The 72,089-nt window shown below is 31.6% G+C and overlaps 2 protein-coding genes, 2 long non-coding RNA genes and 1 pseudogene across 5 annotated transcripts; 2 read left to right on the top strand and 3 right to left on the bottom strand.

The window, feature by feature from the left end:
- Nucleotides 1–5,517: 5,517 nt before the first annotated feature.
- On the bottom strand, nucleotides 5,518–22,401 carry LOC143042763 (actin, cytoplasmic-like). The gene is made up of 7 exons (XM_076215222.1): nucleotides 22,273–22,401; nucleotides 21,181–21,325; nucleotides 20,630–20,869; nucleotides 7,631–7,769; nucleotides 7,102–7,209; nucleotides 6,249–6,560; nucleotides 5,518–5,804 (listed from the first exon to the last, which is right to left on the bottom strand). Exons 2-7 carry the CDS (start codon nucleotides 21,307–21,309, stop codon nucleotides 5,521–5,523), a joined length of 1,212 nt encoding a protein of 403 aa, XP_076071337.1. The 5' UTR covers nucleotides 21,310–21,325; nucleotides 22,273–22,401; the 3' UTR covers nucleotides 5,518–5,520.
- Nucleotides 9,722–12,052, top strand: LOC143042773 (uncharacterized). Its single transcript, XR_012968114.1, has 4 exons — nucleotides 9,722–9,878; nucleotides 10,471–10,542; nucleotides 11,030–11,214; nucleotides 11,819–12,052. It is a non-coding gene; the product is annotated as an uncharacterized LOC143042773 (long non-coding RNA).
- A 2,819-nt stretch (nucleotides 22,402–25,220) lies between the features above and the next one.
- Nucleotides 25,221–28,894, top strand: LOC143042764 (actin, cytoplasmic-like; annotated as a pseudogene).
- Nucleotides 28,895–30,260: 1,366 nt separating this feature from the next.
- LOC143043647 (uncharacterized) lies at nucleotides 30,261–31,858 on the bottom strand. The gene is made up of 3 exons (XR_012968526.1): nucleotides 31,693–31,858; nucleotides 30,957–31,075; nucleotides 30,261–30,472 (listed from the first exon to the last, which is right to left on the bottom strand). It is a non-coding gene; the product is annotated as an uncharacterized LOC143043647 (long non-coding RNA).
- Nucleotides 31,859–45,609: 13,751 nt separating this feature from the next.
- LOC143042765 (actin, cytoplasmic-like) lies at nucleotides 45,610–50,610 on the bottom strand. 2 transcript variants are annotated; one of them, XM_076215223.1, is made up of 7 exons: nucleotides 50,470–50,610; nucleotides 50,191–50,343; nucleotides 49,294–49,533; nucleotides 48,655–48,793; nucleotides 48,009–48,116; nucleotides 47,343–47,654; nucleotides 45,611–46,379 (listed from the first exon to the last, which is right to left on the bottom strand). In XM_076215223.1, exons 2-7 carry the CDS (start codon nucleotides 50,317–50,319, stop codon nucleotides 46,174–46,176), a joined length of 1,134 nt encoding a protein of 377 aa, XP_076071338.1. In that variant the 5' UTR covers nucleotides 50,320–50,343; nucleotides 50,470–50,610; the 3' UTR covers nucleotides 45,611–46,173. The 2 variants fall into 2 exon arrangements, with proteins under 2 accessions (XP_076071339.1, XP_076071338.1); XM_076215224.1 differs by lacking the exon at nucleotides 50,470–50,610 and having other exon boundaries at nucleotides 45,610–46,379; nucleotides 50,191–50,391.
- Nucleotides 50,611–72,089: the final 21,479 nt, after the last annotated feature.

Here is a 72,089-nt window from a genome sequence, read left to right on the forward strand (position 1 = left end):
TTCCTACCAGAAAGGAGTGATATTCTTGTCAGACAGTAGTAGGAATCCACACGGAAAATAGCCGAAAAATTTAAATTAGCAGGAATTTCTAGTAGGAATATTGTATATTCCTACCAGGAATATGCAAATTAGCAGGAATAATTTGGTAGGAAAATAAAATTCCTACTAGAAAACCTGGTAGGAATTTTTCAAAATTCCACCCAGAAAAAAAATATTTTCTGGTAGGAATCTAAACATATACAAAATGTAAGTGTATATTCACAAATACACAACTGGGTCAATAGACATGTTACGAAAAGGTATATTCTCGCCGCTGAGGTTGACAAATTACACTTTAAATTTGGGGACGGTGTCAAAACATAGACAATAGATAAAATTTAAATCATGTGCGTCTTGGTTAATTCAAATCATATGTATAATTATGTAGAACATCATCAAGTAGCATTCTTATATTATGACAGTTGCTTTTGTGATATCATTGCTGGCTATCATAAGGCATGACAGTTGTACGCGTGCAGGAGTGGGTGTGCTAGAAAAAGGGGCTGAGAATTATACAAGTTCATTCGATTCCAGATTGATAATATATACATAGTAAGCCAGTTAGACATTAGTTTTTATTGTAGTAATACAGTTCCTGAAAAAGTTCAATCTGTCGCTCCACTGTCTCTCGGGTGTCTCCATAAGCTTCCAATGACTCTGAAAGTTTTTAAGGGCCTTATAGCGTCTTCGACATATACCCGACACTCTGATATACGCAATTTTTTTTTTTTTTTTTTTTTTTTTTTTAATTTTCTTCTATCTACTCGTGGTTAAGCTCTTAGTTGATGCCTTTTTCAAATTTATTCTTAGCCCCTCCCTCTCCCTGAAAAAAAACCTGGTACCTCCGTAGAGTAGTAATATGTACACATCTATAAAAACGCCATAATAACTTTGTTAGGAAAACCCTAGCATTGTTAGCTTAAATTGAGGAAAGACCCATCGGTCATCGGTGTTAATTTTCCTATTGTCATTTTCTAATGAAACGATTGGCGAATTTCCACAAGACGTTCCAGGAATTTATAAGATACAAAATATCTGCATAAGGTAGTGTTAAGGTGTAAATGCAAAGTCATTATGTGATGCTTTTGAAACTCTGCGGCAGGGATGTTCACCCGGTGAATAGTGAGTCATATTTTACACAAACCTTTAATCGTTCTGAACATGCATTGCATATTTGCCACTGGACGTTAAGCAACCAACAATCAATCAATCACAAATCCCTTATAAAGAAAATACAAATTGAGATGAAACTGTTTAAATTAAGACAAAGTTGGAAGGTAATAAAGGAAAATATACATGCCCTCGAAGCTATGTGACCGGGAGTAATTTTTCTAAACTAGAATGCAACATGTTTCAAATTTAAATTGTATAACAATCGTGTTTAGGTGTTTTAAAACAGACCCCTTTAGATATGGATCAAAAGACATACATTTCTTTGTTTGTTTTTCATAACTACACATGTATATAAAAATGACCGTTACATATATTTATTAACTAACTACACTGTTATTGGACTTAATATGATGAAAACTGCCAATGCAATATAATGTGTAGACTGGGCCAATACAGAATAACTAGGCCAATACAGATTTTTTCTGTATTGGCCGAGTTATTCTATATTGGCCGAGTTGACACAAGTGCAGGATTTCGGAACGTCTCTAGATTTTACATCGAAAGACACGATAAACACAAACTGAAAGTAAACAGTTGTTTTGAAGACGCAGTTGTCATTTAGTTATCTTAAACATGCTGAAAATGTCAGTATGGCATACATTTCAGGCGAAAGACGGTCACATCAATTTAAAAAGTACTTTGAAAGCAGACGATAGAACTATTTCAGGTTTGGGGAACGAGTTGATTATCACAAAGTTCATTTCTTGACCACCTCATAATTTCACATCGATTTTAAATTAGTTTCTGCATAACACATGCAATGGCAGTACCTTTCCAATTACTATTTATGTGTTGCGTCTAAATTTAAGTTGTAACACTTTATAGTGACTGAAAAGGGTAGAAAAATTCATCTGATGAGCAAATGCTGAAGACACCTGGAAACAGCACGAGATCATTATGTATTGCATCTAATAAAAAGAAACAAACTGAGATTTGGATAGTTCCACTTCAAGGTAAAAATATTTATCTCTTTTGAAATGAAATTAAAAAAATATTGTAACACTGTAGTTAATTAATAAAGATATTATTACGTGTATTTCTGTATTGGCCTTGTTATTGGTCCTCGGCCAGCTGTATTGGACTTCGGCTTCGCCTCACGCCAATACAGCAAGCCTCGGACCAATAACAAGGCCAATACAGAAATACTTACGTAATAATATCATAATATTCACGTTTGTTTGCATTAGAGTTTCTTGAAAAATATAATGGAATCTATTTCTTACATTTCTTAAGGTACAAATGTTATTGAATATTCGTTCCATACGGAATTGCCTCCAAAAACATCAATGCAGTTTTCAAATAACATTCAATGAAAACACAGGTGTACACAGGTAATCTCTTTTCTGTTTTGACGCAGTCCCCACATTTAAAGTGTAATTTGTCAACCTCAGCGTCGTGAATATACCTTTTCGTAACATGTCTAATGATAAGTTTGAATCTCAACAACAAAGAACAAAGGAAATTCATGGAATAAATTCCTTTTAAAAAAAATGGAAATTTTTAGAGAAACTGCAATATATGCAAGTTATAAAAAGTGTTATACATAAACGTGTAGATCTATATTAGTTAAATGAACAAATAATGAGTAAGATTATGCACTATTGTTGAATTAATTGATTACTAAATATTTTTGGCAGGCATATTTTCTTACATTTCTATATTGTAGTTGTGTGACCCTAGCTTGCAGCATTGTATTCCAACACAACTTTTCATTCTTTCACCTCCAACTTTTGAATTGTGAACTGGAACTTGCTTGCATTAAACATTGCAAAATGTGTGTCATTAGCAAACAGAAATTCAGTTCAAGATAACTTTCCAGGTAGAAAAATTTTCTGGTAGGAATTTATAAATCTATTCTGGTAGGAATTTATAAATCTATTCTGGTAGGAATCTTTAACATGTAGTAGGAAAATAAATAATCAAATCAGATTTTCAAAACAGAAAAAAATCCATACAGACTTTTAAAATTCCACCTAGTAAGTAGTAGGATTTTTGAAGTAGGAATACTAAAAAATCCAGTCAGAATTTTCCATGTCCGCCTACTTTCTATATGGAATCTTTGAATCTAGGTGGATTCCTACTTCATTCCTACTAGTGTCTAGGTGGAATCCTACTACTTATTTCGTACGGGAATTGCAATAGCTTACGGAGTTACACGTGATGTGCAGTTAGCCAATCAGAATAACGTATTATGATGAAACATACATCTATTGTAATTATAATGAAATTGGCATTGTACAACATAAAGCTGTGATACTATCTTAAGGAAATAAACACAACTAGTTGCAGTATAGAATAAACTCATTATAAATAGAACTACATGTATTAGAAATTATTATAGAGATAATAGTTTACCTGTCTAATCCCACACACTGTCCTATTGGATAAGATTCTACTCCATATGATAAAACCAATAGATGTAGAAAGTGTAGTATAACCATAGTTAAGTCAATGTAATAATATTTTTTTGACGATAAATTGGTTTCAGCAGGAAACATTTTTATAGTTCAAAGTTTTACAGGATATCAAAATCATTGGACCGTGTTTGCTATACTTTCCTGTTTAACAATAGAACAATTAGATTAGAAAATAAAATATGATCTATCGAAGTATCAACTGTATAAGTCATGTATTGCTTGTTTATTTTTTTAGGAATGCGTAGATCCAATATAAATAGATATCAAACATTGTTGAGAAGTCTTTTCTTTTACAAATTGAAAATATTCAACCAATACAACTTATTGTTTTGCTAAATTGATAAGTGGAAACCAACATGCAACCGAAATATAGGTTTGTGTTACTATATGCGATCAATATTCTCTTCGGGCATTATTATATTGTCATGAAAGTTTAAGAATAATCGATAATTGGGGAAGGAAGCAAATGCACTACATCCCATATAACGAGCAGGAAAACCAAAGGCCACCAATGGGGTGGATGTGAGCTTTAGCTGACCCAAAAACGATAACGAATACTAACAGTGAATGATCGCTTCACTTAACTTCGAAACTTCAAATGACCCTAAAAAAAAACAACAAAAAAAACAATAAAAAAAACAAGATAAATAAAGGCTTGGTAAAGACACAACAATGTGTCGGGCTTAACAGGTCGGGCTGAAACATGTACTGTGATCTCTCCATTTCTCCCCATATACATCTACACATTGACGAAAAAAACCACCAACAGCAAAATTGGCAAAAACTGAACAAGATGCCAGTTGCCCAGCATAGATTAACATAGGACTACTAACAGATACTGAAATGTCATCTCCAGATCTCACTTAGCATGACTTAAATTATTAGAATATTATGTCTTCATCATATGAACATCACTGACACTAATCCCTTTACTGGACCTTCTCCAATTTTTTTAACTGTCAACTTTCAAATAATATATAGTATCATTCAAGCAGCTTTCGGAAACTGGTAATATTTAAACGAATGATTTGTGATAATCTGTACTATAAGTATTACCTGTTTTTGAGCTCTCGGGTCCCATTTAGAATTAAAAAAAGCCATATGTATCATATTAGCTTATTAGCACACTAATTAACCAATATCATATTCATCGGAATATGGCACAGCTTAGTCACACAAGGCCAGGGATATGTCCTCTTTTTTCTTGTTTGAGATACAACCTGATGTTTTATTTAATTATAATATCATCGACTACAATTAATGACTTGATTGTTTACCTGTTTTTTATGAGCAACACGATGTTCACCACTAATGGATCAGGTGAAGAAACTGCTTACCTTTTCGTATACATTTTAACCCAATATATGTAGCTGTGGTGCTTCAAGTATACAAATAGATATGTAAAGCTTACCCAAGGGTGTCACTACCTACTCTTATGCTGAGCGTTATAAGGTTCCATCTACAGTAGCGTTTGAACATAACATGCTTAATGCAGATTAGGACGAGAACATGTAATAGCGACATAAATATGTACCCTGCTTTGTATTAAGTCGAAGCACTGAGCAGAATATTCAATGTGCTGTTATAGGGTAACAGTACACAGATAAATACGTACTCAAGTGGAGTAAGATTCTTTTACACAATCAATGCAGTCCTATATCCCTCTCTAGTAAGATACAAGTTTGTTTTATTACTTTTGAATATAATTCCTGTCTAAATTGAAATATCATCCACAAGAAAAAAACAAATAATGAATTCAAAAAATATTTTATCTTAATAAATAACAAATGTTTATCAATTATAAAAAATGACAATGATATCAAAAACAATCATAAATGAAATAACAAAAATGGAATAACAAAAATAACGTATCACATTAAAGCCCATTTGTTCAATATACAAAATGCGTCACTTTAATATTGTTATTGCACATAAAACTATATATTATCGAGATATATCTACATCCACACCAAAAGCACTTCCTGTGGACAATACTAGGTCCACATTCGTCGTATTCCTGTTTAGAAATCCACATCTGTCCAAAAGTTGATAGTGATCCTAAAATAGAGCCTCCAATCCATACCGAGTACTTCCGTTCTGGGGCGGCAATTATTTTGGTTTTCATCGAATTCGGGATGATGGCATCCATTTCTTTTTTCAACCTATCTGCAATTCCTGAAACAAACAAATAACATAAAGTTAACATGATTTACCCATATTTTTACATTTTGAAAACTAATTAATTCTACCTGTATTTATAAAAAAAATTCATATTATATACTTATTATTCTATTGTGGTTTTTTTAGATTAAAAAAAATATCAGTTTTGTTGTACACATTTCTTTCACTCTATCTTTATCTCTACGAGAATGCTATCAAATTGCTATTTCAAACAACAATATGTGTGTTCGATGTCATTTTGCTCCGCTCGCAATATTTCATTGTTCAATGAACCGTTTAGTTTTGGTCAGTTTACTGTTTTTCAGTGCAAATGGGTTAAAAAAGAATGTGTCGGCTATTATTTTTTGATTTTTTTCTTTTTTGAATTCTAGTTCTTAGTAGCACATACCACTTCCCGACCTTCTTTAGCGACCCTCTTTGATTGGTATAACTACTTACCTGGATACATTGTTGAACCACCGGACAATACAATATTATTATATAGATCTCGTCTGATGTCAATATCTGTTGACGTGATTGAGTTATGGAGCATCTCGTGTATACCGGCAGCCTCCATTCCAGTAAAAGATGGCTGAAACAAAACTTCCGGACATCTGAATCTTTCGTTTCCAATAGTGATTACGCCACCATCTGGAAGTTCGTAGCTCTTTTCTATTTGAGAAGATTTGGCAGAAGCATCTAGTTCTTGCTCGAAATCAAGAGCAACATAGCACATTTTCTCTTTGATATCTCGGACAATTTCCCGTTCAGCTAAAATAAGAAATAAAAATTGTCAAAATCAAAGTCATTCAAAGTTACATTAACAAATAGTCAGATGTTTTAATACTTTTAGACTTCCGATTGTATGAGTATATTTAGTTCTTCTTCCTGTTATTACAGTGTGTTTCTCTTTGTTTTCTGTTGGTCATTGATTATAATAATATTGTATTTCATTTATATCTAACCGATCGTGAATATTCATGAAATATTTGCAACTGGACTTTATGTATGGAAGATTATTTTTAAATATACTGCTACTATATTACTAGTAACTATTTTCTGTTAAGCTTATCCGAGAAAAAACTATTTTCCTATATTTTCTTGATCTGCTTGCCACTGGACATTCTTTCTATATATACAAGTATCTTCATAAAATATTTTCAACTGGACTACATTCAAAGACGATCATTTGTATAAATCTGTTTGCCACTGGACATCATCCCTATATACAAATGTATATATTAGTATATTAATTATGTGGTTTGCTTTTAAATCAGCATTTTGTATAAGAAATCATGTTAAAACTACTTACAAGAATTACTAAAACAGTATCCTCTTTCACGCAGTATCCTCTGTAAGTAGGCTGTCAAGTCTCGTCCCGCGAGATCTAGTCTTTTAATGGCATGGGGTAAAGCATATCCTTTAATATAAACAACAAAATTATGTAACATTGTTATTGATTTTAAGGAAAGTGTGATTGTTTTGCTTCATTTGATTCAAGCTGCAATCATTCTGTGTATTCGAAAAGTTTATGCGGAAATTGACAACTTATCAAAATGAAGGCATAGAAATCAAGAATTTAAAAGAGAACCTTGAATCACATTTCTCCTGCAAATATGAACGATTGTTATTTGATAGATCATTTGTGTGATGTCACAATTAAACTGACTCCGTAAAACGTTACATGCAATTTATTATGATAAAATATTGTTTTATTTTGATTAAGTAAAATTCGTTGAATTGAGTGTCTGACATTTTATAGTATTCAATCAAAAATATTTACACGTTTGTATAAAGGAAAATTGCAAAAATATTGTCCAATGATATTTCAATGTGTTTACCTTCATATATAGGTACGACATGAGAAACTCCATCTCCTGCATCAAACACGATTCCTGTTGTTCGTCCTGATGCATACAGGGATAAAACAGCCTGGATACCGACGTAAAATGCTGGTGTGTTGAAAGTCTCAAACATTGTCTGAAATCAAAAAAAAATATATATCTCATTAAATCATCAGTAAATTTAAAAATACACGGATTTCTCTGTATCATCTTCAATTAGTTATAATTCCGATATGATTCTTTTATATCAATTATATTTTGAAATTGGTATTCAAATTCAAAGTGATTCATGTTTATATTAAAGAAATTTACGAATGTCGTCCAACATCGTTAAATCGACATTAGAAACATGAACCATATATTTGAATTGAGTTGTCTCCCGTTAAACGTGTTTAATGTCACTATAACAGAAAGGGACTAACTTAATAAATACGAATGAGCGTATTTTTGGAAAAAGAAATGAATTAAAAAAAAAAAACTGCGGCAGCCGATAGTTTCCATTCTTTAAAGTTTGAAAAAATGTTCCAAAGACAAATCTAGTAGCTTCTGAATCATATGATACGTTTAGCGCATTCGTTCATCATTATTCGTATCTAATACTTCATTTCTTGATGTGTTACAACAACAGTTCACTCAAGGACACCATTGTTGATACGTAAAATGTCTTTCTGATAGTTGTTTATAGATAAAAGCAACAGTAGTATACCGCTGTTCAAACTCATAAATCGATGGACAAAAAACAAAATCGGGGTAACAAACTAAAACTGGGGGAAACGCATTAAATATAAGAGGAGAACAACGACACAACACTACAATGTAACACACACAGAAACGGACCAAGCATCAGACAAAAACCCACGAAAATAACAAATATAACATCAAAACCAAATATATGAATTTGGGATAGACAAGTACCATGACACGTCTTATCGCAATGTGAATTTACACTCAAAAATAAGACAAAACAAACGCATTCTGGTACAGGATTGTGTAAATGTTCGCTAACGTCGCCAACGTCGCCAACATTTACGAAATCATTACTGTTCGCCAACGTCGCCAACGTCGCCAACATTTATGAAATCAATACTGTTCGCCAACGTCGCCAACGTCGCCAACATTTATGAAATCAATACTGTTCGCCAACGTCGCCAACGTCGCCAACATTTACAAACTCATTACTGTTCGCCAACGTCGCCAACATTTATGAAATCAATACTGTTCGCCAACGTCGCCAACATTTACAAACTCATTACTGTTCGCCAACGTCGCCAACATTTATGAAATCAATACTGTTCGCCAACGTCGCCAACATTTACAAACTCATTACTGTTCGCCAACGTCGCCAACATTTACAAACTCATTACTGTTCGCCGACGTCGCCAACATTTACGAACTCATTACTGTTCGCCAACGTCGCCAATGTCGCCAACATTTACAAACTCATTACTGTTCGCCAATGTCGCCAACGTCGCCAACATTACCAGCATTTATGAAATCAATACTGTTCGCCAACATCGCCAACGTCGCCAACATTTACAAACTCATTACTATTCGTTAATGTCGCAAACGTCGTTAACATTTACGAAATCATTACTAATGACATTACTGTTCACCAGTGTCGCTATCATTGCCAACCTTTACGAAACCTGTACTGTTCACTAACATTTACTGTTCGCCAAGTGTGCGTCAACTTCATTGTTCGCCAACCTTAACATATCATAATAATTATTGTTTACCAAGTTCGCCAACATTGTTTTAAATTTAATGTTGGCCAACTTACTGAAGTTTGCAAACTTAGCCAAGTTCGCCAACATTTATTTTTGTATCTTTTTATATTCACCAACATTATTTTTTATTTACTGTTAGCACAGTTTGCAAAAAATATTTTTTATGTTTTGTTTAGCATGTTTGAAAACATTAAATTTAGATATAAATATATTATTATAACTTTATGGTGAAAAATTAAATTCGGATTTTGGCCTTATGTATCCGTCCTTGTCTCTGGAAATACACAAGTTGTCAACATCCGTTTTCTCTAACTTTTCCAAACTCCCCGGCAGTTCCAGTTCCGATCCGCATACGGGCCCGAATACTACTCTACACTAATCACTGCCTTCGGCTTTTTTCGTAGCCCGCTCTTCAAGATGTTTGACCCGGATTGACCTTTTGTTGCTACTGAAGCCAAGATGGCTGATACTTAAGCTTCAGATAATAATACACCCGTTGTGTTCTGAAAACAATAGTTGTAAGCTAAAAACAAAAATGCATATAATCAAAATAATATAAATAATTGTTTATTCATTAGGAAAAAAAAATTCTTCACAGTATGCAGTAGAAAATCATATTTTTTGTGTTTACGTTTGTCGTCTGCACGTATCGAATGAGCAGCTATCAATATCAATCATAGGCCTATACAGTACACTGAAATCATGATTATTGCAAATAAGACATAAACGTGTGCAGACGATTTAAGTCTTCACGATTAAGCTCCAGCCCGCTGCCCAAAGACAGTACCAGACACAGTTTTGGCAGTAAAAATGCTGCGATATTTTAAATTTACTGACAAGAGCTTTTAGAAAACAATAAAAAAAAATGGATTTGAAGATATTTTGTAAAAGACTTATTTCCGTTTATCTAAGACAAATTTGCACAATTAATTATAAAAAAAAGGGGTTATTTATGTCACATACAACATATGACTTCAAATATTAATGTCAAAACATAGGCCAGGGTTGTAGCGAACAAACAAGGATGTATTCCTGCAATAGAATATGTACTTTAAATATAATACAAAAAACAACAGTATTGCATTCCATTGTTTTCTTTTTATGCTATAGATGTTTGTGAGATCATTAGATAGAAGTGAGGAAAAGAAAAGGAAATGCAATAAAGAAAACAAAATAAATTAGGTATTTGAGTTTTTATAAAATACATCATTTGTTTCTGATATTGTTTGTTATTTGCATGTATTAATTTCTTTATCAAATAATGAAAAATTGCTATTAAAATGTATCTCGACTTGCAGTTGAATTAAAAAAGAATGCGCAATATTTACAATTGCATTATGAAGGAGCAAGCAAGTTATGTGTTCTAATACTTTTTGAAGTCAATCTAAGATTTAAGTTTATAAATATATGTGTCGCACAAAAATACTCAAAATATGTCATTATTCCTTTAAATTTAAAGAATATTTGAAGAAATTTGATAGATGTGTGTGAAATATGACTCCCTTTCAACACTTTTATATTATTTCTGTCATATTTCAAAAATGCACTTACATATACCACTATCTTAATTTTTCATATATATATATTAAAAAATAGTATATTGCTTTTATTTCAACATAAAACAAAATATTATTAATTATACTCATCCTTATTTCATTATAACTTTCAGCTGCATCTACCAGAGGAACTCAATAATTTAGCTTACAACAAGTACAAAGTCATTGATTTAGTTTCTTTATGGATTAATACACTTATTGCTAAAACATTGATAAGAATGACACTTTCAGAAATTATGAAACAGCTTTAGAATTCATCAGATGAAGTCCATGATTGGTACATCAAACATTAGCAAGTGTAAGTATCTTTACTATGCAAAAAAAAATTATGTGTATACTGTTAAAAAATTTTGATGCTGATTTTATTGTGTATGTATATATGTTTATTGTGTTAATATAAAATTATGTTGGTCACAAACGGTAAAGTTTATACGACAATAAAATACTTGATTTGAGTATATAACAAATGAATCATGCCAGTTTAATTTGATTTATTTCTGTGATATTGAAAATTAACTTTTAAATGTCTACAATGTGTATATCATTGAAGTATATTTCAGTAAATAAAAAGAAAAAAGTTTACTTACAAATGATCTGCTTAGCACAAAAATGGTTATATTACTTTCACAATCTGATTGAGTTAATCCAAAATTTAAATGCAAAGGGTAAATTTACATAATGGCATGTTTACATTACTATATATTTTAACTTTCTTTTTTATAATAGTTCTTTTCTTTTAAAACAAAATTTATTAGTTGTTTAAAAGATAATCATATAGCATATAAAATGCTAATTTAAGGCAATAACCAGTTTTATTTCTTTCTTCCATCACATGTTCCAACACAATTTAGTTATAAATATTCAGATTTAAAATATTAAAATATGTGTTATTATATTTCCAGATCATCAATATCTCAACATGAATATTTGAAGAAAATCTAGTTACTTCACAAGCCTTGGAATCATGATATGGACATCCACATAAATTGAATCAACTTATCACCACGGGTGACCAATAAATTCTGACAAGACTATAAATGAAGTGAAAATTTAAATGTATACAAAATGGTTGTATTTTAAAAGTTCTGAACATTTTTAATTTCCTTTCATTGTTGTTTATTAAAACATTGTCTTCATATTTTTGTCAATCACTAGCCAGTAAACACTAAAGTTGCGAGCTTGAATCCAGCTCTTGCATGTGAATTTGACTCCAAACTTAATTGTGTAGGATTGTCAGTTTTCCGATCAAGGTCAGTGCTTTTCTCCAGGCACTCTGGCTTCCACCACCAACAAAAACTGATAGCCTCAATATATTCAAAACGTTGCACTTTAAAGTAACACTCAAACAATCAAATTCATATTTCTGTCATTACCATATTATAATTTTCAAGTAAAACACACTTACTGCAAGGTCTCTAAATAAAAAGATTAACCCACATGAAAAATATGGGACATTTCAATGTAGAAAATTAAGTCTTATTTATTTAAGGAATGACTGATGGAGTAAAGGAAAAAAGTTCCGGAACGGAAACGATCACTGTACGGAGTTTGTAACTTTTCCTGGAAATTGACCGCTAACTTTTTATTGAGTCTTACTTGGTCATGTTGATGCTATAGAACATTATAATGCTGTGAAATGGTATACAGTATGTCCCTTAAGTTATTTTTGTAAGTTTCAAACATTAAATACCTACTAAAAAATTGAATTAAATTTGAGTACAAAGGTGATCACATTGACACATACTGTATTTTTAATTTAAATTATTTGCGAATATCCATGACCAGCAAATTCAAATTCAAATATATTTTATTGCTAATCTAAGCGCCCACAAGGAGCAGAACAATCAACATTAATTACATACAAATGATTACAAGTGATTATGATTAAGACACAATGTTATAAAAAAAAAAAAAAAAATTATTAAGACAAGTAGAAGAATACAACAAGCACAGTGTTTAATAATATAACTAGGTTAAAAAAGGGGGGTCACTGGACATTACTATATATATATATCATTTAAGGAAACTTTCCCATATGAGGATAAATTTTCCAATAATTCTCTGAGTTTCTGGAGTATGAAAATATCTTCAGAGGACATTAGCCAAATAAATTGTGATTTAATATCCAAACCAATAAAATTTTTAAACCGTAGTTTTATTTTATTTAAAAAGTTGAAACGAATATTTGAATGTTTTTGACACTGAAGAAGAAAATGAATTTCATCCTCAACCTCAGTACCACACAATTTACAGATACGTTCTGACACCGTTAGATTTTTGTACCTTCCCCTCTCAATTTCTAAATCGTGAGCACTGATACGGAATTTCGTTAAATAATGTCTATATCTAAAATTTTCCTGCAAAAGGTAATTTTCTAAGCAAAATCTGCTTTTAAAAAGTCTATAAGTTCTAAGCTTGTTACCATATAATTTATTGCCTCTGAAATCATTATTAAGCTCAGTTTGCCATATTGAATCATATTTTGATTGCATCTTTTTGCATAAATAGATTTTTTAACTTAATAAAACCTTCAAAAATAGGACATATACGGCAATTCTTTTGGATCGAAGCGCTCTAGGTGTAGGCAAATATTTGCCGTTCCCATAAATAAACGCACTAATAAACTAGCGTAAAAGAACGGAGCAAACTGCATTAGTGACATGCTTAAACTATTTAAAATAATGTATTTAGACAGTTTTGGATGAATTTGAATGATAATTTATTTATATGTCTTATATTATGTACAATAAAGGGCTTTTGCCACATTTTAGCATCATTTGTGTATGTTTCCTTGTGATGATTTTCGGATTCACAAGCGTGTATTTTCCCGTAAAATGCTTACATTCTAACGTCATTGTTCTATGACGTCGGGTATCTCATTCATAAAAAAGCATATGACGTGGGAGTACAATCGGAACAGCACTGGCAATATATTCATATTTTACCACAGGTGTGTACTCAAAGCGTTTGAAGGACGTCATGTTAGAATAGAGTATATATCTGCCCAGTTCACCCATAACTGCAATATTTGTTGCTTTTTTACTTACTCCAAGTATAAATTTACAAAAGCTTAAATGAGCGTTCTCTACTGCCAGGTCTCCACATAGTTTTTTTGAAATAGTTATCCCCTTGAGTGTTTAGTTTGTGAAAGTTAATGTCACCCCATATTTCACTGCCATACATGTACAATAAGACTGATTTAACTGTATGGTCAAAAACATGAAGTTAGTGTTTTTAGCATGTTTTAACTTATAAGAATATTCCTTTTTACTACTATTACTATCAGACCACTCAGGGACGAAATGAGACATTTTTAAAAGGGGGGTTCCAGCCTTCACCTGTTCACGCTTAACTTTTGAGTCCACAAGCCAGACACTCAATTTTTTGAAAATTTTAGTTGGATTCTGTTGGCTTGTAGAGAGAATTTTACAAGCCCGAGAGCAATTTTACAACCAATGCCGTAGGACTTGTGGTTAAGCTTGAAGACTGGGGTTGCCAACCTAGGATAAAAGGGGGAGGGTCCAACTAAATGTTCCCATTTTAATGCAGTTTGTCAATTTAAAACCCCCACCCCCCTTGACGACAGTAAACTGGTTAATATAAAATAAATTAATGTTTTTGTTTTAAAATTATTATTTATTTCTTTTCTTATTTTGCTAGTATTTTTTGGCTTTTAAACTAGCCTTGAAACATGAGGTTGGCGGATCCAGAACTTTTCCTAAGGGGGGCCCGTTGGATGACCTAAGGGGGGCCTGCTCCAGTCATGCTTCAATGATTCCCTATATAATCAACCAAATTTTTTCCACAGTGGACAGGTGTAGTTACTGATAGTGTCAGAGCTACTAAGTATAACAACTCAATATACATTAGGATTAAGACTAAGTTTAGTAAAATGGGGGAAACAGTTAAAGAATTGTGATATATTACTCTTTTTAAGGGTAAATGATATTATGTAAAGCAAAATTATATTCGGGTGAAATTTGATCCGGTGGAAAAAATGTCACAGTAGTTGTTCTTATTTTTTTATCCGGAGGAAAATATTTTCCTGGGATATTTTTTCCTCTGCCGTGAAATTCTATCTGGGTAGTTAACTTATAGAATAGTTATTAGAAAAAACTTATCCTTTAAAAATACTATGAAATAATAATAGTGTATTTAAAATAAAGCGAAATTGTTAAAAAAAAAATGTATTATAATGAGAAATAATTTCACAAATTATCCTTGAAAAAATTTCATGAACATAAGGAAGAAAACCAGAAGTAATTTCAAAGATCGTAATTGTAAAAATAATATCATGATTAAATAAGGTTAGTGAAATACATGTATAAGTGAATTGTTTTCAGATCTTAGTACAAATATAAATTTAAAAGTAAGGTAGAAATATAGTTGCATTACTACTGTAAACAGTAATAGAAGAATTTGCTTATGATGATATTTTTAACTATATAAATAGTTTTGTCTGGGGACAGAGATGTAGTTGTTGATTATATGGAAATCAGATAAATCATAGCAGAACAATATATTGGAACAAAAGCATGTTTAACAGCTGGATAGTTTTTACCTGTGAAATGTTATCTGTCTTATTAAATCAAGTTGTAAGTTATCTTTTAATATAAATGAATATATAAAAAATAAGATTCAATGAAAAATTTCACTATAAAATAGATTTAGAAATATATTATATTAATATCTTTAAAATTTAAATAGCTCACAATTACCTCCCTTTGATAAATTATGCAAATTTGGTCTACCTTTGTGAAACATTTTATAATTATAGTCGGGTATATATTGATTGTGAATAACTTACATAGTAGTTAATGGAACTCTATTTTACACGGTTCTGTGAAATATAGTACGGCAAATATATACCAGTACATACTATCCGCATAACACAGATAGATTTTCACTCCTCTGGAAAAAATCAACCTGTAAAATATTATGCCTGGAAAAAAATTACCCGGACAAATTATCCTCAGGATAAAATATCACAGAGGAAGAAATAAACCGTTACATTTACACTAAAACTTATATTTTTTAGCATGATTTATAGAGTAAAAGTTATAGTTTTGAAGGATAGAAACTTAGAGAACTTATAAGTTAAAATGAAGGCATATATAGAAACATAAATGGTGTTTATAATTTTAAACACATTTATTAGGTCTTTCCACTTTTCCGTGGAAAGACCTATTGGTTTTCTTCTGATTATTGTTATTTTTTTCCGGCTAATTTTTTTCCTTCGCTGTTTTTTTGTTTCGCAAGATGTCGCTTAGATTTTTGGAATATCATATCGAACAGTTTATACGCTTTTGAAACTGACCCTGCTTAACCGAACACTTTCTCATATAAGAGTTATCTCCCCAAACACTGTTTTTCTTGTTATCGCTTAATATTCGCAACCTTATTTATTTTACCAAATTGCTCGTTATATCCTCAGGATGATTTGATTAATTTTGACCGAAGCTATCCGGAGACTCCATATGAGAGTTATTTCCCCTTTTATATTTGATATTAGTGATATGCATTTTTAACTGGAAAACCATAAGTGTTAGAGGCCTAGGGTCTTTTGATTTGAGGTCCTTGGTCCCAAAAAAAGAAAATGAGGTAAAGGTCAAAGGTCAAGGTCATGATTAAAATTTTGATTTTGGCTTGTTATCTCTTATTTTCAGAAATCATATGAGATATCGACAAAATATTTTCACAAAATTGTTAGTTACGACATGTCGTAACACATAAATCTTAGTCGAAAGGGTACGTAGATGTTCCAGACCATATGAGTATTTGGACGGTATACGTATACTCGTTAGGTCCGACTATACGCGTACGGTCGGACCGTATGAGTATACGCGTATGGTCCAGTACGAGCTGACCATACATGTTATTGGATCATATGGTTTAAATTTAAACAAACATTTATCACAATCTTTATTTTTAGTTTTACAAATTGCTATTATTACAATTACTAGTAGATAGATAAAATGAACAAACGAACAATTGAAATTAAATATTTGTTTAATTGTATATCTGAATCCTGTTTTGGTACTCTTGCCCAAGGTGGCACTTGCTACCACAAGTAACGTAATATTGTTTTCGTTTACATGTTTGCAGTTCATGCATGTTCCTTTGCATTTGCATTTTTTTGTAAAGTTGCTAAATATTCTAAAACAATTGTCCTTCCACATTATGTTTACTTACGATATCTTCGATTTCAGCGATCAGAACTAAATGTATTACTGATCGACATGCTAAATACAAGAGATTAACAGATTTAATTAGCGTGAATTTTTGAAATAGTTAAAATATAAAGTTTTTATTTCAATTACCATTGAACTTTTTTATATTAATTTGAGTGTTAAGTTATGTTGATCTGCTATATGCATTTGTATCTAATACACTTCACCAACTTCCTAATATCAGTCAGACCGTAAGCGTACGGTCCGACCGTATGAGTATTTTGAAAAAGTACGCATACGGTCCAGACCGTACGCGTACGGTCCAAATACTCATACGGTCTGGAACATGGACATTTGGCGCGAGTTTTCCCCCTTTTTATATCTAATATCATATGTATGGCAATATAACTCATTAACAATATAAAGTAGAGGACTAGAGTCTTTTTATATGAGGTCCTTGGTTTATACTTAACAGCAAAGAAATTATAAAAATTTAATAAAAGAAGATAGGATGACTTTTTTACTTTCAAAAGTTAAAAAATCTGAATGTTTAAGGGACGTAACTCAGCCAATATTATTTTTAAAATATATTTAAATTAATATTACTTCTGCAAGTAATTAAAAATAACTTGTACAAGTATTACTCCTGACTGACGTATTATGGTTTATCATTGAAAGTTTGTCCGTCTGTGTGTTCGTTCGTTTTTAACATGTTGGACATTAACTGAAAAATGCTTTAACTAATATGCATAAAACTTTGGTAAATTGTTTATATCTATTGACGTGAGTTGCTTTTCTTTTTATAATGATATACTGGATTTACCGTTTCCTACTTTTATTTATTAAAAAAGGGGAGATTCTCCAGTTTACAGACAATAACCTTAAAAATAATTTCACCAACTTGCAAGAAACTGTGGTGAATTGTTTAATTCTATTTACATGAGCTTCCTTTTGATTTTTATAAATTTTATACTACATGTATACCTTTTTTGATTTATGGGGTTTAATTCTATAAAAAAAGGGGGATTTTCCAGTTTTCGGACAGTAACTTAAAGATGTCAATTTAAATTGTTTATATCTATATTGTTGTAAGCTTTCTTTTGGTTTTTATAAATTGAAGATTTTACGCTTCCGAGTTTGGACAATATCCTTAAAGTGCTTAAAGCAGTTTTTATTATTATGATGACTTATTTTTATTTATTAAGATAACCTCCCTTTAGTTTTTTTTATAAATTTTTGATGAAACATTGAGAAGTTATTGAATAAAATTGAGAAAGGAAATGGGGAATGTGTCAAACTGACAAAAGATTTACTAAGTATTGCCCAACAGCATACTAAGTATTGCCCAACAGCATACTTAGTATTGCACAACAGCACAGTGTATTGCACAACAGCAAGAAATCTTTAGTTGAATATAAATTGAATTTATACAATGTTCATTTAAAATTGTCTATTTACATGGTTTACTTTAACAAAAATATAATCTGAAACTTGTAGGTAAAATTTTACCAGACATGGCTACAATAATAATTGGAGTATGTATTTTTTTTGTAAAATATGTACTCTGACCCTGTCCGCCTGCCAATGAAGATGGCAGACATGGTAAAAAAAATAACACAGTGTAAAATGCAATTTTGTCTATCATTTAGTTATTAACTGTAATGAATTGAGATAATCTGACAAGAGCAATGTTGGAGAGTATGTGTCCTCTGTAGAATATGCACTTAGACTAAGGTCAACAACACGGGCTCTTTAGAGCCTATAGTTGTTTTAAAGTTAAAGAATTGAATGCTTTTTACATTTTTTTTATGCAGATATATAATGTTACGAAGTTATAAATGTCTGTCATATGTACATGTCATTGACCTGATTTTCACTGTTGAGTTACTGCTTTTTATTTTAAAAGCACTTGTTACATTTTATAATGATGTTTAAATGGCTGTTAGCAGGCTGGTAAGTCTTTTTTGAAGATTTTTGTATTCCTTTTTGGAAACTATTTATGGGCTATAGCTATTTAATTATAAAAAATGTAGCACTATTTAGTTTCTGGATAGGTTGCAATTGTTCAACTTGATTAAACTATTAATTTTTAGAGATGGTATTAGATTTGCATGATTTTTTTTCTCACAAAAGATGGTCAAGTATATATCCCTTATATTCCTAAGTATTGAATGAATTTGTCATTATGAGTTTTTTATTTATTCTTATTTTTACGGTATATGTTTTTTTTAATGATTTGAATGTTGGCAATTTTAAGGCAAACAGGTGGTACTTGTTTGAAAGACTCTTAAACTGTAGAACAGGGGTACTTGTTAAAATCATTTGGAAGTTGTGGAATTTGGCGAACAGGATTATGGGATTATATCTATATATCGATATCCCTTCTGAATAACTAGGTTTTGTTAGCTTTGAGGAATGACAACATTTTTGTGTTTTGTATAGTATATTACCATAAAAGGTTGGTTATGAAATACCTAATTGTCCTGAACATGACATATAAGATGTCTGCATGTTGATTTATTTATGAATTATGTCTTTGTATCAATGATGAAATTTAGTTAATGTAATAACTAGTCAGTGATAATGAAAACCCTGGTGTGAGATTTTTTTAATTTAAATTAAATGCATTGTTACAAACACAAGCGAAACTAAGAAGATGTTATATTTAAATAACATCAAATATATTTTAAGTTGGCGAACCTTTATTATGTTTAGATTTGGCGACGTTGGCGAACAGGGGTACTGTTAAGAATGTTGGCGACGTTGGCGACGTTGGCGAACAGGGGTACTGTTCAGAATGTTGGCGAAGTTGGTGACGTTGGCGAACAGGGGTACTGGTTAGAATGTTGGCGACGTTGGCGACGTTGGCGAACAGGGGTACTGTTTAGAATGTTGGCGAAGTTGGCGACGTTGGCGAACAGGGGTACTGTTCAGAATGTTGGCGAAGTTGGCGACTTTGGTGAACAGGGGTACTGTTCAGAATGTTGGCGACGTTGGCGACGTTGGCGAACAGGGGTACTGTTCAGAATGTTGGCGACGTTGGCGACGTTGGCGAACAGGGGTACTGGTTAGAATGTTGGCGACGTTGGCGACGTTGGCGAACAGGGGTACTGTTTAGAATGTTGGCGACGTTGGCGAACAGGGGTACTGGTTAGAATGTTGGCGACGTTGGCGACGTTGGCGAACAGGGGTACTGGTTAGAATGTTGGCGACGTTGGCGACGTTGGCGAACAGGGGTACTGGTTAGAATGTTGGCGACGTTGGCGAACAGGGGTACTGTTCAAAATGTTGGCGACGTTGGCGACGTTGGCGAAGCGGGTACTGTTCAGAATGTTGGCGACGTTGGCGACATTTACGAACATTTCCCCAATCCTGTACCAGCCTGAACAAACGACGCAACGTTAAAATGTAACACACACAGAAACGAACTATAATATAACAATATATAGAAAGAATCATAACTTTGGGATGTCGATGAGCAAAATGTAATTAAAGATTCTTTTATTTCTCTGTTGATTTAAACAATTAGTTGCTCTACTGTACCTGTGTCATTCGTTCTCTGTTTGCCTTTGGATTCATCGGTGCTTCAGTCAACATAACCGGATGTTCTTCAGGTGCCACTCTGAGTTCATTATAGAACGTATGATGCCAGATCTTCTCCATGTCGTCCCAGTTAGTCACTATTCCATGTTCGATGGGATATTTCATGGACAGTATACCTCGTTTACTTTGGGCCTCATCCCCTACATAACAGTCTTTTCCTCCCATACCCGCCATTACAATCTGACAAAATAAATAAGGTTGGTTGGATTTATATATACGTAAATTTTAGCGATTTACATCGGTTTCAACCTATCATTAGATATTAACGTTGCATCTTAACAACAAACAGTAATTAGATTTTTGTTTGAAGACATCTAAATTCAATAAATACAAAGCAAAACAAATGATTTTAAGATCCTTTACTTCTATGACTGCTCGAGTTATCTTAAAAAAAATCTATCAGAAAATTCAAACATTTCGACGTGCTGTATCATATCTTAAAAAGTGTCAAGACAAAAGCTTCAAAGGTAAATGAACTATTATACATTTACCTGATATTTTGGTCTTCCAGTAACTGCGGGGAAAACGGACCTGGGTGCATCATCTCCGGCAAATCCAGCCTTAACCATTCCGGAACCGTTGTCAATAATTACTGCGCTGATGTCTTCGTTAAAACTCATTGTTACTTTTTATTAACTGTAATTGAAAAGAAATTAAATTAAAATATAAAAATACGATAATTTAAAACCTTAATTATGATAACAGCTATTTATCAATTCAAAAGTGATTCCATGTTTTCTAAATGTATTTTTTGTTGTTGCAAAGAACGATTCATTTCTGCTTCATTGTACATGAACATACGATTTTCAACCTCTTAAAGCAAGATGATATCAATAGGAAAAGACTAGACAATTTATTACAATTGGTCCGAGTACACAGTTATCGTCCTTTGATTTTCGTTGTCCTCGTCCTTTGATTTTCGTTGTCCGAATATAGTCCTTAGTGTGGACAGTGTGTTACTTGCCAATTTTTGTTATACCCCTTCCAAATTTATTTCTCCATGTTTTATGCCTCATATAGCAAGTTGGGGGGTGAAATGACACTGTAAAAAAAGTTGGGTCATAAATATTAATGTAAAGTAGTGATTAGGTCCAGCTGAAAAAGGTCAAAAATTAGCACTTCGGAAGCTGTCAAAAGATTTCAAGACCCCCTTAACATAAGATTGTCCATATTTTGAGTTAGAGCTGATGAAGTTTTCTATAATTTTGATATAATTTGTCCCAAAAGTAGTACAACACACTGTAAAAATATTATTGGGAAAGCGCAGGTGGGATTTTTTAAATTTTCATTTATTGTCTAAAAGAAATGCACTACGAAATAACTGTGTACTCGGACCAATTTAGGCACACGTTTGGTGCTAATAGGCAATTACTTTGCAAATTTGCATAGACTTTAATTCTTTACCAACATCGAACATCTAACAAAATCAGAGTAATTATTTTTGGCAACAAATGCAACATGGTGAGATTATAGCTTAACTATGCTAAAAACATTTTTTTAACTTTTCGTAATTCGTATTTTTTGTGAAAGTCAACTTTATTAAAGAATTAATCAATAAACAAAGAAAATAAAATGGAACTTACTTGCTTTTATTCCTCTTACGATCTCTTTCGTGTTTAAATTTGCTATGATTATAATTTGAAAATTTTGTCATATTTATACCTGGGTAAAACTTTTTCTGAGAACTCAGATTAAATTAGAAGAAAAGCGTTAGTAAGCTTGTATTAAGGGTTAGTCATCGAAATTAAACAATACCAAAGGAGATTTCTATATGGGTTGATATGTATAAACATAGATTAAGATAAATATAACCTGTCGTTTAACCGGTTAAAGGGACCTGTAACTGTAATAGCTTAAAATAGACAATGATTTATCAAATACGAAATCCTATTTTTAGAGAGGACATTTAAATAAAGTCGAATTAGAATTACGCATACTTTGTGTAGCAACCCTAATTGGGACGTTTGTCCAGCTATTTCATATAAACAAGGTTGTGAAATACGAAATTTTTTAAACAGCTAAGAAAAAATAAAAACTATAAATGCCATTTTATAATAATCTAAACGATCACAAATCACACAGAAACATTATTTACAGCAACACTGTCATTTTGTTCAATGTAAAAGCATAACATTGAACAAAACACGACGGGTGCCGCATGTGGAGCAGGATCTGCTTACCCTTCCGGAGCACCTGAGATCACCCCTAGTTTTATGGTGGGGTTCGTGTTGTTTATTCTTTAGTTTTCTATGTTGTGTCGTGTGTGCTGTTGTTTGTTTGTCTTTTTCGTTTTTAGCCATGGCGTTGTCGGTTTGTTTTAGATTTATGAGTTTGACTGCCCCTTTGGTATCTTTCGTCCCTCTTTTATGGAAAAGAAAGAAAAGTGTGTGTCAACAGCAAACAATTTTAATTTAATACAAAAAAAGAAGATGTGGTATGATTGCTAATGAAACATCTCACCACAAGAGATCAAATGACACAGAAAAAAAACACTATACATTGTAGGTCACCGTTCGGCCTTCAAAGGATGAGCAAAGCCCATACCGCATAGTCAGCTATGATAAATGTCCACAAAATGACAAATGTAAAACAATTCAAACGAGAAAAATAACAGCATAATTTATGCAAAAAAAAAGAACGAAAAACAAATATGTAACACCTGAACAAGCGACAACTCCTGAATTACAGGCTTCTGACTTGGTACATACATACAGAATGTGGCGGGGTTAAATGATGCAAAATAAACTTTACTATTATTAAACTTTCAGATGTATTAAATATGATTATAAGTTATATAACCAATACGTCGTTCACATTTGCCATGATAGGAGATCAATGAAAACCCAATAATCGTATGTGTAGAAATAAAATTGAGTGCACACAATCTTGCTATTGAAAAGGGGCGAAATTTAGAAATCTGAATGTAGGGGGGCCAGTGAAAAAACTATATGAATTAAGTTTTTTAATCCTACATTGAACTTTTGATGTCGTCCCTAAATCGGGTGAGGAAGAAGAGGAAATATCATTTTTCTGAAATGTGAAATTTTTAACTACAGAATAACTTTTAAACTATTATATTAAACATGTTAGATATAATACTTCCTTGACGTTAAGCAACCAACAATCAATCAATCCTACATGTTGTAGTGAAAATCAGCTAAATATGAAAAGTTGCATTTTTAGCAATTCTTTAAAAGTCCTAAAAGTGACAAGTTCTTATATACATAGATGTCTGTTATATAGAAATGAGATTTAAGATTCTTATTTACAACATATTTAATTATGCTGTATTCATTGTTATAATTTACTGAAATATAGGCCTTTGCCAATTATTGTACCGTAATTGTGTGTGTGTCAATAACATATTTGTATTTGTATTTATCCTTTCAAAGTTCAATGATAAACTTCAACGATTTTGAGATGAGCATTTTGCACAATTATCAAGAGGTTCTTGAAATAGAAATTGAGTTTGAACTATCATAACTTAACGCTTTGAAAAACATCACATACGACCTATATATATATATGCCGAAATATATATATAAAAAAGAAGATGTGGTATGATTTCCAATGAGACATCTCCCCACAAGAGACCAAAATGATTAAAAAATTAACAACTATAGGTTACCGCACGGTATTCAACAATGAGCAAATCCCATACCAAAGACCATATTAGAACATATCTCTTTGACAATTTTGAAAACCAGTGCCTCAAATGTATTATACCACAAACATCCATGCTACATACATTTTTGCTATATACATGATATATATGTCTTTGTTATAAACTCACAAAAATGAGGAAAAAAACATTTGACAGACGTCAATTAGGGTTGCTATATAACTTATGAGTAATTCTAGTTCGACTATTATTTAAATGTCCTTTCTAAAAATAGGATTTTTTATTGGGTTTATCATTGTCTATATTAAGCTATTACAGGTACCTTTAAACGATAGATCAAGTGTAACTTAATCTATTTTTATACATAACCGATGATAAATCTCCTTTGGTATTGTTTGATTTCGATTACTAACACTAAATACAAGCTTACTATCGTGTTTCTTCTGATTTAATCTGAGTTCTCGGAAAAAGTCTTACCTAGGTATAAATATGACCAAATTTTCAAACTATAATCATAACAAAAAACACGAAAGAGATCGCATAAGTAAGTACAATTTTCCATTTTATTCCCTTTGTATACAATGTATAAAGAGTTATAGGATTTATATTTCATCCAAAATAAGAAATTTGTTGTAAAAAATATTTTATCTAAGTACACTCAGCTATTTTGTAAGTCTAAGAATGAACAAGCAACAGTTGCAATTATTGACTTTTTAATTTCGTAAGATGTTGGAAAATGCTTTAAGTCCGGTGCAATGTAATGACATGTAATTGCCAATTGTCAATTGACAGCATCTTTCTTTCAAAGGTTGCTAATCGTATTTTTGTATGCAGCAGTACAATAGCGAAATGAAGTCTTCTTCGCAAACAACTATCTGTTATCATCTTTAATTAAGACCGTTTTTTTTTGTAATTGTAGAGCACACGTGATTATTAAAAAGTAACAATGAGTTTCAACGAAGACATCAGCGCAGTAATTATTGATAACGGTTCCGGAATGGTTAAGGCTGGATTTGCTGGAGATGATGCACCCAGATCCGTCTTCCCCGCAGTTACTGGAAGACCAAAATATCAAGTAAGTGTAGTTCATTTTACTACTGTACTTACATGTGAGTTCCCCCTTTTTTTCTGATAAAACGTAAAATTTGTTAGTCTCCTCACAGTTTTTTTTAAGAAAACTATAAAGCACGCAAGAGGAATAAAAGGATCATAAAAGGTTACATGATTCGAACTTGTTGAAGTGATTTGTTTACCATTTTATAATTCTAATTTGAAAAGTCATTAAATATATAATTCTAACCAATTCATGCTGTAAGATGCAATCCTGTTGCTCGTAAAACTTATGATGAACACGATGTTATCCTTTAAAACTTTACGTATATATATCAAAACCAATCATATTTTATTTGTCAGATTGTAATGGCGGGAATGGGAGGAAAAGACTGTTATGTAGGGGACGAGGCCCAAAGTAAACGAGGTATACTGTCTATGAAGTATCCAATCGAACATGGAATAGTGACTAATTGGGATGACATGGAGAAGATCTGGCATCATACGTTCTATAATGAACTGAGAGTAGCACCCGAAGAACATCCGGTGATGTTGACCGAAGCACCGATGAATCCAAAGGCAAACAGAGAACGAATGACACAGGTACAACAGAGTCACTATTATTGAGAGTTACGGGGGGGGGGGGGGGGGGGAGAGAAATATCGAGTTAAAGTTACGTTGCATATAGATATATAAGTAATGTTTAGGTAAAGATATAATTCTTTCTATTCTGTGAAAAATAATAAGAAAGACACATAACATAAACCCTTAGTCTGTTTCCTGCCGAAGGTCAGTGGTTCTTTCTTCCCTTCTGGACAGTCCTACTTCCAGCAATAATTGCCTATAGTTCTAAAAATGGCGTTAAGTATAAATTATTATATGATTGATGATTTAGTAATTACTGCAAAAATGTTATCGAACTATCACTATAGGGACGACAGCCAGTCGTTGTTCTCATTTTATTTTGCAAGAAATATGCGGAATCGTATTTAATTTTGGTTTGTTTCTGTTTTATTGACGTTTGCCATTTATTTATTTATTTTAATATGTTCTAAGATAAGAGGGGTACATTTGTAACTCAATTTAAATCTTCTATCAATATTTTGAAGTCTTAACTTTTTTTCGAAATACAAATTCAAAATGTCACTTAAAAAAATGAAACAAATCGCAAAACTTCTCAATAAATAAACTCATCATAGACACCAGGACTAAATTTTATATATACGACAGACGCGCGTTTCGTCTACAAAAGACTCACCAGTTACACTCGAATCCAAAAAAAAAAAATCAAAAAAAAAAAAAAAAAAAGCCAAATAAAGTACGAAGTGGAAGAGCATTGAGATCCAAAATGACAAATGTAAAATGATTAATATCAAGTTTTTTATTCTTTTTTTTTTGTAAGTATTTTGCTTTTAATTGATATCATTTGTTTCCTTCCAGCTTAATTGGCAACCGTTAAATTACTGCAAATCTTGTAACCGATTTGGCTTTCAGATTAAATTCGTTTTGATTATGATGTATCATTTTAATTTCAGACCATGTTTGAGACTTTCAACACACCAGCATTTTATGTCGGTATCCAGGCTGTTTTATCTCTGTATGCATCAGGACGAACAACAGGAATCGTGTTTGATGCAGGAGATGGAGTTTCTCATGTTGTTCCCATATATGAAGGTACACATATTCAAACAATATATATTATTTTAAATTTTAGCATACATTTTTGTACTTCTTTTATTCATCAATTATCTATCCTTTATACTTACAGTCAAAGTTCTAATGCAGGCTCCTCTTTTTATTTATAATTTGTTATTCCCGGACATTCCTTTCAATGATATTTTTCGTCCTTTACATTCAGACTGAAAAAAAGTATGACTTCGTGCTATAAATTCACCACTCTCTCAAAAGCAATGAAACATAATTATGTCGTTTGTATTTTAGGATATGCTTTACCTCATGCCATTAAAAGACTAGATCTCGCTGGACGAGATTTGACAGCCTACCTACAGAAGATACTGCGTGAAAGAGGATATTGTTTTAATAGTTCCTGTAAGTAGTTTTAATTTGATGAGTTAAAAACGCATTATTACTTTTCTTGTATATTTATAGATGTTTTCTCTATTAAAGTCCAGTGGCAAATATTTAATGAATATAAAGGAAAACTACATATTATATAGATGGGTTGAAAATTATAAAGTAACTTTTCTAATTAAAATTATTAATCAACAGGAGAAACACCCAGACATCAAGGCTCATGGGATAAATAAATCTGTAAAGCAACAATTTGACTTTTCCACATTTTATAAATTTCGACAGAATTTTGAAATTATTTTTTTTGTTATTTTAGCTGAATGTGAAATCGTCCGAGATATCAAAGAGAAAATGTGTTATGTTGCACTTGATTTCGAACAAGAACTAGATGCATCTGCCAAATCATCTCAAATAGAAAAGAGTTACGAGCTACCAGATGGCGGTGTCATCACAATCGGAAATGAACGATTCCGATGTCCGGAAGTCCTGTTTCAACCATCTTTTACTGGAATGGAGGCTGCCGGTATACATGAGATGCTCCATAACTCAATCACGTCCACAGATATTGACATCAGACGAGATCTGTATAATAATATTGTTCTGTCTGGAGGTTCTACAATGTATCCAGGTTAGTAACTTAACCAATCAGAGAGGTCGTTAAAGAATCGAGAGGGGTATGTGCTCGGACGCTCAAGAATAAAAAAAAAACATTCATGTCATGATATACATACATGAATGAAAAATACAAAAAAAAAGAAGAAAAAATTAAAAGGAAAAAAAAGCGCTGACACGATGCTTTTTATCAATTTGCTAATAGAACTTAAAATGCTATGCCATTTAATTAACAGTTAAGACCTTAACTGTTAATGGTTCATTGGACAATTGCAATGTAATGCGGGCAGGGCTTAATGTTATCGCAACCATTTTCTTGTTGTATATACATTTGTACCAATTCGATACTCCTTTTTGCGTATAGAATACAAAATATGTAAAACAAATTAACAGATCTCTTTAAGAACATAGACTCTGAAAAAAACTAATATAAATAGTAAAAATTAAAGGATATGGAAAGTGCATACACAGTTGCTTTTAATAACAGGTAGAATTGAATAATTGTGAATGTAAAACTATGGGTGAAATATTTTTATATTTTTTTTTGGTTTTTTATTTCAGGTATTGCAGATAGGCTGAAAAAAGAAAAAAGAAATGGACGCAATCATCCCAAATTCAATGAAAACCAAAATAATTGCCGCCCCAGAACGGAAGTACTCGGTGTGGATTGGAGGATCTATTTTAGGATCATTATCTACTTTCGGACAGATGTGGATATCTAAACAGGAATACGACGAATGTGGACCCAGTATTGTCCACAGGAAATGCTTTTGATGTGGATGTGGATAATTTTACATTATGAAGTTATGTGCAATACAATAATGAAGTGATACATTTTGTATATTGGAAAAATGGGCTTTCATGTAAATATATTCGTCTGTGATACGTTATTTTTGTTATTTCATTTACATTGATTCATTGATGATATTATCATTATTTTTAATATAATATTTATACACTTGTTATTAAATTAGTAAAGTTTTATTGAATTGATAATGTTATTTTCTTTGATGGTTGATGTTTGAAATGGTTTAGATAGAAAGTACAAATAAAAAAGCATGTATAGAGATAGTGATCCGCCATTATTGCCATAGTAGCAAGTATGAGACGATTGCGTGCGGTCTTTTTGGTAATAAGTTCGAAGTTAAATTTGCTTAAAAATGTTTGTCATATTGGATGAAGGAGTGTGCATATATTTTTTTTCAAATTGACCATACGTAAATTAAACAGCAACCAAACGACAAGAAAAATCAAATGACAGCAAAATGTCAACAAAGTCTTTCTATTTTTAGAGGAGCAAAATTTGCCTACACTGACAGTCTAAAGTGCTTGTAAACAAAATGACACAAATATCTACAGATCTAGCAAACAAGTCTGTTATAAAAATAATCAATTTATCCTATCGTCTGCTCTTTTTCTTTCTCTGATCTTGTTTTGTGCGCTTCACTTTAGCGTACATGTACATGAAACAACACATTAACGGTGTGTTCAAACATATAGTTATGTTTATCTATAAACTACGAAAGTATACGCAAATACACTGTAAAAACAGTGTTTAGATCCTAAACACTTATCTAAACACTTTTTCTGTGTACGTTTTGAAACGTGTTTAGCATCTAAACATGTTTAGATTTTAACAAGTGTTTAGATTTCAACAAGTGTTTAGAAGTTATATGTTTAGAAATATATGGTGTTTAGACCGTCCAACGGTAAACCTACTAGTACTTTGATTTCACAGGAACTACTTGTGTGGTACAGCACTACAGGTTGATTAGTCCACACTGTATTGTAGAATATACAATACATGTGAATATTTCTGCTTTCATGTTTTGCAATGATTTTTACCATAATAAATTTTTTTGTCTTGTCTATATAGTATATTAAAGCTGGAAAACTTCAGTAATGATAATAATAATATTAACAATAATAGGTTTACACATTTTATTTTTTCTGGAGACCAAAGAAAAGTTTGTAAACAATACGACCAAGTTCAGTAAAGTCTGTAAACAATTGGACCAAGTTTTGAAAAGTCTGTAAACAATTAGACAAAGTTTAATCCTCCATTATTTATAAAGGAAAAGCCTGTACCAAGTCAGGAATATGACCTTTTTTCCCGTTCCTTTTGATTGTTTATGGAGTCAAGTGTTTGATGTTTTTTTTACGTTTTATGGACCTTCCACCTTTTATACAACTTAGAGTCTGGTTCTTTTGTTTTTGTTTTTTTCTGATCTAGTCTTAAACATAACATACAATCTATTCAAATTAGTTCAATAATTTATTTTTAAGTCTCACTAAAGCAAACAAAAAATACAATTATAAAATTTGATTAATTTTTATCCTCAACAAATAGAAATTGTTAGTCCATCTCCTATCATACAGGAATTTTTCATTGCGGAACAATCTTCTTTTGAATGATAAAGGCTCTTGGTGTGCAGTTTCTTTTCAGTTGTCAGGTGAACTTTTGTATCCTGAAATGAAAAAATGAAACCTTCATGTACAATTGTATGCAACAGTCACTTATCCTTAGATCATGTTTATTAAAAAACATTAAACAAGCTTCTTGAAAAAGATTCTTACAAAAGAAAAATACAAATTGTAGTTAAAAAGACAATACTTTTCACCTTGTACAAATGTATACATCAAAAGACAAATAAATCAAAGGGAACAATATATAGAGCAAACAAGCATGCAAGTTTTTTTTTATATTATAAAACAAAATCCTTGATTTCTGAGAACTACAGCCTGTTTTTCCTATTCTATCCTAATAGTAATATTATGAATATTTTTTTTTTAATTGACCATTTTTACCTATTCAACAGGATAAATATTAGAGAATGATTTAACCTCCATTTTTCAAAACTAAATTATAATCCTGGTACCTTTGATAACTATTTCAATCATATTATAGTTCTGTTGGCAACTTAATAATATACTTTTAATATTTTTACTTACATCTGCTCTTGCAATTAAATCATCCTTTTCTCTCTTCCTAATCTGTTCTTCAATTTGATCTATGGTATGGATTTATTCTAGCTCTTAACAAATTTCATTCCCACTTCAGTGTCACAGTCCTATAAATGCATACATACAAATAATTATAATAGGTTTAAATAAAAAAGAACAACTTGACACTTTATTTTTGACATTGGAGTTTGAATTTCAGTTTATTTTCAACTTTTTAGCCATGACGTGGTCAGTTTATTTTCAAGTAATGAGTTTGAATGTCCTTTTGGTATTCTTTGTTTTTCTTTGACAAGGTGAAGTGAAACTATAATTTCAGTCTGAGACTACTATAACATGTGTTATAGTAGTCTCAGTTTCAGTGTTACTTTGTGTAAAAGATGTTGCAGTATAAGCCATTGGGAACTTATGCCTTGCAAAGATAGAATACTTGAAACTATGTTTTAATGACATTGTGCATAGCAGGGAACAGTATATCTAACATATATGTTCCTGTGTACAGTGACAGTTTAGACTATTCAATCTCATTTTAAATTTCCGAACTAGCTCATTCTTATTTTATGCTTGGTCCTTGCGACTGAGTATGTGTGTATATTATATGATTCATACCACAATAGTGGTCTCGAAATAGCATAGGTTAACAGTTTAACGCACATATTCCTTTAATTAGTCTGTTAAATTATGGTTTGTGCCCCTCCCCCTTTTTACGAAATCTGGATATGCTTACCTTCCGCTGCTGTAATAACTGTTAAGATGGCTTTTGATTCCGTCAATATTCTAATATGAAGTTCTGTATCTGTTGCATCGTCAAAAGATATATATGCTTGATAGATATGATCCATTGTTTTAAATGTTGTTTGTCTTTGGCGGGTCCGAAGGCGTCCGTATCAAATTACAACGATAGATAACTCTGTTCGTTAATTAATATAAGACCACATTCGGACAACGACTCCGGAAATTAAAGAAATTCACTCACATACTATAAAAGATTATTTTATATAATATGTCTCTGGTATAAACAGTTAATTGCTTAACTTATAAGAAAATAATTGAAAGTAATTTTATAATCTTACAACACAAAAAAGGGAAACTCATTTGGGGAAGATGATATGATTTGTTCTCATTAATAAAGAAGCTCCGCATACGTTGGACTGAAGTTTGAAAATAATGTTAATTTCAAGACATCTAAGATATCATAGTTTCACAGAATATGTTTGAATATGTAGAAACATCGCAACTTGAGGTGAAACCAGTACTGAAATATTATAAAGTGTTTAGGTGTTTAGGAAAGTGTTTCAGAAGTGTTTAGATGCCATTTAATGTTTAGCTTAATGATAACATTCACTGATAATAACCCTGCAACACGTTTAAATTCTAAACACGTTTAGGGTTTTATGTGTTTAGATAAATATCCGTTTAGATCCTAAACGCTTTCCTAAACACGTTTAGACCTAAACATGTTTTAGATCCGTTTAAAATCTAAACGCTGTTTTTACAGTGTACACAATGTAAGATAGCAACCTAGCGATATAAATAACCAAAACTTAACTATGTGCATGATGTTTGCCTATCAAAATATAAAGGATGAACGTCAATCAGACAACAACCTAGCGACAATAAAAAAAAAAAAACACCAAAAATACTACTAATAGTAACTATTTAGTCTTAGATGCATGATTTGTTTCCTTAGTTGTTATTGGCTTCACTAGCTGTCAGTAACTACGATTACTCGCAGATCTGTTCTTGTTTTTGTTGTTTGGATGTAAAATTAACCGTCCACGTCTATTTTGTGCTTTTTTTTTTGTTAGATGTATTTCAATTGTATTTGTCTGATGAGTCAAGCCTTTTTCCTCTGATCTTGATACTTTGTTCTTATGTTCTACTGTTTCATCATTGTCCGAGGTTAGAGGGAGGGTTGGGCACACACTAACATGTTTAACCCCTCCCCCATATTCTATTTGTTTCTTTTCTAAGATAGGAACCTGTAATTTAGCTAACTATGCGGTATGTGCTTTGCTCATTGTTGAAGGCCGTACGATGACCTACAATCGTAACTGTTGTTACTTTCTGTGTCATTTTGGTCTCTTGTGGACAGTTGCTTAATTTGTGTCATTGGCTTTCATACCACATCTTTTTTAAGTTAATGTTTGATAGTAAAATGAGATAAAGAGTCAACGTTAGTGAGACAACAACCTAGCGACGAATATAACAAAACAACATTGTATGCACTTAGGCAGCAATTTAGGTAATATGAGGTGCATTTAGATTCTAAACTGTGCTTTATTACCGTTTAGATATTGACATTGAAGTTATGTTTAGTTAAATAGTCATTTTTATTATCATTGGGTTTTGAGTCGAGAATATGGGATCTATCTGCTGTCAGTCGGTTATTTTTAATTGTTTTGGCCACTTCGGTCATCTAACCACTGTCCCGAAGAGATTAGTCATGAACTAAAGAAATTAAGTACTTTACTACTGCGTGCTTAAGAAAAAGAAGAACCAAATAATACAAATAACACGTTTCGGTTTCTTTTTTCTTAAAACGTTTAAAATATGATATTTTATTCCTCCCCCCTTTTTTTGTTTTATCTATTTCTAATGCAGGAACAAATGAATGAAGGAATGTATGCTTTGAATTTAAAATAATACGAACGAACGAACGAATGATAGAATGAAGAATTGAAATAACAAAGAAAATAACGAATGAATGAATGACACATGGTATGTTCTTTTTATCTTATACTTCAACAGAGGATATACAGACAAGGACTATTTTTAAAACTTTGAAAATGCATTCATCATGTACTTGTATATAAAACATTACCTAAATTTTACAGTTCAATAACATTTAAAAATACTAAAGACTATCATATGTTTATTAACCAGATTCCTAAATATTTCCTAGGCGGGCTGAAAAACCAACCTTTAATGACTGCTTCCAGAATGTTATCACAATAAGGTTAGCCCTGTCTACTTAGACGCTAAGTCTGGTGCGAAACCACACATATGTATTGCTAAACCAAAATTTATCATGTTTTATCTATATACAAAAAAATCAAAAAAATGTCTTTGAAATTATTGTAAATATGTTTAGTCTTTAATTTGTTTCCCTAGTATGTGCCTTCTTGTAATCTTCAACATATTGAAGTTAAGAAGTATTATGTAGATGTAGATGCCTTTCCGTTATTTTCCGTGACTTTTATCACATGCAACTTCGTGCATTTCCGGAAATTTGTTTGTAAACATATAAGACAAAACGGCTGCGTTTGTTGAGTCTTTGAAAAACGACACCACAGTGCGGAAAACCGCAAGTGATTTAAGACTCTTCACATATTGGTTGAGGAGCAACAATTAATTAAGAGTAACATGTTTTATTTAGAATACATATCAAATTTTGAGTCCAACTTTAGACAGGTTCAACCTCCAACAACTTCAGGCATAAGTGAGATAATTAAGAGTAACATGTTTTATTTAGAATACATATCAAATTTTGAGTCCAACTTTAGACAGGTTCAATCTCCAACAACTTCAGGCATAAGTGAGATGCGACAATAACAAAGGAAAATTGTGCACATGTTTTCGGAGGAAAGTTAACAATAATGCAAGTTAAGAAATGTGTACTTGGTTGTCTGTAAGTTATTTTGTAAAAGTTCAAAGAAAGACAAAATTTTTACTTGGTTCACCGTTGACTGTATTTTTTTCTGCTGAAGTATATGATAAAAAGATCATTTAACATGTCATTTTCATATCAAACCTTTATCGGTGCTCGTTCATGATATCGGCTCTCGAGCATGTGGCTCTTGGGTTGAAACCATGACCTACAAAAAAAATGTAGGGCCGATAAAGGGTCTCATATGAAAAATGCCATGTAATAATCTATACTTATTGTATTGCTTTTTTAATAATATATAATCATGATTCTAACATTTTTGTAAATTATTTTCTTATCCAACTTAGTTATGTTTTATACTTAAAACGTGACATTTGGGTGTTTTTTCCCGGCATTTGTCAAATGACGTCAAAGTGTCATGCGATAACTTGACAGAAAGGGATGCAATAATAACCGGAAGCACGCAGTTGATAACAATAAAGTCATTTCAAACAGCTAAGACAATTCAAATTGAACTATTATTAATAAGCATGGTCTTTTTGATTTCAGAGCCTTAATCAGTCTTAATATGTCATAATACCAGCCCGGAAAGAGCCACCTTTTGATTTTACTTAAATTAACATGCCAGTGGCGGACCCCGAACTTTTTAAGGGAGAGGCACTGACTGACTTTCCTAAAGGGCCCACTTCTATCATAATTCAGTGATTTCCTATAAAAGCAACCAAATCCCCCATTCGCCCCTGGATCCGCATCTACATGCGACCTCTAATGATTTGACAACATATCTGCACATTAGTTTATTTCAGGAACACTGGGAGAAGAGTTCGTTGGGAGAGATTATAAATAGAGACAATTTGAAGAGGGGTCCCACGTTAATAATGTTTCAAACATCTATTTTGATAGAAAAGTACATAGAACTTTGGCCAAATCTTCATTCTTATCTACATAATACATAAAAAAAAGCAAACCAATACTTAAGAAAAAGTTATGTATACTAGTATTCGAGATAAGTAAAATAACAAAAAACCTGAACTCCTATGGAAGTTCAAAACGACAAGTACTTTATTAAACAGTAAAATCAAAAGCCCAAACATATTAAAAGAATGAAAAACAACTTTCATATGCCTGACTTTGTACAGGCATTTCTTGAAATAGAAAATGGCGGACTGCACCTGATTTTATAGATAGCCAAACCTTTCACTTGTTTGACACGTACATAATTCCATAAGTATATTGAAAACAAGGTGAGAGCAAAACAGACATACTAAGGCAAACATGTAAAAAAAAACACAAAACAATGGTACAGTAATCAACATTGTAATTTAACCTTTAGTTAGTTAATTAAGATAAAAACAAACAGCTATTTCAACAAAGAAATTTCGGTCGATGATAGAACCCACAACAGTTTTATTTGGTACATCTAATCTACACAACATGATTAAGAAGTGTATATATACAACCTGTTTTTCGTTTTTAGTTCAGACACATTTCATGTTTAAATTTGCGTAGTGTAAAAATTACCAATGGTAATTGTCCAGTCTTATTACAGATATAAATACCTAGAACACCGCATGTATTAGTACTAATTGATCTTTTGAGGTAAACCCTTACATGTTTTTTTTGTGTACATATTTCTACATGTATTTAGACTATTGACAGTCTTGTTTCAAAATTTCGCAAAAACAACTGTACACTGACTAATTATAGTGATGTCAAATCCGTCAAATAGTCTGCAATTGACTTTTTGCCTATTTTGTTTCGGTTGTTTATGTATTTGTTTATTTTATTATAATTACATGCTACACAATAGTTGTACATAATACATCTAATTTGTCCAGTTAATTACACGGGAATACTTACCTTGATCGCTGATTTGTCACGTGACAAACTTTAACGTATTAATGTTCACAACACAAACTCTCATAGTAAAATCAATTACTCATGCGTGAAAATGGTAAAACTATAACGGTTGTTTTACATGATGTTAAATTCCACGGTAAGGACATTTTTATGGCTAATTTCAAGCTTCTAAAACAACTTTTTAAAAAAAAGATGTAAATTGTATGGACAGATCTTGTCAATTCAGCGATCAAATAATCAATTAGGTAATCAAAACAAAATCGAGATGACTTGACACGGCTGGTAGTAACAGTTGTACTAAATTACTACGTATATATAAAGTTGTATCATTCACCAATCATTTATACAATGTCATGTGTATAATCAATCCTCCAAACTACTTGTTACATCCATGTACATGTGCATACTTTTTCTTTTGCTTCATGCATACAACATACTGTTATCCAATTTTTGTTCTCACAATTTTTTGATATTTTTTACTTACACTTTTTTCACAGAACAGATGAAATGCTATGGGTTATTTATCTTTGTATACGGCCGCTCTCAGTTTGACCAATTTCAGCCAGATGTAACATAACTCATGGGAGTAGGAATTGAGTTATATCGTATGAGAGTTGGCCAATACTCACCAGGCAAAAACATCAAACATAGACTAAATTATATTGATTTTATCTGTATCAACTTATTTCTCGCTTGTAAAAGTGTCTCGCAGGCACTGGTGTTATCAATTTTAATCTTCACGTTGACGCATCAACTAGGCGTGTGCCTTAAACCTTTAGAGATGAAACATGTAGACTCAAATGTACAAAAAATAACAAGTGTAAATGTTAATCTTAGACTATTTATTATTTTATTTTTACTATTTGTTATTCAAATTTTGCTAATCTTAGCAGGAATAGAGGTAAATCCAGGTCCCAGTGACGATATCGATTCTTCTCAAAGTTCAATTAACTCAACTGACATGTCGGATTTCGGTGAACTTTTTTCAAAATCAGTCTCAATTCTTCACTTAAACGTGCAAAGTCTAGCCCCGAAAATAGATCTGATTCAAGCTGAATATTCTGATTTCGACATTTTAGCGTTTAGTGAAACCTGGTTAAACAATAATCATACAGACGAATCAATTGAAATCCTAAATTACCAGCACCCCTTCCGTCGCGACAGAGGTCCACACAAGGTTGGAGGGGGGATAATTGTGTATGTAAAAAATGATATACATGCTCAACGTCGAATTGACCTCGAAAGCGAAAGCTTGGAAGCAATATGGTTAGAAATTAAATTTAAAGATAAAAAGGCTTTGCTCGGAACCTTTTATATACCTCCCAATAGTGGACCAGATATCTGGGAAAAAATTGAATATTCTCTTGATATGGCGTCTAATGATAATACTATTAATTACATAATGGCCACAGGCGATTTTAACGATAACCAACTAGCCCCTGTTAATTCAAAAATTACACCTTTGTTAAGCCAATTTAGTCTTACTCAATTGATAGATGAACCTACTCACTTTACTGAATCGTCGTCATCATTGTTAGACCTTTTTATAACAAACGATGCTCACATAATAACTTACTGTGGAGTCGGGCCACCTTTATTAGACCAAATACGCTTTCACTGCTCTATAATTAGTCTTTTGAACTTTCCAAAATGTCGTCAAAAAACTTTTAAGCAGAAAATTTGGCTATATGATCGAGGAGACTATGACAGATATCGTAACATTTTATCTGAAAAAAATTGGGATTCCGTAATTAACTTAAATAACGTTGAACAATTTACAACCGAAATAACAAAAACTATCATAGAAGCTGCTGAAAAATGTATTCCAAATAAAATAATAACTGTTCGTAAAAATGAACCTCCATGGCTAACAAATGATGTTAAAAAAAAGATAAGGAAAAAAAATAGAATCCACAGAAAGGCTAAAAAATATAATAACCCATCGGATTGGTCAAAATTTAAGAAAATACGAAATGAAGTTACCAGTTTAATAAGAAAATCAAAGGAAGAATATAACAACAATTTAATTAAAAAAATCATGAACAGTAGCCCGTCCACTACTAACTGGTGGAAAACGGTTAAACAAATATCTGGATTAAAAGCAAACGACGCAAGTGTACCTCCATTAATGGTTAATAACAACTTAATATTTGATGAAATCGAAAAGGCAAATGAATTTAATCGATTTTTTTCTTCCCAGTCAAATATTGATGATTCAAGTGCTATGTTACCTGAAGAACTTAAAACTATTAGTGATGACATTGGTTATATAGAACTTACTGTTACTGAAGTTGAAGATATATTGAAAATTGTTAATCCCACAAAAGCTTCTGGCCCAGACCTAATAAGTCCCAAATTGTTAAAAGAAGCATCTTCTGTTTTGAAGTATCCACTATGTAAGCTATTTAACTTATCGTTAAGTACGTCTACTTTTCCAGATCAATGGAAAAGAGCAAACGTTACCCAAGTTTATAAAAATAGTAAACCGAATGACGTTAAAAACTATAGACCTATTTCCTTGTTGAGTGTAATTTCAAAGTGTATGGAACGATGTGTATATAAACATGTTTACAATCACCTCATGCGTAATAATATTTTAACGAAAAATCAATCAGGCTTTACACGGGGGGATTCAGCGGTTAATCAATTAATTAACATTTCAAATGATTTTGGGAAGGCTTTAGATAGCGGTAAAGAAACACTGTGTCTAAACCACACCGGCAAAATTTGCTCGGACTCGATGGTATCTAACATCCGGCACAATGACGGAACACCAATAGACAAAAGAAAGGTAGGTTTCTCCTTATTCTTTTATTTTTTTTATGATATCGAACAATGTATATACATATACAACTATTTTCTATTGTGAGATGCAATATTTTCTACAACCGTTCTATATTAACGGAGAAATAAGTCAAAATGCATGTCAAAATGACGAATTGAGTGAAGCTTGCCTCGAAATTGTTTAATTTCTCGTTAAATTGTTCACATTGTACGGAAAGAAAGGTACGGGAAGATAGATATTGACACGGAGATTGCAAATATAGTTATTATGAGCATCTCAATAATTGTATTTCTGTGTATGGAACGAAAGAAAAGGGTCATGTCAAATTAAAATAAACCGGTTTCGTCAATGTTGTTACTACACAATCACCCGGTTTCGTCTACATATATCACCCGTTTTTTTTTTTGGTTTTTTTTAACAAACAATTTATGAAAAGAAACTTTGGCACGGATCTGAACATTGTCTTTCGATAATTTAAATATATTTTTATCGTAAAGTAAACTTGGCGTGTTAAAATCTATTTTAAACGGGCACTTTTGGACATAGTTAATTATGATAATACACATTTTCCTAATGAAAGGCGTATCCCTTATTTCACTAACTTCAAACTAATGTTAAATGGAATATAAATACTGAATAGCAAACACTGCTATCTAATTATTTTGTAACATTATTATATTTTCTTTGTTTATAATAGTAGTATTTAAAGATGAAAAATAAAAGGATGTGTTTTGATTGTGCCATAATTTTAATTTACTATACTATATTATATACACTTAGTTTACAATATTTACAATCAATTATTAATACATTTATGCATTCAATCATTGACGAACAGTCCAAAACCGACTATAGTCTATACTGTTCTGCACAAATTATTCATGCATGCAGTCCTGCCAGATTTTCTGGTACTATATATACTGTGTTACTTGCGCACTAAAGCGAGTTTTCACACTTAAGCATCCATAACATAGCAGTGAGATTTGTAACTTTCTCCCCGTTTCTGGTAGGCACATTTATTTTCATAGGCATGTGTTTCACATTATTTTTACAGTTCAAATTCATTTTTTGTACAGTTCAAATTCAACTGAAACTTCAAGATAACTTTCTAAAACAATATCTGACAGATTTGTATTTTCAATGTGAATAAAAGTTGGTTTGCAAAACATGACCGTCATTTATATCTAGGTCTTGTTAAGAAGAAGTGACGGTAACCACTTATCCCATACACATTGACAATGAGACAACTTTCTTTTAGACACAAAAAATATGTTGAATTAATCAAGTTTAGGTCAGCGTATGCCTTAAACAATGAGAAAAACACACAAACTGCATGAAAGCAAGCTATAACAGGGCCCTAAATTATAAATGTAAAAAAATTCAATCGCTCTAAACCAAAATTTTAAACATCACCAAAAAGTAAACAGAAGTTTAAAATATTTATATAACTATATATAAGAAGTGTATAAAGTTTAATGCCGTTATAATACTTCGTTTTTGAGATATGGCGCGACATGTTAAAAAAACCCACATTCCTGTTTCACTTACATTTTCTGTAACTCAAAAAGATTTTTTGATTTTCACTAAAAGGTTTGCAGATCGTTTGACCATTATAAGAAATAACTATGTTAAATTTTAAGAAAAAAAGATAAGCTGTCCTGAAGTTACGGTGCGACATGTTTATGCTGGACAGACGGATAGATAGACGGACAGACGGACGGACCGAATGACTGATAGATGGAGGAACGAACGGATGGAAGGACGGACGGACAGACGGGTGTATACAATAATATGTCCTGTCAAAATTGGGACGGGCGTGTAAAAACGCAAAGAAATGAAAAAAAACTAATTAAAGGTCAATAAGTTTTAGTAGGATATCGGCCAAGTCGATTTATTTGTATATTTGTCTGCCTTATCATTTTTGCTATATAACTTTTATACATATTTGAAAAAAATGTATAGAAACCGATAAAAAGAACTTGATATTCGGCATTTATTATAATAAACATAATCCAACTCACATAATCCGATTTCCCGGGTGTCCCTGTTTTCTCATTTCTTACAATATTTTAATTCGGTATACACTTTATAAGATAAGTGGCGAATCTAGATCACGTATAGGTTGCACGCCCCGACCCCACCTTTGGTTGCCAAAACTATATTGAATCCTGTATTTAACGATTTTGTAAAACAAAAAAATAATCAAAATTTTGTTTGACTCGCTACGCTCGGCGGTATGTAAAAGTTGTTCGAATTACGTCCACTTTGAAATAAACTGAATCCGTCTGTCCGTATATATTGTCAAAATATATTGACCAACGTCAGTGTGCGATCATCATAACACAACGGCGACAGTACAGACTCGTTTTTTTAGTAATGTTAACAAAATAATTATTATTGAATTTTGTCGATGACCTGAGACTATTATACTAATGTGTACATAGCAGTAAAGTTACAATAAGGGATCAAAAAAAATATTTTAATGCATGGTAGTTGTAATCCTACATTCATTTTCTATGTCGATTATGCATGCATATACAGTTGTCTTATTATCAACGTTTATCCTTAAGAAGATTTATTTTCAACGATTGTAGAAAAGATTACATGCATAGAATGATTAGATTACTTATAAAGGTGACCATCCTTTTGTGCGAGAAAATCACATATCAATTATGTGTTTCGATTTTTAAGACCGTAAACTTTAATTTCAAGTTTAAACATGTTCAGCATATTTTCCCATAACTCATATAGAAAACGCATATTTAGAGAGCTTTAATCTAAATATGCTGTTAAAAAATTTCGGAATGCAAAGTATATTAAAATATTTGTGTTCTATAAGAGTAGGAATTCAAGTTTTTGCTTATTATTTATTTGAATCTGAGACTCATATAAATAATAAGCCGTTGTCCGGTGAACGAACTTGTTTTCCAACGACCAACAAAACTCCTTTTAAACGCTGAAGCTAAATAATCAATTATAATGTAATGCGATTATGATTTTTTTTATTTGACCAAACCGGGTTATTCATTTTGAAATCTATGACGAAACCGGGTTGTATACATTGACGAAACCGGCCAGTTCCATTTTGACATGACCCATTTCTTTCGTTCCATACACAGAGATACAATTATGGAAATGCTTATAATAACTAAATTTGCAATCTCCGTGTCAATATCTATCTTCCCGTATCTTTCCTTTCGTACAATGTGAACAATTTAACGAGAAATTAAACAATTTCGAGGCAAGGTTCACTCAATTCGTCATTTTGACATGCATTTTGACTTATTTCTCCGTTAATATAGAACGGTTGTAGAAAATATTGCATCTCACAATAGAAAATAGTTTTATATGTATATATATTCCTCGATATCACAAAAAAAATAAAAAAATAAGGAGAAACCTACCTTTCTTTTGTCTATTGGTGTTCCGTCATTGTGCCGGATGTTAGATACCATCGAGTCCGAGCAAATTTTGCCGGTGTGGTTTAGACACAGTGAGAAATAAGGGTAGTATTCTGTGATATAAGTAAAGCGTTTGATCGAGTCTGGCATAAGGGACTGCTATTTAAACTTCAACAAGCGGGTATATCAGGTACTTTACTAAGGTGGTTTGAAAATTATCTTACAAACAGAGTCCAGCGGGTGGTTATTAACGGTTCATGTTCCGAATGGTTACCTGTTAATGCAGGCGTCCCACAAGGGTCCATTCTAGGCCCTCTCCTTTTTTTGATATTTATAAATGATATTGTAGAAGACATTCAAGCTCAAATTAAGCTATTCGCAGATGACACTTCATTATATATTATGGTTGACAATCCAACAGAAACAGCTACAATTTTAAATGACGATCTAGATAAGATTTATAATTGGTAAAAAAAATGGCTTGTGAATTTTAATGCCCAAAAAACTAAAAGTATGATAATTTCAAAAAAAGTAAATAGACCCTTTCATCCTCCATTAAATATGAATACCCAAGAGCTACAAACAGTTAGCAAACACAAACATCTAGGTGTCTTTTTTTCTAACAACGGATCCTGGAACGACCATATTGAATATATAGTTTCTAAATCTTACAAAAGAATAAATATAATGAGAAAAATGAAAAATGTTCTTGATAGATTTTCACTTGAAAAAGTTTACATATCATTTGTTCGCCCAATTCTCGAATACGCCGATGTCGTTTGGGACTCCCAAAATCAGAATTTGATTGTTAAACTTGAAAATATTCAGCTTGACGCAGCGCGTATCGTCACGGGGGGTACTAAACTTACCAGTATAAACAATTTATATATTGAAACTCGATGGGAAAAATTATCTGAAAGACGACGCAATCATAGACTAATTCATTATCACAAAATTTTGAATAATAAAACTCCAGAGTACTTAAGAGACTTATTGCCCGATTCAGTAGGAAGTAGGCATGATCATAATACAAGACAAAGAAATAACATTACCCAAGTCAACACACGGACCCGTTTATATTCTGAATATTTCATCCCTGCAACAACAAAACTATGGAACACTCTTAACTTAAACATAAGAAAATGTGAATCTCTATCATTATTCAAAAAACAAATTAGTACCCAAAATAGTAAGGTCCCAACGTATTATTATATAGGACATCGTTTCGGTCAAATTCTTCATGCTCGCTTAAGAATGGATTCAAGTTCTTTGAATTCTCACCTTTTCGTTCGTAATTTAGTAGACTCTCCAAATTGTCGTTGTGGTGATGTAGAAACAAATACTCACTTTCTGTTATCTTGTCCTATATACATTAATTTAAGACATGAACTATTAGATTTTATTTCAGTTCTTCCTGTCCAAGTAAACACAAAAACTTTGCTTTTTGGATCAACGGTACTCTCAGATGAGCAAAATAGTATTTTATTCAGTTTGGTGCAAAAATATATTATTAAAAGTAAACGTTTTAACCCTTGATGTTAATGCCTCATCACTCAATAGGAACCCAAGCATTTCACACTGTATAAATTACAATTATTCACGTTTATTTATTATTATTTTTATTTTATTTTTCTCATGAATTTTTTTTCTTCTTCCTTTTTCACCTTTTTCATATTCATATATTTATTACAGAGCATGCCAGTATTTATATTTATGTATTGTTCAATAAGTGTATTATGTCTGTAAAGGGAGACAGATTTGTAAAAGCAAATTGCTTGTTTCTGAATCCTTAATATTATTTCATTGTATAATATGTTTAATGTTGATTTATCTGAATAAATATTGTTTAAACTAACCCAAAGCATTTGAAAATTTCTTAAACCTGTGATTCATCACAGTTATTGATTTGAATATGTTTAAATAATAAATGTTCTCGATAACAACCTACTTTTTTTTTTATTTCATTCATTGTTTATTTTACACAGATGTACATTCCGATGAGCGTTTGCTCTGTTGTGATATTAAAACAAAAATAAACGTACTGTTTTTTTCGTTTTAAGTTTTGACAAATGCGTGTTGGAATTTAATTGTGTTTATGAATCCATCCGAAATATTTTTCAAGTCAGGAATATGTTGTTCAGTGGTTGTCGTTTGTTTAGGTGGTTCATCAACAAACAAATGGAAGTTTTTAACGAACTTGACTGGCTATACAGCCCTCTTGCACGGTCGGTAGTTTGGTTCATAAGCGTTTATCATTGGTTATATAATTCAATTTTGGATGTAACGCGTCTTCTGATTGACTGACGTTGTTTTGTTTATCAGCTCATAGCCATAATTTAGGCATGTGACCGTGACGACATCAACATTTTTTCATGGTTTACTCAGGTTTAGAATGGAATTTAGAATTAAATTAAAATAAACGATCGAATATTTTTTCTGTCTATTCAAAATAACATATAAAATGCGATGCACACTTTAAAATAACCCGCTACGAGGGTTATTCAGTGTGCATCTCATTTATTATGTTATTTCTTTATTAGATTAGACCGTTTACTTGGTTTTCCTGTTTGAATGGATTTACAGTAGTCATTTTGGGGGTTCTTTATAGCTTGTTGTTCGGTGTGAGCCAAGGTTCCGTGTTGAAGACCGTACTTTGACCTTTATTGGTTTACCTTTTACAAATTGTGACTTGAATGGAGAGTTTCATTGGCACTCAATACACATCTACTTATATGTACATCTAAAATGTCTTTCCAAATTTTCGATATAATATTTAGGCGTACTAAACAAAATCATATGATAATAAAACTTTTATTATTTATATAACAAATATATAAAATTGTAAATAACAATGATACTAGATAATAAAAATTAGTATAGAATAGATGATTACATTTATGATGAAACAAACAACGATATTTCAAATGCTTATTATAATGTTAGGAATAATTATGACAACAATGAAATAACCATGGACACGTAATAAAATTGAGAATGATATCACATACGTTAATTAACATGAAAGCCCAATGGTCCAATTTTATTGCACATATTATTGTCGAGATGTCTCTTCGTCAACAATAAACAAATGTTCTACCAACATAACGTGGTCCACATTCGTCATATTCCTGTTTAGAAATCCACATGTCACGTCCAAAAGTAGCGAATACGTTTATTAATGTGAAAGACCAATGGTCAAATATGTCAAATCTGTCAAATACGTAATAGTCTATCGCTATTTTACGAAATTTTCATTTGATCTAGCTAAATGATTATTTCCTTTCTCAGCGGAGTCGAATGATATGAAAAATTATTGCTAGAAACTAAGGGTGCACGTGGCGTTGTCAATGAAATTGACATGAAATTGACGTCGTCATAGGTAATAAAGCGACAAACAGATTATCATGGGTCATCTCAACTCGATTGCTTTTCTCAGTTTCGCGGTACCGCCTCAAGTGAGAAAATCAATCTCGTTGAAATGATCAACGATAATCTATAATTATTGCACATACAACAGTTACTATATATTGTCGAGATATATCTACATCAACATCAGAAACATTTCCTATGAACAATACTAGGTCCACATTCGTCATATTCCTGTTTAGAAATCCACATTTGTCCAAAAGTAGCAAGTGATCCTAAAATAGATCCTCCAATCCACACCGAGTACTTCCGTTCAGGGGCAGCAATTATTTTTGTTTTCATCGAATTTGGAATGATCGCGTCCAACTCTTTTTTCAGCCTATCTGCAATTCCTGAAATAAAAAGAAAATGATTCTTGATGATTGGTTTTTTAAATATTACTCTTGTTTTAGACTTTTCGTTAGAAATTCGGGATCCTCTAGTTTTTTCCATTTAGTGCCAAAACCAGTTTTGCCATTTAACTCATACTTTTTTTTATAATGTTATAACACATAGTTAAAAAGGCCAGTTACAAACTCTTATAGAATCTTTTTTTTTGTTATTTTTTTGTTATTTATGAAAGAATAAAAGTGTCAATGTTAAATGTATGAAAAATCTAGAGAGAATCATTTCCCACCAAAATGTTCAATCGATTATATTTCAAAAGCAAGGACTCGAACCTGTCATTTTTTCTACTTTTAAATTAAGTTCCATTATATATTATAATATATATTATCAATTAATTACAGTCTTGCAAAAAAGCTTGTTACTTTGAGACAGGAGCGAACATCCTTAAAAGCTATGAGTATGCACGTTTGTTTATGCTATTTGAAATTTTCCACTTAATTCTGAATAGATCATGTAACATTCAACAAATTTGTGACTTTTTTATTTGTTAATTGATAGTTTCTTCCCTTATTTATCTCCATATTCTTAAAATGAAATTAATTTGTCAAATCATCACGAAGTATTTGTCTGAAAAAGACAAAATGGTGCATTTCACTATTCTAAATCTAACACATTCAAAATTGAATCCAGTGTGAAATATTCTTTTGTTTCGTTGCCACTTGGTATCAAGTTCTGGCACACAGATCATATCTATTTCCTTCCCTACTTTATGTACGTAATACAACACCATGTATTTTCATTCGTCAGAACTCGGCCGATTCCGTACCTTAATCTGGATAGAAAAAGAGTAGCGGATTCAGCCGAGGATTGCCGATTGTGTGTATTTTAAGTGGAATTTTCCGGATCTCGGATTGAACGAATATGAACTTTGTGGCCGAAATTTTATTTTGTTTAAAACATATTCTCACCTGGATACATTGTAGAGCCTCCAGACAAGACAATGTTATTATACAGATCTCGTCTGATGTCAATATCTGTTGAAGTGATTGAGTTATGTAACATCTCATGTATACCAGCAGCCTCCATCCCCGTAAAAGATGGCTGAAACAGGACTTCCGGACACCGGAATCGCTCGTTTCCAACCGTAATGACACCGCCATCTGGTAGCTCGTAACTCTTTTCTACTTGAGATGATTTGACAGATGAATCAAGTTCTTTTTCGAAATCCAGTGCAACGTAGCACAACTTTTCTTTTATATCTCGAACAATTTCCCATTCAGCTAAAGTAAAAATAAAATAAAAGGTAAACACATCGTGCATTTCGAGATTGTTGTCTAAAATACAATGCACAACTATCAATGCATTAATCTCAAGTCTGGTACTATTATCTTTTTTGAAAATAAATGGACTTTTTTTTCTTTACTTTTTCTTGTTTGTTTATTTTTTTTTGTTCAGATTATTAACTTGTTGAATCGTTACTTCTTTTACATATATGTTTATGACAACAACATAAAAAAAAATGCACATAACATTAAAAAAATGTTTAATACTCTGTTAAAAGTGTTATAGTATGTATGCTCTGTTAAAAGTTTTATTGCCGTATGTATAAAAGCGGGAAAACTACTTATACTTACAAGAACTGGTAAATCTGTATCCTCTTTCAAGAAGTATTCTCTGTAGGTAGTCTGTCAAATCTCGTCCGGCGAGATCTAGTCTCTTTATTGCATGGGGCAAAGCGTAACCTAAAAGTATAAACAATATTAATATACAATGATAATATAAATATTCAAATGGTCTGAAAAAGTTTAACAATTCCAATACATTTTGTTTAGGGGCCAGCTGAAGGACGCCTCCTGGTGCGTGAGTTTGTCGCTGCATTGAAGACCTATTGGTGACCTTCTGGTGTTGTATGTTCTATGGTCGGTTTGATATCTCTTTGACACATTTCCCATTTCCATTCTCAATTTTATTTTCATTGAAAACCCTTACAGCAAATCATTATAACAAAGTTTTTAATAAAACAATCTAAAAGACCTAATACAAAGAATTTAACTTTTGAAAAGAAGGCGTCTTAACAATATAAGTTTAGAAATTGCAAAATACGGCTTCAATTATTTGTTTTATAAACAAATCATGTATAATATGATATGAGTATGAAATTAAAAAAAATAACATTTAGAAAGTCCATCTAGCATTTAACAATTAAGGACTGTCTTTTCGTGGTACATGTTAGTATCGCAAAAATCCTTAAATAATACAATATATTTGTAATGTGTTTACCTTCATATATAGGAACAACATGAGAAACTCCATCTCCTGCATCAAACACGATTCCTGTTGTTCGTCCTGATGCATACAGGGATAAAACAGCCTGGATACCGACGTAAAATGCTGGTGTGTTGAAAGTCTCAAACATTGTCTGGAATTAAAAATGATCAATCATTATTTTTTTTTAGCAATAATATCAAAAAGATAATTAGGCGACAATATATATTTACGTTTTGTTTCTGAAAATATCTAATGTAAGATAGCTATCGTGAAAACAAACATGAACATTGTCCAACTATTCCCCCCTCCCCCCCCCCCCCCCCCCCGTATGATTGGTTCATTCCATCAAAATGTTAAAGTATCATTTAGAAAAACAAGGCTAGCAAAACTCTTAAACATTATGCCTTATAGCTACATGTAACTTGAATATTTCAGTTTAAGACCTTTCCCCAAATATTAGGAAAGAGTTATTTTCATTTTGCACAAAAAGGGTTACATTTCTCGTTTTTAATCTGTGAATCTTGCAAATATTTCATAAACATTTCTACATAAGGAACCATTTTTGTTTGTTTGGAAAGGGGTCTTATCTTTTCGTCTCGAGGGGGAAAGTGTTTTCCATGACGTGCATTAGGAAAAACGAACGCATTTTACCTGTGTCATTCGCTCCCTGTTTGCTTTCGGATTCATCGGTGCTTCTGTCAACATAACCGGATGTTCTTCGGGTGCCACTCTCAGTTCGTTATAGAACGTATGATGCCAGATCTTTTCCATGTCATCCCAATTAGTCACTATTCCATGTTCGATTGGATATTTCATAGACAGTATACCTCGTTTACTTTGGGCCTCATCCCCAACATAACAGTCTTTTCCTCCCATTCCCGCCATTACCATCTGAAAGATTAAAAAAAATATATAAAAAATGGCGTCTGGCGGTAAAAACTATGGTATAAAAAATGGCGTCCGTATACCTGTGAAAAATATACATAAATACACAGTCAAGTCCTGTAAAAATAGGGGACTGTCTCATAAAAGAAAACTTCTTGGCTTGCATGCTAGTAAAGAAACCTTGCTACAACTCCTAAAATGGTCAACAGAGTGACTATTGTAATGCAATGAATATATGTCCAATATCCAACATATATGTTATGCTAATTTTCGTGCCGGTATTTAATCTCAATAGATATATACTTTACAGAATCCAATTATATGAGTTATAGTTATCTTATTTTCTTACTGAATATGCATAGATAGTTTTCAGCGCACACGAATAAACAACAACACACAATCAATCAATTATTATGATTTAGTGTATATATACAGAATGAGCAACACATTCAAGTTATCAATAAGGAATCGCATGTTAGAAAAAAAACTTTATGGCATTTCAGCGATTGCTTGAATTGTGATATATATCATTAACGGAAATATAAAGGAAATATAAAGCATATTTCATACTAATATAGTAAACTTTATATACTGTAATTCATGTTTAGCTTTATAAAGCGTAAATCAAATATATGATAGGCATTTAGAATAACAGACGCTTACTTGATATCTTGGTCGTCCAGTAACTGCAGGGAACACGGCTCTTGGAGCATCATCTCCGGCAAAACCTCCTTTAACCATTCCGGAACCGTTGTCAATTATAACTGCAGTGATGTCTTCGTTGAAACTCATTTTGTCTTTTATTTCTAGTGATATCTGCAAATGCAAATATGCGATAGACTAAGTTCGTTATTCAGATTTGCTTCTTTCGTCCCTATTTTTTTTAACCTAAGTTGTTTAATGCATATTAGCGCAGGCATATACTATTATCAATTAACTTACTTGTTTATGTATCTTTGCAAAATCTCTCGTGTCCAATTTTACTCTGATAACAATTTTAAAAATTAGTCCTATTTATACCAATGGAAGACTTTTTCCAAGAACTCGGATTGAATTAGTAGAAAAACGTTTGTAAGCTTGTATTTACTCTTAGTCATTATTATCAAACAATACCAAATAGAGATTTCTCATCGGTTATATATATAAATAGAATTATAATGTACCTGTAATAGCTTAAAATAGACTATGATATACCCTATACCTATATGAAAATTCAAATACTATTTTTAGTGAGGGCATTTAAATACTGACGTCAAATGTACATTACTCATATGTAAGTTGTATAGTAGCCTCATATGTTCACCTTGTTTGAAGATACAGATTGGTTTTTTTATACATTATAAAAACATATAATCAAGAAATGTGTTAACCAAATTTACCTTTTATCAGTTAAAAATATTGCATAAAACTTTAAGGTCTAAAAACTGTGTAACACATGTTTGTAATTAGAAAGATTGGATTTCTAATGACCTGTCAATGAATTATTGTCCCCCTTTTTTCTACCTAAATAAATATCTTACTGATAAGCAAACACCTAGTCCTTGGAGAGAAACAAATGAAAGTCTCACCCCGGAAAAAAATATGTAGATCATTTGGTATAGATCGAACATTTCATAGCATTGATTTGTTAAACAAATAATGTTAAACAGCAGACTGCATAGCTGCTTCTTCTTGTTGACTCATCATGTAGTTGTTTCTATAATCTCAAAAAAGTGACTCAATTCGGAAGCAAAATAAACCAAGTATTGTAAGCACTCTGCGTTATCTAAGCAATCGTAGAGCATTGAAATATTACGACTGATTTATTCGGGTAAATTTACCAGCAAATATTAAATCCTATAAAACTGTAAAAGTTGACCCTGAACTGGTACCCATTCGTTTGTTGACAAGTTTGACTATGTATATCTAACAGAGGGAACCAACTTAAGATGACTTATGCTCAACATTAAATAAGTTACCCAATGGTAATGAATACGTTAATATATAGCATTGAGAATGGAAATGGGGAATGTGTCAAAGAGACAACAACCCGGCCATGCATAGAACAGAAAACAGAAGTACTTTATCTTGATCGCCTAGCATAAAATGTATGTTGTGTAACTCGACCAATTCTTACAATACATAACACTGTAAAATTCGATGATACGATCAGTTATTGAGTTATTGTCTGGATGAGGTCTTTCAATTTCGCTATTCTTTTAATGTTTTAGACCATTTTTCTCTGTTCTGTATATGTTTTCCTCATTACTCTCTATTCTTTATATTTTAGCACCCCACTATTATCTATTCTTTATATTGTTTCGACCATTATTCTCTATTCTTTATATTGTTTCGACCATCATTCTCTATTCTTTATATTGTTTCGACCATCATTCTCTATTCTTTATATTGTTTCGACCATCATTCTCTATTCTTTATATTGTTTCGACCATCATTCTCTATTCTTTATAATGTTTCGACCATCATTCTCTATTCTTTATATTGTTTCGACCATCATTCTCTATTCTTTATATTGTTTCGACCATCATTCTCTATTCTTTATATTGTTTCGACCATCATTCTCTATTCTTTATATTGTTTCGACCATCATTCTCTATTCTTTATAATGTTTCGACCATCATTCTCTATTCTTTATATTGTTTCGACCATCATTCTCTATTCTTTATATTGTTTCGACCATCATTCTCTATTCTTTATATTGTTTCGACCATCATTCTCTATTCTTTATATTGTTTCGACCATCATTCTCTATTCTTTATATTGTTTCGACCATCATTCTCTATTCTTTATATTGTTTCGACCATCATTCTCTATTCTTTATAATGTTTTGACCATCATTCTCTATTCTTTATATTGTTTCGACTGTTATTCTCTATTCTGATCCAGACCTTCATCAGTATACATATAAACATAAAATATGAAATTAAAATGGTGACAAAGAGAAACATACCACAAACACAAAAACCAAAAACCAACCAACAAACTAACAAACTAACAAAACAGATATCAAACGAATTATAAGAATGAATTGGACTAGATATTGAATATTTATCTTGGCATTTTTTTTTAGACCAGAGGAAGTATGTTCTTTATATTGAAAACTTGGTGACTTGGTGTCTTTGATGAGTCTCAATGCCACATGTTAAGATAGTCGGTAAAATAAATTCGTTACACAGTGTACTAATACGGGGTCAGTAAATTGATTTTCTAAATTCCATGTAGTATAGGGTTCGCTCTCACTCCATATAGAATTTACTGACCTCATTTATATCATATAAGGTCACTATGAAAAAAAGATGTGGTATGATTGCCCATGAGACAACTCTCCACAAGAGACCAAAATGACACAGAAATTAACAACCATAGGTCACCGTACACTAGCACACTTAACTCGAACCCCGTATGGAATTTACTACCTCATATATATCGTATTAGATCACTAGCACACTTCGCTTGAACCCAATATGAAATTAAATGACATCATATACATTGTACATCGTATAAGATCAATCGGGCACTGTAACTAATAATAATAGGTACGTTGTTCCTGTTCTGGATATGCATGAAATATTTGCCACTGACATATTTCGAAATCTCGTTCTGGAGAAAAAGAAAAAAAACGAATACAAGCTTTCAAAGCTGCTCGCACGATACATTCTCCGGAATAATTGTGTGACATACATTAGGGAAACAACACTTAACAGTTGCAAGGTAACATACAACCTTTAGTTTCGTAATTTTACTGCATAAATCTTTAAGAAAATGAATAAGGCACGTACTTCATTATTCACAATGTGGCGTCCTTTTTCATTTGGAGGTCAACACTGAATCTAATCGTTCTTTGTGATAGCACTACATTGTACCTTATTTTGTGTTATGCATCGTCGCAGGTTTTTCCTATGCTGCAAAAAAATATAGATACATTTGTATATAAAGAAAAAACGAATCTTGGTCAATGCAGAAAGTTGTTCTTGCAGATTCGTATCAATCTTGATATTTTGGTGTATACTAAGTACCAGGAAATCTTTAATTATTAGATATATTTTATAATAAGTCTGTAATAACGAAATCAAAAGTCTTTGATATATACTGACCGACTTCAGAAACTCAACACTAGATTATTTTTTTGTTTTTTTTTAATGAATGTGTCACCGTTAAAAGCGTTAAATGCCTGTTACAAACGTCAAAATGATTGTCAGAAAGGTCAAAGAATTCTGTCTGAAATGTTTTGGGTTCTGTTAAACGCCTTCTGATTTTGCATTTGTTCAACCAATTAATTGGTTTTGGCAATTATGCGGTTGGGACTTGAGGGCTTTACAGTTTTCCTTCAGTCGATTCTTTGGCAATTCAGTTGACGGGAAACATTTATAGCATGAATCTGTACGCAATGGCATTCGGCAATTTGATTAGCAGTTGACGTTGCGGCCGTAAACATGTCTGGAAAATGACGTTGCGTTATCAAATTCTGTTGACGTTTCATTGTCACTACACGTAGATCTGTTCATTGATTGTCAGTAACAAATCTTGTCTACTTGTATCGTTGTCGAAAGGACAGTAAGACGTGTTTTTGAAGTCATACAGTATGGTTGCATTACGTTTATGTTTTCTTGTTTGCAGTATTCTTAAGGGCTGATTCAGTTTTTTTTATTTCTTAGTCTTGGCAATATGGAGATGCAACAATTTTTAATAGGTTTAAGTGAGGCAAAGGATTGAAAGAACTGTTTCACAAAGCAAAAAAAAAAAAAAAAACTGAAACAATCTTTCATGGGTCTCAAATTTCGCTTTAGGAATTTGTGCGACTTCAAAAAATTCGATATGTTCAATAACCACAGGTAAGTCAGATTTTGATGTTTTGTAAAGAGTAAGAAGTATGATAGAATCATATTCAAAACATTGTAGCTGTACATAGTGAGCAGCGGTTGTTACAGACAAACGGTCACATAATCTGCCCCAGTCAATGGGATAATTTTAGGTTGTCAATCAATGGCCACAGCTACAATGTTTTGAATATGATTCTAGGCATGAAAAGTAGTTGTAAGAGAATCAAACAAGATTTGGTAAAAAAAATCAACAAAATGAGTGTTGCGTTTTTAAAGTCGTTCAGTATATATATATATATATATGTGCATGTTAACGAGTGCGTGCGCTATATGTTTATTTAAAACATATCAGATTTTCATAACATGTTTATACAGTTGTAATGTATCTATTCGAATTGTACATTGTATATAGTTGCAATAAAAGGATCTATAGAAAAGTTGCAACTCGTATTATTGTGTGATAACAATGCAATCTACATATACTAAAGGCCTATTTTAACATGACGGAATTTAAACCTAGTATAACTTTGTTCATCATTTTTGTTATGATCAAACAACAAACTGAAAAGAATTGAACTTAATTTAATATCAGCCGAAAGATATTACATCCAAACGTGTAATTTTCTTTGAACCGAGTTTATTTTCTTTTGGTAAATTTAAATTTACTTAAGAAAAGATAAACAAACTGTTGGTACTAGGTTTGATTGTAACTGTTTATGTGGTGATCAAATATTCATTATTCAAAAATCTTACCGTAAATGTTAGGAATAAGCTACTACATTGTTCATGTTTTCCTGAACTCATGTATAACATAAAATTAATAATTTGATTTATTGGTGCTAAGCGTCACTTTCGGCATTATTGGATATTGCATAAAGGTCACTTTCTATTGATGGAGGAACACGGAAATACTCGAAGAGAATCACCAACCTTCGGTAGGAAACTGACACTCTTAGTCAATTAAGATTGCATTCGGCAATCCTCGGTAGAATCTGCTTCTCTCCTTCTATCGTAAGATGAGGGTACGGAATCGGCCGAGTTGAGACGAATGTTAAGATTGAAGTTGAACGCACCTGTCATGTTCGTGGTTAAACAGCCGCCTCAGTGTTGACAGGCTAGCGATACAGTAGTTGGACATTTTAGACGACTCGGCTTCTGAGTCTTATGAGAATAAATAAAACAAACCATCTTACGAAATTTTTCTTTTATCTTGCTGACTGATAATTTCGTTTCTCAGCACAGTCGAGTGATGTGAAAAATTATTGGCAGAAACTACGGGCGCACTTGCCCGTTGTCAATGAAATTAACAACGTCGTCATAAGTAAAATAAATTTCCTCGTAATGTGTCTGTGATTAAAAATTTCAACGTTTTGAATTACAGTAAATTAATGTGTTTAAAATCTTAACAGCGTTTCAAATTAACAGTTGGAACATACGTCATTTTCATCGCTATTTGCGATAATTACGAATATATAAACGCCTTCTTGTTTCAAATCATGAAAAGTTGTTAAAAAATGTCGAACAAGACTGTTGAGGTCCAAATTTTTAAAATTACATTAAAAAGAATGGCTTTTTTTAAAAGATACATGTAGTTTCATCCTACTAAAGCTTCCGGCAATTTTATTTAAATTTAAATTTGAATTCCTTTTTCTGTTTTAAAGTAATTTAAAATAAATTAGATTAAACTTATTTGACGCTTGATTGAAGCATTAAATTAAGATTAAAATGTCTTCTTCACAAACCAATTATGTATACTTGTCGGTATTCCATCCTGTTTTAAATGTCCAATACGGTACACTTAGCTTAGCCTTAACAAATACTATTGTTTACCGTTAAATACATATAAAAAATTAATCTGTCCGAATGCCCACTTTGAATTTAATCTAAGTTAATAAATAGAATTATCGGTGATTTTAATTTATCAAAGACCATTTGTTCAAGAGATTTATGTAAAACAATTTTTCATAGTGACTTAAACATACATGATAAAATTTATAGATATAGAATTTGGATTGGATACTTCTTGAATTATTCGTGCAGTTTGAATTTTGGTGGTCACTGTAATCAGTATTTCGGGAATCTCTAATTTGCGGTAAGTTTACATATTATTATTCTATATATTCTGTTAAATTATAAAGTCTTAATTGTATTTCAGAAATGTTTTGTCATAAAAAAAGTTCAACTAAACAGAATGTTTAATATTTTAAATACAGTCAACAAGGCAACATGTTAATTTGTTTCACATTAATACTTTTTTTTACTTTGCTTTGGAAGCATCTTAAAACAAACAGTTTTGTAATAACTATTTATAAAAAAAGACTCGCTGTTAATGTTTTGAGAGATTTGATAAAGCAAAAAAAAAAAAAAAAAAAAAAAGAAAAAAAAAAGAAACAAAGAAGTAGATATATTTATTGGTTCAAAAAAGTCCACTCAAACATAATGATTCTGGAACCTGTCCTCAGTCATGAATCTCGTGATATATTGTCTCTTTGTATCTGGTTAGCGTTGATTTAATTGATCTAAAAATAAGATGATGTGGTATTAATGACAATGAGACAACTCTCCACCAGAGACCAAATGATCTAGAAGTAAACAACTATATAGATGGGTAATCTTATAATTTTGATAGTTTGAGATAAATTTATTCTACTCAATAATTTTCGACTTTTCGAGACTTTACAGTTTGAGATACATGTATCGTATAGCTACTCGTCTGTATTTTTGAAAACATAATGTATCGTTTTTGTACTCTATTTGGCCTTTTAATTAAACATTTGTTGATTCGAGCGTCACTGATGAGTCTTTTGTATACGAAACGCGCGTCTGGCGTAAATATAAAATTTTAATCCTGGTATCTATGATGCGTTTATTTTGTAGTTATTATATATGGTTTCTATATCAAAGCACCACCTCTCAAGAGTATCTTTTAATTCCTTTTGGATATATTACGTTTTTGCCCATTTTAACAGATGTATAATTACTGTAGATAATTTACGTGTTTAATAACAATAATGATGTAACTGGATATTTCTAATGAATCCTCTTGACCTATAATCGTTCTGTAACATGTGTTAATATAATCCTTTAACACAAAAATAGTTATAATCACTTAATCGACTTATTATGGTTACAAAACTATTACCTAATTTTACAACTATTACTAAATGATTTAGACATTGAAGCGTCTTTCTTTTTTTTTCTATAATATTTTGCTTTCAAGATTTTCAAAGATTTCAAAACTTAACTGCTTTTGTCGTAATATATGGTCCGAGACCACAATTGTCGATTTTCGTTGTTCATAGACCCTAGTGTTGACAGTGGGTTACTTGCCATTTATTTTTATACCCCTTCCAAATTTATTTCTCCATGATTAACGCCTCAAATTGCAAGTAAGGGGGTGAAATTACACTGTAAAAAAATTTGGGTCCAGAAATTTAAAGGAAAGTAGTGATTTGGTCCAGCTGAAAAAGGTTTAAAATTAGCACTTCGGAAGCTGTCAAAAGATTTCAAGATGCCCTAAACATAAAATTGTCCATATTTTGAGTTAGAGCCGATGAAGTTTTCTATAATTTTGATATAATTTGTCCCAAAAGTAGTACAACACACTGTAAAAATTTCTTTGAGAAAGCGCAGGTGGGATTTGTTTTATTTTCATTTATGTTCTAAAAGAAATGCACTACGAACTAATTGTGGTCTCGGACCTAAGAATATCGGTCCACAATAAAGAACAATAATCAAAAGCTAAATTACAAATGCACAAATGAAAATTGAAAAGCAGGAATTACTTACCCTTTTCAATTATTGGTAAGAGCCATAATGCGCATTTTTTGTGTAATTTTTTTGAGCGTTTGATTGGTTGTTTTTGGGGAGGAGGGGATGGTTTCAAAGCGCTATTGAGAGCCGTGGTGTAATGGTTAATGCGTTGGACTACTAACACAAAGGTTCCTGGTTCGATTCCCGCCCTGAATGAAAATATCAGGGACTGAATTTTCGACTCTCCCTTGACACCATTTGCAAGTATGGTCTCCAGGAAACGATGATAGTCCGTCGGAAGGGGACGATAAATGGCTGACCCGTGTTAAGAGAGAGCCATATTTCTTGCACGTTAAAGACACCATGGTAGATTTCGAAAAAGCGCAAGCTAATGCCGCTACAAGGCAGCACTCGCACCCGCAAAGTGGAAAGGGATTAATATAAGTTGCAAAGCGTGTTTCCCAATCCACTATTGATAAATATGTTTGAATTAAATTAAATTAAATTAAATTAAAAGCGTTGTTTATCTTTAAATTGCATTTGTTTATAATGCCTTTGGTGTGTTTCCTCCATTTTCGTATGATGCAAACCGTATATATGAAAGGATGTTTTTTTAAAGTTTTATTCAGATTTTATAAAGCATAAATTTACAAACAACAGTATCAAGGTAAAATTTAAAAAGGGGTGTCAATATAAGAACCTGACAAAATCAAGTGTTAGACTATATAAATTTTCCCTTCTTTTCATTTTGCACAGCTCTACGACTTTCAGAAGTTAAATATCTTTATATTACCCCGTACAGTCCCTGTAACGTAAAAGTTAACACTTTTTTCGTTCGGGAATCGTACGTTCAGCGTTCGGTAATCGTTCGTATAGAGATCGGTCATCGTCCGTACATCGTTCGTATAGCGTCCGTACAACGTTCGGTCAGCGTTCGTTCATCGTTCGTTCATCGTATGGTAAATGTCACCGTTGAGAGTTTTGTATAACGTATGATTCATGGTATCGTTAATCGTTTTATTTGTCGTATGGTTTATGGTATCGTTTAGCGTTTAGCGTTTCGTTTATCGTATGGTATGTAATATCGTTTAGCGTTTCATCAATCGTATGGTATATCGTTTTGTTAAGTGTCTGATATACAAGTATGTTAAGGTTTTATTTCAGAAAGTTATTTCAATTATTATAGTTTTGAGTTAAAATGATTTAATATAAAAAGATGCGAGATAAAAAAAAAATATTAGTTTGGATTGGATTAAATCTCTAGCTAATATCATTATGGAATATATATATAAAACGAAGGGGAAACGCTTCCTCCCATCACATTTTGACATGAACAACAAGAGACCAAATACTGCGATATAAGTCTATATGTCTCTCTCTCTCCTCCGCCAAATATTTCTCTGATCCAAATATATCCTTGACACAATAAATTATATATAATGTTATATAAATGAGGCTTTATATGAAGTAAACGTTTTATATCTAAATGTATTAGAAAAAAAGACAACACATCCATGGTATTTGTTCTCCTCAATGTCAGAGTCTGATATATACCGAAAACTGCCAGGGATATATAAAAATTCGTTGAAGATATCTATGGAACCAGCGTCGCTTGTGATTCCTGCTGTCGGTGTTAAAACTGTTTTTTTTTTTACTGTTAAAAGTGCTTAAGTCCATGTATGAGTAAAATACAGAATTAAAAAATAACTCTACCTTTTTTATATTTCTTTATCATAGAGGTAAGCTTCTGGCCAAGTTTCACTTATTCTGTCGCAAATCATTTACATTAAATAACCAATCAATTGTATTCTAAAAGAAGTTGATTTGTTCTTTGTACGAATACATGAAATATTTGTCACTGGGCGTTATGTTTGCAATCGATGATCAAATACAAATCTACAGTATTTACATGAAAGAGACTAAATTATATATTTTTTTATTATTATTTTACACATATTTGAAGGATCGAAATAATCAGTTCTACAGATGGATGTTATTTAAAGACTTGAAATTTTACAATTATCACATGCATCTATGAATTTTTTTATCAACGCACCAAACTTTTCCCTTTCATCGTGCATAGCTCATTTTCCGATTCGCTTAAGGTTTCTAACGATCTTCTTACTTGTTCATTACATTCTAAAATTGAAATCCTGCACAAATTGCAAAAACTTTTATTCTCCGGCTAGACTGCGTAAAAGATGAATACCGTATCGTTTGTGTACACACAATGTCTTGAAGGTCGATATACAGTTTCGCTAAAAAAGAATTAATTTGCGCCACAACTTAATTACGCCAATTCTTTTTTTGCATCACTTTATTGTAAAAACTGCAGCATTCATTTGCGCCAATAAAACAATCATTTAATTGCGCAAATGTTATAGACTTGTTTTCAAATGTTTGTTCTTAGTGCACCGAGGAGGTCCTTTCCGGTATTTAAAGGTACAAGAAGAAATACCGCAAAGCGCCTCCTTAGTGCATGCACTTAGAACAAAATAGTGCATTAAGGACCTGATTGAATGATAGAATTGACACAAAAAACATGGCATACAGAAGGAGACTTTCTTGAAGTACATAATTTCAAATTTTAGTAATTTTAGTAATTATAAAGTTATTTAACAGTTGAAGTCAGTATTCTAATGTTACATGAAGGTGTAAATAGGTTAATCGTTTCGAGGTTATTATAACACAATTAATAAAATAGAGAATAGAAATGGGGAATGTGTCAAATTCCATTTATTGGCGCAATTCATATTATTATATAAAAAAAAGAAGAGACGAGCGCGATTCAAACCTTTACAATATGACAAATTACACTTAAACGTTTTGACACACCAGTAAATTCGTCGTCCGGGGATTTACACCTGACATTAATCTTCCTTCAGTAAATCTACAATACCCAGCCGTGTCGTTTCCGTATATTGTACATGTAGATAGCACGTGTGATACATGTATATACACCAGAAATACCCATTCAAATGATTTTTTATTTTTAGAAGAACTCCATATCGGGTAACATTAAATATACATAAACATAAAATTACAATTGAAAAAAAATGGTAATAATAAGTTCAAATGTTGTTTTATTAAATGCTACTAGGTACATATGTATATGTAAACTTATGTTATTACGTTATTTCATGTACCTTTTTTTTTTGGCTTCAATTACTTTTTTATCTTATTGACTTATTCGTAAATCGAAAAACGCACAAATCTGAATAGAATCATATGGCATTGAATGATTTCTCTAACTCCAAACTAGTTATACATGTACATGTAGATGCCTCTTAAATTTTATTTTTCTCGTTGGGTTGCTTGTCCATTAATTGACGTTTACGCTATATTCTTTTGTTCGGTAGTTGTACAAAAAACGCTCATCTATCAATTTCACAAGAAATATAATACTCGTAAGTCATGAACATTGACACAAACATAAAATAAAATGAAACACTTTAAAGCTGTTTAAATTATGCAGTGCATTTTGAAAATATAGTTTTGAAAAACCGGTTATTTTTGTTAAATACTTTTTTTGTCCCTTTTCTTAAAAATTAGGACACGTGTCACTGGTTAATATAGAACTAGTCAACCATGAATAATCCAAAACAACAAATTTGTAATTGGTTTGTCACACTTGCTTATATTATCAATAATAAGTATTGTTTTCGGCTGAGACTACTACATCTGTCTGTGCTATCGCTCTGTGTGGGTTAATTATTTTAAGCATAACGTTTATAAATCGATCTCTGAAACAAATTATACGTACATAAACAAATTATATCATGAGAATTAAGTCAAAGTAAAGATTAAACTTATGCATGGCGGAAAAGAAATATATGAAAACGATAGTTCAATTTACATGCAGCCTTGCAAATGATATTTAAAAAAAAAAATATTTACTTTATAAAACTTAGGACTTTAATTTAAGTATTGTTGATGGGATGTTGAAGTTTTCAGAACATTGAAAATACACAAGAAAATATATATAAAACTGTTTGATTGTTGTTTTTTTTTGTGCGAAAACAAAATGGCCCTAAAGCTAAATGTCATCGTCAGCATGTATAATGGAAGGCGATAAACACTTTAGAATATACACCACCTGCTGGATCTTTTTACCTGGGCAAGTATCTTATTACATAACAAGTATGAATGTAAAATTCTCGATATGGTATTCAGGCGAATATACATGGTATCTCTGGACTGGGGAATTTAAGATATTTTGATCTCATAATGTAACATGTAAATTTATTTGTGCTTTATGTAAAAAAAAAATGCATTTAGCCATTTTATTTTCAAAACTTCTTTAAAATGAGTTGACTTTGAGCATATGTTTATTTTCAAAACCAGGGACAAATCACTGATTTCTCAATTAATTTTAGACCAATCTCATTATTTTCAGCAGTGGGCAAAGTATTTGAAAAGAAATTGTATTTAAAAATGTCTTTAATCACTTAATTAGTTATATTTCAAATATACAAAATGCGTTTCTGTTTCATATTTGCCTTTTGAGAATACTAATGCAGGAGTTCCACAAGGCTCTGTATTAGGTTCCCTACTATTCCTTATTCATGTATATGACATAGCTGGTAATTTGATAAGTCTAACTCGATTGTGTGCTGATGAAACATCCCTTTCTTATTCAAGAACTAGTCCTAACACAATAGCGAATGTCTTAAATAGCGATTCAGAACAAATTTTAGCATGGTCTAAGGATTGGTTTATTGATTTTAATCGAAACAAGACAATTACTATGCTATTCTCATGTAATTCTTCTCCAGATGAAATTTAAAATAAGAACTTCAAAATCAAGTAGTAGAATTGGGGTCCGTAGACATACTGCAAAGAACCTCCTTAGTGCACTAAGAACAGAAATGTGCATTAAGGACCTGATGGAATGATACAACTGTCACAAGGGACATGGCATCAAGAAATAGACTTTGTAAAAATTTCATAATTATATCTTTTTTTATTAGAGAGTTATTTAAGGTTTTCTCGACACGTGCCTCAATCAGTTGATTGTCACCTGTGTAATCGGTAGAAGTTCATGTTCGCCCAACCTTGACCCGTTTATAATCCGCTTGTATACTGATTAAACATGTATATTGTATTTCAAATTGTTCTGGGTTTTTTTTTCCGTTTGTTTGTTCCTGCCGTGTTTATTCTGTATTTCTGTCTGTTATATTTTTTTACTTCTAATGTAATGGCGTATTTTCAACTCATATATTTTTTTTATCCTTTTAATTTAAAAAAGACAAATAATTGTGAACTCTTCACGGAAAGGTGAGGCTGATATTTGGTTGCTTAAGGTCCAGTGGCCAATATTTCATTCATTTTTCTGATGTAAACCAAACCTCACAGCAAGGATTTTAAAAGGATAGAATACTGGCAAATGCAAAAAGATTATTTTGACTATATTTGCTGCCTTGGTCTCTATATGCTGATTTATTATGTTTTAAGGGAGACTAAACTCATGTTCTACAAAAACAAATATATTCAGTTTTAATGAGGTTTTAGTCTAATCTAATTTCTGATGTGATTTACTGAGAATGTATCATTTCTGTTGATAAGAGGCAGCACCAAAACATGTTTATCTTTAACATGTTGTCAGGTTAAATACATATAGGGTTAAACATGTTTAAATTTAAACACTTTCCTTCACGTGTTTAGGAGAGGAACATATTGAGGATAAGAACTTATTTACCAATGCATTACAAGTAAAAATGTGTATAGCCTGATGTTTAGGCCCTAAACATATTTTAAGAGTGTAAATATGACTTATTTATTTCCATCTACTTCATGTTATTTTTTGTGGAAAACCATACCACATCTCCTTCCGCTTATTTTTGTTGTATATATTCATATATTCATACACCACTTTCATTTATTTCCAAATCTTAAAATCATTTATTTCCACAGTTGTCCAGTTCTTTAGCGTCTCTTAATTAATAATCATGGCAGAACGGGCTCTAGAGTCATATGATTAAGTTAACTAAATTATTAAGTTCTCCCACACTGTGCATTATATATCTTACATCACTATGCTTATTACATATATAAATGAAAATGGTATTCATCTTCAATTGTTAAAATAAAGATGAAATTTTTTTTATTCAGTAATAAATTTATCGTTCATAGAAGACACTTATGATTTATATTCTCTTTTTAAAACATAAAATAGTATTTACCGCTTGAAGTTTTAAAATTTCTATAATACTTTTGTAATCGGATTTTGAAGAACCCTACGGACGCCAAATACTTTCATATGTCTTTCAAGGTATAATGAAAGTATGTATAGGAAATGAAAGCTCAGAATCATTTTTTTTTTCTCAATTTGTATCTCAAAATTGGCCTCTTTAAAAAAAAAGAAGCTTACATATTCAGTTTCCTTAAAAACAAATTTTAACAAAGGCAAAGTAAACACAAAATTCAATTTTTAATTTTTCTTTCATCAACTTGCTAAACCAATAGGTGCATTCAACAACAACCATTAATTAATCAATTTATAGTAACGATCGAAAGACATTTTTTTTATTGGATAAGGTTGATTGAAAATGATGATTGGTGGGTGGCAAGACAATTATTATTGGATAAGGTTTATTGAACATGATGATTGCCGAGTGGCACGCGCTGACAAAACAGCATTTTACTTCAAAATGACAATATCTTTTGATACCAAACTTTATAAATATGAGTTATATATACTCATATCCTCTTATATCCATGTTCTTTGAGATCTCAAAACATCGTTTTAATGTCCTTAGTGCAAAAGCTTTCTTCTTAGTGCACTAAGAAGTCCTTTGCGGTATTTCTACACACCGGTAGAATTGTCTCCTGTCATAAACATTTAAGTATTACTTTTGATCCCAATGGTAAATTCTATACAATATAGAAAACGTTTTAAAGTGTGCAAGCACAAGATTAAATTTCTAAAAAAAATGAAATATGTATTGACTAGGAATTATCTTATTCGCATACACTTATAAGATCAATTATGTAATATGCACGTGAGTTATGGAATGACTGTACTAAACAAGATTCCAACAATCTGGAACATGTCGTTCAGTTGGAAGCAGGAAGATTATTAACTGGGTTGCCTGTGTTTGCTAGTCCGGAAGTTATATATATAATCAGTGGTACAGGCAGACATTTGCTAGTGGACAAAGAAAATCCAAAAATGCTCAATATGTTCTATTCTTCACATAAAGTGGGACTGCCTCTACGATTTAAAGGGAAACTTCGCAAAAAAATCAAAAATTGATATTATGTTTATTCTGTATAAAAATGCTCAAATTCATAGGTATTAAAGTTTTATTCTGCTAGATAAGAGATCACCATCGATTTTAAATTTAGAGTATCAATTCTCTCCGGTCGGCCATTTTGTCACCTTGTCCGATTTGCAGTCGCGATATGTCTAAGGACCAGAACTACAGTAACCCGATGTAGTCGTAATTGCGTGTCGATATCTCGTCAATCGTACGGTTGTTTTATCCGACTAGTTAACTTGATACGGAATTTTTTTTTTTTTTTTAATAACCATGATCTGTTATTTTAAGACTGATAATATAGGAATTAGTGAAAAAGTCAAAATTTCAAATCATAAATAAGTCTTCCGTGAAACTTGAATTGTTTTCGGCAATCTAATTAGTTCATAATTCTTTTATGTAATAAACTTTATTCAAATAAATTAGGATCTTCGCTCCACTGATCACCCGCATGGCTAAAGGTATTACTCCCAAAGGTATTGTAGGGGGTGTGAGGTGACACGTCCAGGTATTCAAGCGATTTCCTGTCGAGTTTGCAAATTCATGCATCGTTTCACTTCTTAGTGTATTGATAAGTGTACACGGCCGATAACTTATAACTTTCCATTTTGAACTATTAGGTGTATAATATACATCTCTATCTTGCGTGTCCGAAAGTGATATAATATATAGTCATTACTAAACATATACGCTTGTTTATGAATAACATTTCTGGTTAAAAGAAAATTATTTATAAAAATATAAATAATACCAAAAAAAAACAACAGATCTGATGAAATAAAAAAAAAATCCAAGAGTAAATTTGGTAAAATGTAATATATACTCGTTGTCAATGGTGAAGGACAGATTGGAACATACCAGAAATATATTGATTTAAAAAAAGGTACGCACTTGTCGACCATTCGTATATACGCCTGGATTATAAGTTACGCCAATACGGAACTATAGCGCAAATTAAAATATATACATTTATACATAGAACATAAGAAAGAATAATATATTTTGCGTAAATTGGGGTAAAAGTTTTGTAAAATGAAAAGTCCACGTATGCCAACAGTAAGTAATCATCAAATGTCGATAGATTATTGTATACCAAACGAAGAAGGAGAAGAAGAGATTTAAACACAGGTCGATATATAACTTTATTTGGCTCATCGAAGTTATGGACATTTATATATCAATTAGATTGTTCTCGAAAAAAGGAAGAAATTCGCCATCATCACAATTGTTCCGACATGCATGTAATATATACGCAACTGGAAGTACACTAATACCGAGGGATGTGAATATTTTCCAGGAAAACTATAGAGTATCAAAGTTTCAAATCAATTTCGGGATTTATTTTCTCTCTAGATATTCAATGACAGCAATTTAAAGAAACTGCTTGTCCGCTTTAGTGGTATTCTTGCCAGTTGAAACAGACTTATAATTACATTAAAAAATAGGGAAGGATGACATTAAATTCGTTGTCTTTTTTTATACATCGTTGGTCAAATAGCTAAAGTATTATATATAGTTACGGTGTGAGACGAAGAGTATTTTAAGAAGGACATATTCCCGATTATGTATAAATTTTGTTGATGTTTTTCACACTTGAAAAGCATATCTGTTCGTAATTTGTCGATTCCATTCCAATTAGATCCTTTAATTTCCTGTCAATTTTTTTAAACATTTTTCTTTTTAAATATCTGAAGTCTTCATGTGTTGTCAGATTTAAAATATTTTAATGAGCACATTAATTTCTAAATAGGTAATTAAAGATCACTTTGGATGGACTAAAATATATAATTGCAATTGTTAATGATCTGTTTGAAATATTTAAGGCTGCCGATCCTTATTTGAAATAGTACAATTTTTAGTTCATAAACTCGTGTTTAGAAGGCTATTTTTATTTATAAATTCTTCAATTAAAATAATTTAGTGTTTTATCGTTACTAAAGTAATCAAAAGTCATAATTCATTAAAAAGTGATCTTATGCAAAATATAAAAATATACAACAGCTATCCAGTTATTGTGCGATCTTATTATTCCCGTTAATTAATTTTAATTTTTTTTTTACATTCATGTGTCTGAAATTTTGTCGGAGTCCCGTTTACAATTATGTTGTTCACACCTGAATGCCAGTGAACCGTGACGCCTAGATTTCACTGAATGAGGATCAAAGGATTAGAATTACATAATGCTAATCTTTTAATTACCTTGAGTTAACCTACGCATTCAACATTCTTTAGGTGTCACAAAACAATACACATTTTATTTCCACCGTACAAGCAAGTGAAAATGTTTGCTGTAATGAAGCAAAAACGTCAGAATACAAACATGTATTTTTAATACACTATTGAGCATGTCAATTTCATATGTTTGTTTAAAGTATTTGTACAAAACAAATCATAAAAATGTTCTATGTATGAATTAATTTTATTATTAAAATTCGTTTTAAAATATCCACACGATCTAATTTTAAAAGTTGCATGGCTATCACTTATTTTTCGTTGGTTAATAGCTACACCAAAAGTCGTCGATGCGCTTTAAATCGCGTAATTAGATTGTTAACGAACAAGACTTAAATGAGATATTTTCACTCCCGGCATGCATCAAAGACTTAAACTACGTCACATAAGTCAGGAAGCTTCAAGAAATAAAATTAATAATTCCCAATTTTCTTCTTTATTAGATTTCATATCAAAATAAAACTTGGTGAATATGTTTTTTATGGTATTATGAACATAATAAGATGAAAAGTGAAAAATCGCGAATTATCCCTTTAAAAGGGAAACTTCGCAAAAAAATCAAAAATTGATATTATGTCCATTCTGTATAAAAATGCTCAAATTTATAGATATTAAAGTTTTATTCCGCTAAATAAGAGATCACCATCGATTTTAAATTTTGAGTATCAGTTCTCTACTCTCCGCCATTTTGTCACCTTCTCCGATGAAAAATCCCGATATGTCAATAAACCACAAAGGAACAAAACTACAGTAAACGATGTAGTCGTAATCTTGTCAATCGTACGGTTGTTTTATCTGACTGACTAACTTGATACGGAAAATGGTCTTATATTTTTAAATAACCATGTAGTCTGTTATTTTTAAACTGATAATATTGTAATTAGTTAAAAAGTCAAAGTTCAAATCATAAAATGATAAATAAGTGTTCCGTGGAAATTGTTTTCGAAAATCTAATTCGTTCATAATTCTTTCAAGTAATAAACTTTATTTAAATAAATTCGGATCTTCCCTTATCTGATCACCAGCATGGCTAAAGGTATTACTCCCAAAGGTATTGGAAGGGGTGTAAGGTGACACGTCCAGGTATTCAATCGATTTCCTGTCCGGCGGGCTTGCAAGTTCATGCATCGTTTCACTTCTGTAGGTATTGATCAGTGTACACGACCGTTACTTATAACTTTCCATTTTGAACTATCAGGTGCATGTATAATATACATTTTTGTCTTGCGTGTCCGAAAGTGATATAATATACTAGTCATTACTGAACTCATACGCTTGTTTATAAATAACATTTCTGGTGTAAAGAATATTATTTATAAAAAAAAAAATAATACAAAAAAAAAAATAATTGAAGAAATACAAATCTATTTACATATTTTTCCAAGGGTTAATTTGGAAAAATGTAATATATACTCGTTGTCAATAGTTTAGGACAGATTGGAACATACCAGAATTATTGATCTAAAAAAATGTGCGCACTTGTCGACGATTCGTGTATACATACGCCTGGTAGAAAGTTACGGAACTATAGTCAGTAGCGCAATTTAAAATATGTATACATGTATACATTGAACATAAGAAAGAAACATACATTTTGTGTAAATTGTGGTAAAAGTTTTGTAAATAGACTAGTCCATGTATGCCAACAGTATGTAATCAACGAATTCGATAGACTATTGTATACCAAAAGAAGAAGAAGAAAAAAAAGAAACAATTTGATTTAAATACAGGTCAATTTATAACTTGCTTTGGTTCATCGAAGTTAAGAACATAGTAAACTCACAGATTTATATATCAATTAAATTGTTCTCGAATAAAGGACGAAATTCGTCATCATCACAATTGTTCCAACATTCATGTAAAATATATGCAACTGGACGTACACAAATAATCCCCAAGGAATGTGAATATTTTCTAGGAAAACTATTGAGTATCAATTTCGGGATTTATTTTCTTTCTTGATATTCAATGACAGCAATTTAAAGAATAAACTGCTTGTCGGATATTTGTCCGCTTTAGGGGTATTCTTGCAAGTTGAACAGACTAATAATAACATTCAAAAATAGGGAAAGATAACATTAAATTCGTTGTCTTTTAATTTTAAACATCGTTGATCAAATAGTTATTTAAGTATATATATACGTTGGGAGACGACGATTATTATAGTTGTCTCAGATTTTAATAAGGACGTTCCCCATTATGAATAAATTTGGTTGACGTTTATCACACTTGAAAAGAATATCTATTCGTAATTTTTCGATTCCATTACAAAAATATTTTTTTCTTTATTCGCACATATTATATTCCGCTTCGGTAGAGTTATCTTCAGATAGTTTCATATATTAATTAATACATGGCTTTCAAAAGTCTAAATGTAAGTGTTCTCGTACATTTTTTCGCCTAATAAAGACAAATAAAAATGATTTAGTAAAGCTATTGACGCAACGTCAGATATTGCTACCATTTAGTGTAACAGAAAAATGACGTTAAATTGAAAACGCACACTATCTAATTCTTCCTGCTTTCCTTTTTTGGTAAATGCAAAGTATAACACACAAGTGTAAATGCCGTGAGAATCCAATCCAATATGATTTTATAATTAACATAGGAAATGCAATTTTACTGCTAGTAATTATGTGTTTTTGGAGGAATATTGCTGCATTATATATTCAACCCGAGTATGATTTTATTCAAGCAGCAACATACAATAGCTTATAGTTATGATACTGAAGTTTTCTTACTTTTTGATCGTCTTATAGATGCGTATTTTTGTAATGTGTGCATCATTTCGTTTTGTTGAAAGCAGAACATTTATATTTAGTGGAGGAAGGAACAAGCGAATGCAGTTTTCGCCGTCCCTATACAATTATAGCTAGCATAACCCTTCTGGCGACGTCAAATTGTGATAACGGACAAAATTGCAAGACATTTTCATTAATCCGTATTTTTTATAGATAACCCTGTAATGTTAATGCTATTTGGTGTACCAACTTCAACTTTAAAAGTACTTTTTATTGGTATGGTTATCAAAGCCGAAAAATAATCTTCACGAATCCAAATCTCGGTTTTTTTGGCCGTAAAACTTTTGTGAAGGCATGAAAGTTTAACTAGGACATTCCCGCAAGACATTGCAAATCTATTGTTTTGAATTGAATATGTAGCTCAATTTATTTTTCAATTCGAATTTTGGAAGCTTACACTCAGTACAAAACGATCGTGCTTACAATTTAATGAATTTTTTGTCAAAATTTTATTTTTGAACTGAAATGTTTGAAGTTTCCAAATTAAATTTCCGATGGGACATTTCCGTACATCATATTCTTTTGAAAATATGTATGCAAATTTTAAATGGAGACAGCCATGTTAACCAATACTGAAATATATCATGTCATAGAATGTTCATGCAAAATTTCGAAGAGTTGCGTGAACATTTCGCGAATTGTGCGAGTTTTATGTCCCGAGTTTGTTACATGGGACAACCCTAAGTAAACGTTTTTCGGATAATCTGTGTCTTCCTAAGCCTATGAATATTATATTTTTATTCCTTCTCTATCATAATGTGAAAATGTAAGAATCAATCTTTATTTTCATGTATAATTTGAAATATTTATTTCAGCATTTCTATAAAATTTTTCCGTTCAAATATTTACTTAACGCTATTTTTCGTGGTAGTAGCAATATCTAACGTTGCGTCTATTTCTAATTTCTAAGTCCCCCTTTTTTATGAGACATAAATCAAGGACGTCAAGACTTGTATATCATTTCATTCTGACATATGAATTAAGTTTCCCGTCTTTAACCGAAAATTGTGTATTTCTTAGTAAATTAACTTATTTGAATTCAAATAAATAATAGCACCAAATATAATTAAATAATTCCACGGCGACCAATTTTTATTTGTCACCAACTTGAATATGTATTTTTAATGTGTGTATTAAATGCTACCACTGATCCGAATAGACAGTCACACCTGGCAAGGTGTGCCCTAGAGGTGTGGTTAAATACCGAAGTGCAAATAACAATTTACCTTTCAACAAGCCATCTACGAGTATTGCCACAGAACCGTGAATACACACATCGTATAAACCTAGCCATAGCAGAGATAGTAAAAGGTCAATAATAGTACACCAACATATTGTCTTTATACAGATTATTGTACTTTAATTTGTTCACCTTATCAGTCCGAAAATGCATTTATTAAAAATAAATTTATAACTTTTTGTGTTGTCTACAAAAATAATTCGAATATATACGTTTAACATAGATAATTTATCTCACGAATGAGTACAATTGAACGTCTGTGCGTTTTATCTTCTTATTATCGGATGGTTATAAGATAAAGCATAAGTCATCGGCGCGCTTACGATTACGTTAAAATATGATTAAAAACCAAGACTTTTAATGATTGTATTTTAAATCCCGGCATGCAAAAATCAGGAGAAAACGTCACGACCTACAGGAAGTAGTTGATATTTTTTCATTAATTATTGAATTTCTC

Source organism: Mytilus galloprovincialis, chromosome 8, assembly GCF_965363235.1.
Source record: "Mytilus galloprovincialis chromosome 8, xbMytGall1.hap1.1, whole genome shotgun sequence".
NCBI lineage: Eukaryota > Metazoa > Mollusca > Bivalvia > Mytilida > Mytilidae > Mytilus > Mytilus galloprovincialis.

Bases quoted from the DNA above. Each gene is read 5' to 3' on its own strand.
- LOC143042763 (XM_076215222.1), bottom strand. From the start codon at position 21,309: ATGAGTTTTAACGAAGACATCAGCGCAGTAATTATTGACAACGGTTCC. The intron at 7,770-20,629 runs GTACAGTAGAGC...TTTTGATTTCAG, and splicing joins ACAGAGAACGAATGACACAG to ACAATGTTTGAGACTTTCAA. The intron at 7,210-7,630 runs GTAAACACATTG...TTTATATTAAAG, and splicing joins TGTCGTACCTATATATGAAG to GATATGCTTTACCCCATGCC.
- LOC143042765 (XM_076215224.1), bottom strand. From the start codon at position 50,319: ATGAGTTTCAACGAAGACATCACTGCAGTTATAATTGACAACGGTTCC. The intron at 48,794-49,293 runs GTAAAATGCGTT...TTTTAATTCCAG, and splicing joins ACAGGGAGCGAATGACACAG to ACAATGTTTGAGACTTTCAA. The intron at 46,380-47,342 runs GTGAGAATATGT...TTTTTATTTCAG, and splicing joins AGGCTCTACAATGTATCCAG to GAATTGCAGATAGGCTGAAA.